The 60,948-nt window shown below is 49.3% G+C and overlaps 1 long non-coding RNA gene across 1 annotated transcript; it reads left to right on the plus strand.

Annotated features, from left to right (window-relative positions):
* The first annotated feature begins 13,997 nt into the window (after positions 1-13,997).
* On the plus strand, positions 13,998-37,117 carry LOC128898596 (uncharacterized). Its single transcript, XR_008462910.1, has 3 exons — positions 13,998-14,067; positions 35,207-35,281; positions 36,573-37,117. It is a non-coding gene; the product is annotated as an uncharacterized LOC128898596 (long non-coding RNA).
* Positions 37,118-60,948: the final 23,831 nt, after the last annotated feature.

A 60,948-nucleotide genomic window follows, 5' to 3' on the forward strand; every position in this document is an offset into this window, starting at 1 on the left:
GCGTTACCCCTGCTGCAGGCACTCTGACCTGTTCCTGCAGAGTTACCCCTGCTGCAGGCACTCTGACCTGTTCCTGCAGAGTTAGCCCTGCTGCAGGCACTCTGACCTGTTCCTGCAGAGTTACCCCTGCTGCAGGCACTCTGACCTGTTCCTGCAGCGTTACCTCTCCTGCAGGCACTCTGTGTAGTCTTGTTGGAAAGCTGTTTGCTCAGATGTGCAGGATCTTCCTTGGCACTTCATCAGACTTTCATCAGCACCTCATCAGGTTCTGACCTGCCTCGGTCTCAGTAGCTGTAGAGCTCTTAGCATTTCAGGCTGTGTCCTTGCAGTACTTGCATTGTGCTGTGCTTACTTTATTGCAGTCCACTTAAGAGACGTGGGTTTGCTGTGGGGACACAGATGGGGAAGCTGTGGACTTAAGGGGTACAGGTAATAAAGTTTTAAATCAGAAGAATCACAGAATCCTGGAATGGCTGAGGTTGGAAGGGACCTCAGTGCTTACCTGCTCCAACCTCCCTGCCATGGGCAGGGACACCTCTCAGCCAGACTCAGCTGCTCAAGGCCTCATCCAGCCTGGCCTTCAACACCCCCAGGCAGGAGGCAGCCACAACCTCCCGGGGCAGCCTGTGCCAGAGTAGTTTTCTTTCCACACAGTCAGGCCTACCAGCTTGCTTTGATTTATTGCAACGAGGTAAAGTTTCAAAAGAAGCTTCTGCAGGTGTCTGGTTCACTCTGTCACATGCACTCTGAGAAGGGCTACCTAACTTGGGCTCTTGAGAGCCAGGTATTTCTTCTCATCCAGCTGCCTGTTTGATGACTTGGTTCATTGAATATCAAGTAGCAGCACCACACTGAGGTTTGAGTCTTTGTAAGAAAAGAGGGAACAGAGCTGTGTTGCTTTAGCCTAATCTCTTCCAGCATTACTGTAGCTATATAATGCCAATATTTTCAGCACACCTATGCAATTATCCCTGGTTTGTTAGTTTAAGTTCTGTATGACAAGTCCCTCAAAATCAGAGCTGCATTAACATTGGAGAAGGACTTTTCATAAGGGTGACAAGGGGCAATGGTTTGAAGCTGAGGGAGAGCAGGGTTAGACTGGAGCTGAGGAAGAAGTTCTTGAGTGTGAGTGTGGTGAGGCTGTGGAACAGGCTGCCCAGGGAGGCTGTGGCTGCCTCTTGCCTGGGAGTGTTGAAGGCCAGGCTGGATAAGGCCTTGAGCATCTGAGTCTACCTGCGAGGTGTCCCTGCCCGTGGCAGGGAGGTTGGAGAAGATGAGCTCTGAGGTCCCTTTCAACCTGAGCCATTCCAGGATTCTAATAATGAGGAGGGGTTTTATGATGTAATTGCAGAGTGTTTTTAACCCCTGCATCCCATTCCAAGCACAGCAGTAGCCTAACTGCTTTGCTCATCTTCTATCATTATGTAAACAAAATGTCCTCAGGCTTTGTTTTTTTCCCTGGAGAAGGGTCTCAAAACTGTTGTTTTTCAGTGTTAGCAATTACTGTAAGTTTGAGGACTTAGGTGGCATCATCATCATTATTGTTGTTGTTGTTGTTATTGTTCCCCATGGGGAGCAATGTAAAAGTGGGTTTGAATGTCTAAACCTGGAATTTGGCAGGTGCCTAAATCTTTAATGAGCAGCACGTGCAAATTTGCATCTTTGCTTCTTAGGACCCATCAGTTGCTAATACTTGCAGGAGCAATCTGGTGGGCAAACACTGCAAAGGAGCAACCTGCTCCGCAGAGAGCGGTGAGGTCTCCCCTCAGCCTCCTCTTCTCCTGTCTGAACACTCCCAGCTCCCTCAGTCCCTCCTTGCAGCCCAGGTGCTCCAGGCCCTTCTCCAGCTTCATTGCCCTTTTCTGGACATGTTCCAGCACCTCAATGTCCTTCTTGTAGTGAGGGGCCCAGAACTGAACACGGTGCTTGAGGCATGCCCTCAGCAGTGCTGAGCACAGGGGGATGGAGTGGGCGAGCTACCGTTCTGTGGTTCTGTGATCTTGGAAAACAGAATTAAGGGATGTGCTTATTGGTTCTAGAGGCTTTTTGCAGTTCCCAGCTGTGGGTATTTACTTTGTTCTGCTTTTTTTTGTGTCCCTAGCTTATGACACAGGAGACAGTTAAATTTGGATGCAGGGTTAGCAGCAGAGATGACGGCGGGCTCCATTCTTTACATGTTGGTTTGCAAGTGCATTAAAAGGCATGCTGAGGACTGCTCAGTTCCTGGAGCTGTAATGGAAAACATTAATGTCTGGACTTGCAAGGGAAGAATGTGGTTAAGATTATAGCCACTGAGTCACTGTCAATGGGTGGTCTCGAGTCCATATGGCACACAGTAGACAGGAGCACAGAAGAGGCTTTGCTCGCATAGGTGACACGCTGCACTCCGCGGTCAGAGCGCCTGAAAAGGACCGCTCCAGACTCTGTTCTACCTGCACGGGGGCGAATTACCCTCGGCTTTGCCTCCCAGTGAGGCTTTGTTTTAACTTTGCTGCAACACCAGGTACAGGATTTGCTTGGGAGCCGGGGCGTGGTGGTGCTGCGTGCGGCTCCTCGGCTGCCGCCTTTTCATTCGCCACATTTGCATTGTGCTCCCAGGCTGTTAATGAGACAGTTACAAAATGTCTGCCTCTCCCTGACCGCCATTTTGTGGCCCGATTGTTGGCTAATGAAGGCTGTGAGAAACAGCAAATAAACAGCGTGGCACGGGGAGCTTTCCAAAGGAGCACGGAGTCGGCGTGTTTTATTTAGACACTTAATTGTTGCCGACTGGCTGCATTTAAACAAGCGGCTTCACAGTGCCTGGAAGAAGCCCAGCTCCCGAATTTGAAGAGCTGACCTTGGGTAGGTGCCATCAACTGTTCCTTTCTGTTGGCACAAACAACGCTGCTGGCAGGGGCTCCCCGTGGCTGCAGCCGCTCGCCCGGCTCTGAAGCCCAACCTGCTCACGCCGTGCTAGGCCCACCGGATTTACTTTGTCCAAAGGCTGTTGGCAGCCCCTGTGGTAGCTGAGGTTTTTATCTAAGAATGTAAAGATACTCGCAAGTAAGAACCTTCAAAACAGCTTCTCCCATAGAGCAAAGCAGAATGTTGTTCAGGAAGTAAAGGAGGGGAGCTGCAAGTTTGCTGAAAGTAAATGAAAAAGGCACAGTGGGAACTGAAGTGACACTGAGGAGCTGTTACTGTGCTCCTGTCGTAAGAAGGACACAGAGCTGTTGGTGACTCCGGCACTGCCCTGGGCAGAGCATTCCAGTATTTGAGAACCCTTTCAGTGAAGAAGTATTTCCTGGCATCCAGCCTGAGCCTCCCCTGGTGCAGCTTGGAACCATCTCCTCTGGTCCTGTCACTTGACGCCAAGAAGAGGCTGCCCCCTCCTCACTCTCCCTTCAGGGAGCTATAGAGAGCAATGAGGTCTCCCCTCAGCCTGCTCTTCTCCAGACTGAACACCCCCAGCTCCCTCAGCCTCTCCTCACAGCCCAGGTGCTCCAGGCCCTTCTCCAGCCTCATTACTCTTTTCTGGGCATGTTCCAGCCCCTCAGTGTCCTTTTTGTAGTGAGGGGCCCAGCACTGAAGACAACACTCAAGGTGTGGCCTCACCAGTGCTGAGCACAGGGAGATGGTCAGCTCTCTATCCCTGCTGGGCACAGTGTTTCTAATATAAGCCAGGATGCCATTGGCCTTCTTGGCCACCTGGGCACACCCTGACTTGTATTTAGTTGACTCTCAAGCAATACCCTCAGGTCCCTCTCCAAGTTGCAGCTTTCCAACCACACATCCCCACGTCTGCAGCTTACCATGGGGTTGTGGTCCAGGTGCAGGACCTGGCACTTGGCCTTGCTGAACTTCATACAGTTAACCTTGGCCCTTCAGTCTCACCTGTCCAGACCCCACTGTAAACCTTCCTTACCCTCTAGCAGATCAACACAGCCACTCAGCTTGGTGTAATCTGCAAACTTACTGAGGTTCCTTGTGGGATTAGTAAGTGTTTTTCCATTAATTCAAACCAAGCCCCTTGGGGACTACAAGGCAGCTTTATGCTGGCATTTCCTGGCCTGATGCATTCCTAAGTGCAGTAGCCTGTTTGGGTGAGTTTATGTCTAAACACATCCTTCCTGGGGACAGCTGCCTCAGCAAGCAGAACGCAAACACTCATGCCAAGACCTCTTTCAAATGTTTGCTGCTTTGATAACCCATATCTTGGGCAATATCCCCAAGGAATCGCCCCCCCACCCCCCAAGCAGAAATAAGGAGGGCTTACATTTCATGTTTCTCTACTCTGCTAGGTCACTTCCCATTGCATGTTTCATTTTAACAGCAGCAAGCGTGTTCCCCTGCTTCCTTGAGATGCATTTGCATTGCTGACATCTGGAAAGCAGCCATATAGGGTTCCACAGCTAGTTTTTGGAAACACCATTTGCTGGTAGAATGATTCAGAGCAGACACCTCTTTTGGCAGAGCTTCATTGCCATCTATTTTTAGCTGAACTCTTGTACATCAGGTTACTGTGTGTGAGCCACAAGAGCGTGTCTTGCAGGCAGATGCTCCAAGAAGAAAGGAAGATTTCTCTGTGTGGTGGTTAAAAGTGCCTGGGGGTGAGGGGGGAGTTATCTGCACGTACCCTCTGTGACCTGTCTCTGTCTCATGAGTGTAATGTCACAAATCTTAATCACAAAACCTGAAAGTGGCACTTGGCAGTGTCCTTTCTGTACCCCCATGGCACGGTGGAATGAGCTTTGGAGGGCAGTGCTGGCCGGAAGACTGCAGCTCTAAAGTAGCAGCTGTGATATACTCCAGCAGCAGAGCATGCATGTGAACAATTCAGCACAGCAGTGAAAGGGTTCAGAACTCCCCTTTGGCATCTCTCAGCTGAGCTCTGCAGCTTTCCAGTAATTCTAGGGAGAGATGTTGGCTGTCGTCTTGCCCAGAACCCAGGAAAGGGCTGAAGTGAGGGCAGCAGAGCGGAGGAAAAGCTGAAGGTTCCCTGCAGATGTTTGCAGTCAGTGCTTCTGGACAGAGCTGCCTTGCTCAGAAGTTTGCAACTCATTTTAGTGATGTTGGTACTCTTGCTTCTGGTCTTTCCTGCACATTGTATGTCAGACAAATGTGTAACTATGTATGATTTGAATTCATCAGACTCCTGAACGTGTCCAGAGAAGGGCAGCAAGGCTGGGGAGAGGCCTTGAGCACAGCCCTGTGAGGAGAGGCTGAGGGAGCTGGGGTTGCTTAGCCTGGAGAAGAGAAGGCTCAGGGGAGACCACATTGCTCTCTACAACTCCCTGAAGGGAGGTTGTAGCCAGGTGGGGGTTGGTCTCTTCTCTCAAGCAACCAGCACCAGAACAAGAGGACACAGTCTCAAGCTGTGCCAGGGGAAGTTTAGGCTGGAGGTGAGGAGAAAGTTCTTCACTGAGAGAGTCATTCACCATTGGAATGTGCTGCCCAGGGAGGTGGTGGAGTCACCATCCCTGGAGGGGTTCAAGAGGGGATTGGATGTGGCACTTGGTGCCATGGTCTAGTCATGAGGTCTGTGGAGACAGGTTGGACTTGATTATTTTTGAGGTCTCTTCCAGCCTTGGTGATTCTGTGACTTGAGTACCTGTGGCAGAAGTGGAAGACTGAACAGGCTTTCAGTAGGGTGTGAGCCAGCAGCGTGAGCTTGCAGCCCAGAAGGCCAATGGCAGCCAGGTCTGCATCAAAAGCAGTGTGGCCAGAGCTGGAGAGAGGAGATCCTGCCCCCCTGCTCTGCTCTGCTCAGAGGAGACCTCATCTGCACTGCTGTGTCCAGCTCTGGAGCCCTCAACACAGGAAGGACATGGACCTGATGGAGCAGGTCCAGAGGAGGGCCATGAGAATGATCAGGGGGTTGGAGCAGCTCTGCTGTGAGGCCAGGCTGAGGGAGCTGGGGGTGTTCAGCCTGGAGAAGAGAAGGAGATGTTGCATGTAGGAAGGACATGGAACTCAACTGAATTTGTATTTGATAGGTATTTGCCACACAATTGTTTTAAGCTCCAAAGCACATCAAGAACCTCTGTGACAAATCTCAGTTTCCTTCATGAAGATTCTTGAGCTTGTTTTGTAATTGCTATTATTTTTCTTTAATTCCTTTCCCCTCTGAATGTAGCTTGCAAGTTTTTACAAGTAGTTTGCCAGCAGGTAGTTTGCACAGTGTTTGGACCACTCAAAAGGACTTAACAGGTCAAGAGTGGCTAGGAATGTGAGCTGGTGCCAGGTGAGTAGCCAGCTTTCATTCCTTGCCCATAGCTCATCTCAAAGGGTCAGAGATGATCAGATGGGGGTTTAAAACCAAATTGTGGCCATGGCAGTGTGCATGGTTTCAGAAGTGAAAAAGGCTTGCTCACCTTCAGCATCAGCTGTGGTTGGCTTCTTGGGAGGATGACTTTTGACTTGGGTGTTTAGATACACACACACACTGTTTATTTTGTACTGGGGTCTTCTTTCAGCTCATTACTGCTTCTTGACAGTGCTTTCCCAGTCATTCATTTAAAAGATCTCCCTTCACACAAACTCCACTTTATACAGGTCATTACCTCTCTTTCCCTTTGATATTAGACACCTGTTTGCATGTAGCAAATGGCTTTTTTGGCTTCTGCATCATCAGTTACAATAATGTGCAAGTTGAATAGATACACCTAAGGATGGTATCCAGATAGAGCTATAAAACCTGCAATTGATTTAACACATCTAATGCCAGGTTCTACACACTGGCCACACCAACCCCATGCAGTGCCACAGCCTGGGGTCAGAGAGGCTGGAGAGCAGCCAGGCAGAAAGGGATCTGGGGGTACTGGTTGATAATAGGCTGAGCAGGAGTCAGCAGTGTGCCCAGGTGGCCAAGAAGGCCAATGGCATCCTGGCCTGCATCAGGAATAGTGTGGCCAGCAGGGGCAGGGAAGTCACTGCCCTGTGCTCAGCACTGGTTAGGCCACACCTTGAGTCCTGTGTCCAGTTCTGGGCCCCTCAGTTTAAGAAAGATGCTGAGTTGCTGGAAGGTGTCCAGAGAAGGGCAACAAAGCTGGGGAGGGGTTTGGAGCACAGCCCTGTGAGGAGAGGCTGAGGGAGCTGGGGTTGCTTAGCCTGGAGAAGAGGAGGCTCAGGGGAGACCTCATTGCTGTCTACAACTACCTGAAGGGAGGTTGTAGCCAGGTGGGGGTTGGTCTCTTCTCTCAGGCAACCAGCACCAGAACAAGAGGACACAGTCTCAAGCTATGACAGCTGTTTAGACTGGATGTTAGGAAGAAGTTCTTCCCAGACAGAGAGATTGGCCATTGGAATGTGCTGCCCAGGGAGGTGGTGGAGTCACCATCCCTGGAGGTGTTTAAGAAGAGCCTGGATGAGGCACTTGGTGCCATGGTTTAGTTGATCAGATGGTGCTGGGTGATAGGTTGGACTTGATGATCTCAAAGGTCTTTTCTAACCTGGTTAATTCTGTATTCTGTATTGCATGCTACACCAGCCTTGCAATCTGTGGTGAGCAGTGTTGGGGGGCTGACCATGCTGAAGGCTCTGGTGTTGTTAGAACAGGGGTGTATGCACCAGGGGTCTGTTCTCACCAGCCTCATTACACCAGTCCTATGTCTTACGTTCCCACCTCCCTCTACATACTGTGAAATATGTTGTCTGCTGACTTAATCATCTAACATGCAGTGTGGGTGGCTGAAGTCATGACAATCCTCTTCATCCTCTTGGAGCAAGTCCAGAGGAGGGCCACAAAGATGATCCAAGGGCTGGAGCAGCTCTGCTATGACGATAGGCTAAGGGAGCTAGGGGTGTTCATCCTGGAGAAGAGGCTCCAGGAGGAACTTAAAGCTGCCTGCTGGTACCCAACGGGATCCTGGGGGAAAGCTGCAGAGGGGCAAGGGGGAATGGTTTGAAGCTGAGGCACAGCAGGGTTACACTGCAGCTTAGGAGATGCTTGAGTATGAGGGTGGTGAGACTCTGGAACAGGCTGCCCAGGGAGGCTGTGGCTGCCTCCTGCCTGGGGGTGTTGAAGGCCAGGTTGGATGAGGCCTTGAGCAGCTGAGTCTAGCTGAGAGGTGTCCCTGCCCATGGTGGGGAGCTTGGAGTAGATGATCTCTAAGGTCCCTTCCAGCCTGAGTCATTCTGTGATCCTCCCTACTTCAATAGCTGGTAGTAGGTTATGTTTACATACAGATGTTCATACATGAATTACCAAGTAGGTGAGTGTTAGAGCTGCTGCTCAGAGCTCAGGTGAGTCACTGTTGATACAAAGTGGTGTCCCTGCTGTTCCTTTCTGAAAGCAATGAGCTGTTTGTTTGGAGCGTTCAGCCTCACCATTGTCTTTCCAATGACAATGATTTGGGGGTCGGTGTCTTCTTCTAGTAACTAAGGATCATTGTAGCAAAAAAAGCTGGTAATCCACCCCCAAACTTTGCAGGTTCTTGGGTTTCTCCTGACCAAACCTTTTGTACAGGCAGGATCAACGTGAGCCAGCAATGGTCACTGGCAGCCCAGCAGGCAGCTGTGTGCTGGGCTGCATGCAAAGCAGGGAGAGCAGCAGCACAGGGAGGGGATTCTGCCCCTCTGCTCTGCTCAGACCCCACCTGCAGCACAAGGAGGGACATGGAGCTAGGAGAGTGGGTCCAGAAAAGGCCACAAAGATGATCAGAGGACTGGAGAACCTCCCCTGCAGGCACAGGCTGAGGGAGCTGGATTTGTTCAGCCTGAAGAAGGCTCCAGAGAGACCTTAGAGCTGCCTTTCACCACCTGAAGGGAGCTTCAACAAAGCTGGGAAGGGACTTTTAACCAAGGGCTTGTAGTTAGAGGATGAGAGGGAATGGATTGAAGCTTGAGGAGGGCAGATTTAGACTGGAGATGAGGAAGAAATTCTTGACATCAAGGCTGTTGCCCAGGGAGGTCATGAATACCCCATCCCTGGAGGTGTTCAAGGATAGATTGGATGAGGCCTTGAGCAACCTGCTATAGGGGAAGGTGTCCCTGTGCATGGCAGCTCAGACCCCACCTGCAGCACTGCCTCCAGCTCTGGTGTCCCCAGCACTAAGAGGACCATGGAACTGCTGGAGTGGGTCTAGGGGAGGCCACACAGATGATCAAAGGCTGGAGAGCCTCCCCTGTGGGGACAGGCTGGGAGTTGGGGTTGTTCAGCCTGGAGAAGAGAAGACTCTGGGGAGACATTGGCATCCTTCCAGTACCTCAGGGGGCTAGAAGAAAGTTGGGAAGGGACTTTTAACAAGGGCTTGTAGTGATAGGATGAGAGGGAATGGGTTGAAGCTTGAGGAGGGCAGATTTAGACTGGAGATGAGGAAGTAATTCTTTATAGTGAAGAAGTTCTTTGCAGTGAGGGTGGGGAGACACTGGAACAGGTTGCTCAGGGAGGTCATGGATGCCTCCTCCCTGGAGGCATTCAGGTCCAGGTCGAATGAGGCCTTGAGTGACCCGGCCTAGTGGGAGGTGGGCAGTGGGGTTGGAGCCCTTTGCCCTTCCAGCCTAACCCATTCTGTGCCTCTGTGAATCACCTGTCTGCGGAGGAGGCAGATTAGCATCCTGTAAAAGGCAAAAACCTGAGCTGTCCTGAGGGACTTTTGTGCTGCATCACGGCATTTGCAAATTCTCATGTACAGGAAGAATGTTTTGTGGAAGGTTTCAATCAAAATCTTGTACCTTGGAGAGGGAAATGTGGACAAGGACAGTGTTTGAAAATGCTGGTAGGGAAACTGAGGCTTTGAGATCCCCTGGGTGTTGTGTGTTTCAATAGTCAGCTTTGACTTGGTATGCATTCTGGATTTTCTGGTGTCTTTTTTCCCCTCCTTGCTTATGTGTTTCACAGGTTGTGATTTTGTGGCCACAATGGAGCAGGCTGAATTACTTGATGTTGAGAACCTTGTTAATTTTTTGGCTCATTTTCACGTGGAGATCAGCTTTTATTTCCCCTCTCTCTCTTTATCCTTGATTCAATTGTTAGTAAGGTTTACTGAGCAAAAACACTGCCTGTATTATGGGAAGAAATCTAATCAAGGCAGCAGCAAGGGACAGTCCTTCAGAGTCTTCCCTGGTGGCTGGGAGCCAGACTGGAGGTTACTCTGAGGTTACTCTGTCTGCCTTGAACCAAAATACCCATCTACTTTTGAAAAGGCTGCTGGCAGCCCTGTGTATGTGTAACAGAAGCCCAATTAATGTAAGCTCCCAACATACATACACCTGTTGTACGAGCCCCCAGTACAGAGCCTGTGTTTCCTATTTTAAACACTTTGCATGTCTGGCTGCATTCCCTCCTGTCTGCAGTTGCTGTAGTGTGCTTCTGCAGAGCAGCTCCTATGCAATCCCTCCAGGGAATGCAGAAGGCTAAATAAAGTGGTGGCAGATGTCAGGGGGCTTTGCCAAAGGCTCCTTTTCAAGTGAGATGGTTTGAAAGAGTCATTGGCTGATCCAGACTAGGTGATACAGCAGGAGCCTCGTTTTAGTCACAGCTTTTAAGTGTTCACTTCTGTAGTGCCTGCTCCTTTCTCAGGAGAATGTCACTGATTTGTGTGGGAAATCTTCTGTTGGCAAAACTCTCCTCCCAACCCCCAACCCTCCTGTTGATGGGTAGAGTTAACTCCTCTAAGAGTTGAAGCAGTTGAAAGATACAGCACTTCCTGAGGGCTTTTACCTGGCTTGGCTCTGAGTGCCAGTAAATCATTTGACAGCAAAATGACTCAAAGGTAAACTTCTCCCTTTTTATGAAGCACTTGTTCAGTGCATTCCAGAGTATGGCCTCACCTCAAATGTTCTAATCACAGAATCACAGAACCACAGAAAGTTAGGGGTTGGAAGGGACCTGAAAAGGTCATCCAGACTAAACCCCTTGCCAGAGCAGGATCACCTAGCTCAGGTCACGCAGGAACACATCCAGATGAGTTTGGAATGTCTGCAGAGGAGACTCCACAACCTCTCTGGGCAGCCTGCTCCAGGGCTCTGTCACTCTCACAGTGAAAATGCTTTTCCTTGTCTTCTTTGTTAAAGACAAGGAAGGATCTAGAGCAGTATCACTTGCAGCTGCTGAGTCAGTAAAACCTTAGCACAGGCACTGAACTCTGCGCTTTCTCCTTGAGTGACCAGTCACAGAATCCTAGAGTGGCTGAGGCTGGAAGCAACCTCAGAGCTCTTTCACTCCAACCTCCCCACCACAGGCAGGGACGCCTCTCAACTAGACCTAGCTGCTCAAGGCCTCAGTGCACTGGGAATAGTGTCTTGTCACTTCTGTGCCCTGGCCATATTTGGCATACAAGGGCACTGGGTTTGCTCAAGGACAGTGAATTGTCCCCCCTGGAAGGTCCAGAGATGCAGCCCAGCAGCCAGCAAAGCATTCTTAACTGCCACAGCTGCTACAGGGACATCCTTGTCCAGCCTGACCTTGAATATCTCCAGGGTTGGGGCCTCAGCTACCTCCCTGGGCAACCTCTTGCAGTGTTCCATCACCTTCATGCTAAAGAACTTGTTCCTCACATCCAATCTCAATCTGCTCTGCTCTCATTTCAAACCATTGTCCCTTGTCCTGTCCCTGCAGGCCTTTGCAAACAGTCCCTCTGCAGCCTTCTTGGAGCCCCTTCAGGTACTGGCAGGCTGCTCTTAGGTCTGCCTGGAGCCTTCCCTTGTTCTTGCTCTTCTATGATAAATCAAAGGGTGAGGGTTTTCTTCTTAATCCTCTGGAGAAGGAATTTTGGAGCCAGTCCTTACAGCAGTGACATGACTGAGTAAAGACCTTCATGTCTAAACATCTGCAGGGCTGTAGCCTGCTGTAAAAAGTGGACTAGTCTGAACCCTATGCCTGTAAAGTCTCAGTATGGCACTGTGTCAACACAGACTCTTCATGCAGATTTAAGGCTGTCAAGCTGGAGGAGTTTCTTTGTCTGTATCGTTTCTACCCCATCTTGAGTCTGGACTTTTCTTCTGCCCGTGGGTTCCCATGGGCCACACCTGGCTGAGGCTAGCCTAGAGATTATTTTCACGTAGAGTTTTGTACAGAACCTGTGTTTTTAAGGAAAGATACACACAGGAGTTTTTCTTCTTTCTTAATAAACTGAGTGACAGGTTATAATAAGTTCCTTCAGCTGTTCAGAGTGGTGCACAGATGTACTGGCACATTTCAGAGCAAGTTTAAGAGAAGGGGAAGTGTTACGTCACCAAAGCAGCAGCAGCAGAGGAGCTGTTCTCTGCCCACAGCAGTGCTAAGATGGTGGCTATGAGAAAGAGAAGCCAGGCTGCTTCAGTGCTCAGATGAGCTGTGGGAGCAGCAGCGACACAGAGAAAAACCTTAGCAAAGGAAGAACTTGGGAGAAGTAGTCTGAGGAGCGAAAGGGCAGTGCCTGAAACAGGTAGGGGGAAATCAGAGCAGCAGTTTGGGACATAAAGCAGGAAAGGGCTTAGAAAGAAAGCTTCTAAAAGCATGAAGACTGAATGTCTTCAGAGAAAGAGAGGATTGGAATGAAGAGAAAACAGGCACTGGTTTGAAGGCCTGTCTGATACCCAGGCATGGAAATACCAGTCCCGAGTCCTTAACTCTCCTTGCCTGCTGCCTCACTGTGTTTCACTCCAAGGCCAATTATCTCACAGTGGGTAACCCAAACATAATCTTCAGGAGTCTAAAGTCAAAGAATCACAGAATGTGAGGGGTTGGAAAGGGCCTCCAGAGATTATAGAATTATGGAATCATAGAATCACTAAGGTTGGAAAAGACCTCAGAGACCATCAAGTCCAACCTGTCACCAACACCTCATGACTAACTAAACCATGGCTTCAAGTGCCACGTCCAAGAGATGATGGAGTCCAAACCCCTGCCAGAGCAGGATCACCAAGAGCAGGTCAAACAGGAACACATCCAGGTGGGTTTTGAACACCTACAGCGAAGGAGACTCCACAACCTCTCTGGGCAGCCTGCTCCAGAGCTCTGTCACCCTCACCATACAGAAGTGTCTCCTCCTGTTGAGGTGGAACCTCCTGTGGTCCAGCTTGGACCTGCTGTTCCTTGTCCTGTTGTTGGGCACCACCAAAGCACCTTCATCTTTCCACCCACCCCTCAGATATTTATAGGACTTTGCTTTTAGACTTGGCAGTGACAGGAATATTCACTGGCATTTAGATTGAGGTTAGGTGCATATATAGGTAATGGTTATTCCTGAGATGTGCTATGGAGAGAGAGAGGCTCCTAAGGGGCTGGTTCAGGGCCTGCAGCTCTGTTAGAGATGTCCTACAGATTGCTCTCTGAAGGACCTTTTATCTGCTGACAGTGTATTTGGTTCTATTGTATTTAGACAGGTAAAGTGAGCTGCATCCTCTGTTTCTTTTCTTGTCCCATAAAGGAAGGCAATTATTTCTCTGCTTGGAGGTTGTGAGGGTAGCATTCAATAGGAGTTAGGAGGCATTTGCAGGTCCTGTCTATTACAGAGTAACTTCAAAGGCCTGAGAACAAGGCTGAAATTCAGGAGGAAAGGTTGAAATATTTTTATCTAGAAACTTTAAGTTGCTTGGCTGTGAGAGTAGAGGAAACTTTTGTACATGAAGCTTTCAAGGTTCTGTGGCAGCTAAATCGAGCAGTCTCAGAATTGTTAAGTCATTCTGCTTTCCCCAGGGTAAAGTCATCCCTTACAGAGTGCCAGTCATGCCCCACTTACTCTGGAACAAGGCTTTCAAAAGAAGTTTGGAATAGGACACTGTTCTTCTGCTGAAGCACATTCCTCACCTGCAGAACACTCTGGAAGGTCTGCATTTAACATCTGTGTGAGCCTTTCTCACTTTCCTCCTTCATAAAGGTAACATACACATTGATTATTCCTTTTCTTGGTTTTTTTTTCTTAAACAGAAAGAGCAACTTCCTGGGGAGTCAAGTTAGAAGGAAGTGAAGATTGGTCATCTGTGCAGAGGGAGGGCCAAGGTATGCACAGCCATCACACTGAAGATGCTCTTCTCGCGGGTGCTTAGGTCTTCCTGGGAGATGACTGCTGGCACTGAAGTTCAAAAGTAGCTCCTGGAGACCTTGAAAAAGATGTTTGGAAAATGACTTCTTTCTTCTGTTTGATTGCTAGAGTAAGCAAAGTAAGTATTCCAATCCCTGAAGGAATCCTTCCAATCCCTGAAGGGATCCTCCCAATCCCTGAAGGGTTCCTCCAGTACCTGAAGGGATCCTCCAGTATGGCTGGAGAGACACTCTTCATAAGGCTGTCTAGCAGTAGGACAAGGGGGAGTGGTTTGAAGCTGAGGGAGAGCAGGCTTAGATGGGATCATGGGAAGAAGTTCTTCAGTACAAGGATGGTGAGACTCTGGCAGAGACTGCCCAGGGAGGTTGTGGCTGTTTCCTGCCTGGGGGTGTTGAAGGCCAGGCTGGATGAGGCTTTGAGCAGCTGAGACTGGTTGAGAGGTGTCCCTGCCCATGGTGGGGAGCTTGGAGCAGATGATCTCTGAGATCCCTTCCAACCTAAACCATTCTAGGATTCCATAATGTTTTTACCTTTAAGATACACCTTTAAACTCTTCTGTGCTGCATTGTAGCTGTATTTCTTCAGTTAAATGGCAGTGCCATTCATAACTGGGCAGAGCCTTCTCCCAGCATCAAAGCTGGGATCCATCCAGACACTATCAGTGTGTTGAGGCTTTAAAATAATGGTTTTGTGGATGTATTTGAATCACTGCATGTTGAGTGCAGGGCTTGTGTCATCTTCTCTCTGCCATTTGTAAGCATTACTACAAGGAGATGTAGCAGTACCTGCTTGGCACTGCTTTTGGAGGGTCTGCTCTCTGACCTTTGTCATCCTGCAGATTTGACTGGAGGAGTGCAGAGTCAGCACCACTAACAAGTCATTTCTCTCAGAAGTTTTCACTGGAGTGAATGGTGCATTATTTGCACAGTGACTGCTAAGAGACTGGCACAAGGCTGGATGCTGCTTGAGCTCTGAGGTTGTCTTACTTCAGTGGTGCATGAAATTTGTATTGACCATCTCCCATTGAACCCACTGATGAATAAGCCTCACAGTATCACAGAATCACAGAGTGGTAGGGGTTGGAAGGGACCTCCAGAGATCATCCAGTGCAACCCCCCCTGCCAGGGTAGGGTAACCCAGGGCAGGTCACCCAGGAACACATCCAGGCAGCTTCTGAAAGTCTCCAGAGGAGACTCCACAGCCTCTGTGGGCAGCCTGTTCCAGTGCTCTGGCACCCTCACCATACAGCAGTGTCTCCTCCTGTTGAGGTGGAACCTCCTGTATTGGTTTTAATCGTGAAATTACCTTGCAAAGTAACTCAAACCCCTCAGGCAGTGTGAGCAGTGAACCATCCTTGTCCATAAAGAACAACATGAGACACGATGGAAAAGGGTCAGCAGAAACAGCACCAGCTGGCCTTCATAAGCTGAGCAAGTTAGCACAAAGTGCTGAAAGAGAAGTCTCTGCTGGTGACCTCTCTGGTTCTTTTGCTTGAGAGGAAGACTGTGCAAGTCTTTCTGTGTTGCAGAGAGGAACTGCTGGTAGAGGACGGTAAAGGCTTTTCCGTTTGTCGTCCCACCGAACGTCTCTTTGTAAATGTCAGGTCACATGTTGGCTGCTTGCATTCTAACCCTGAAGTCTAAATCATCTTCTCAAGTAACAGCAGCTGTCATTTTTCTTTGCAAACCATTTTTTTCTAACTCTTATCTTACATAACTGGCAGAGTTGTTGACATCTTCCTTGAAAGCCCTGCTCATTTCACACTCGAGACTCCTTATAAAGGTAGGGAGTGGAACAGAGAATTCTTTTGCCTCTGCTTGGATCTGTTTCCTTCCCCATGAGTTGCAGAAAGGAATGTTAGGCATTTCTGAGTCACCCTGTAGCAGGGTATTTTATTTTTAATATCATTAGAATTTGAAAAGAAGGAGGATGAACCTTAGCAGAGGTGAAACCAAGAGTTAATAGACCTCAGTTACAGCAAGTGGCTATTGCACTTGGTTGGGAGGCTGTCACTGATACTTCAGATACAGTGGTGATGTGGGGAGTGTGGGTAATGGGCTAGGGAAAGGCTGTTGATTTGTATGGGAAGTGTGTATTAAAAATACATCATCCTCAGCCAAAGAAGTTCCTGGGAATACACCCAAAGGGAAAATGTCAGAGTATAGACCTCTTTTGTCTGTCGTGGGTTGTGTCTGCAAGAGTGCAGCCTCACAGAGCTGAGTCTTGGCACAGGTAGAGCCCACACCTTGTGTTCTGTTGTGCCTGATTCCTGCCCATCTTAAGGGTGTCAGGGAGTGATAGGACTGGGGGAATGGAGAAAAAAAAATATTAGTGGGTAGATTCAGATTGGATGTTAGGAAGAAGTTGTTCCCCATGAGGGTGGTGAGAGACTGGCACAGGTTGCCCAGGGAGGTGGTGGAAGCCTCATCAGAGTACCACAGTATGACCAAGGTTGGAAGAGACCACAAAGATCATGGAGTCCAACCTGTCACCACAGACCTCATGACTAGACCATGGCACCAAGTGCCACGTCCAGTCCCCTCTTGAACACCTCCAGGGATGGTGACTCCACCACCTCCCTGGGCAGCACATTCCAATGGCTAACAACTCTCTCTGGGAAGAACTTTCTCCTCACCTCCAGCCTAAACCTCCTCTGGCACAGCTTGAGACTCATGCCTGGAGGTTTTGGAGGCCAGACTGGATGTGGCTGTGAGCAACCTGCTGTGGTGTGAGGTGTCCCTGCCCATGGCAAGGGGGGGTTGGAACTGGATGATTTTTGAGGTCCCTTCCAACCCTGACAATTCTATGATTCTGTGATAGTCTAGCATTCATAGTCTGCTTCCCCTCTGCTCTTACATGTCTGCAGGAAATCACTGATACACCTTCCTGATCAGAGAATCATTCCAGTTGGAAAAGCAGCCTCTTGAGATCACTAGATCCAACCATTAACCCTGCTCTACCAAGGTCACGACTGAACCACGTGGCTAAGTGCCACATCTAAATGACCTTTAAACGCACCCAGGGGTGGTGACTCCACCACCTCCCTGGACAGCCTCTTCCAGTGGGTCTTTTCAGTCAAACTTACCCAATGTACCCATTTCTTAGCAAAAAATGGCTGCAGAGTGTGGAGTCAGTGCTGGCAAGGCCTTTGAGTTGCAGCTTCTGCCAAACACACCTGAGAAAGGGAAAAAAGGAGAACTTTTGTAGCTATTTCAGGTCATTACCTGTGCCAGTTCCCAAATTGTTCTGGAAAAAACAAGTTCAAGGAACACTGTGTGGCTTCTGAGGGAGTTCTCTAAGAGTGAGCTGGAATGCAAGAGTTTTGGTCATCAGAGTGTGTCCACTAGAATCATAGAATGCCTTGGGTTGGAAAAGACCTTTAAAGATCATCTAGTTCCACCCCCCTGCCATGGGCAGGAATCCCTCCCTGGTGAGACCAGGTTGCTCAGGGCCCCATCAAACCTGCCTTTGACTGCTCCTAGGTTTGGAGCCTCCACATCTCTGGAGAACCTGTTCCAGTACCTCACCACCATCATGGGGAAGAGTTTCTTCCTAACATCTAGTCCAAAGTCATCTTCTTCCAGTTGGAGCCAGCAGCCTTCATCCTGTCACTTCTTGCCTTAGTCAAAAATTCCCTAACTCCAGCTCTCTTGTAGCCCAATTTAGGTACTGGAAGTCTGCTGTAAGGTTTCCCTGGAGCCTTCCCTTCTCCAGGCTGAACAAGCCCAACTCCCTCAGCCTGTCTTCATAGGAGCTTTCATCCTGAGTTAGAACTTGTCCTCTAAGTGATCACACCAAGTGATTAATCCTAACACATGCAAGTCCAAATGTTTTAGTTACCTTTTAACAAAACTAGAGAGCTTTATGGGGGATGCAGGGTATTTTAGGACACTTTAATGAGTTTGAAGATAACATGAAGATGTCCATACTGACATAGCCTTAACTGCTCAAAACCAGGTTCTCAATTAAGGATCCTGTTGCTGACAAAACCCACTGTTGAGCTTAGGGGAGGATATGAGATCTCTGCTTTGTCATGAGATCCTCTGTAATAATAACTTGCACAGTGAACAGTTGAGCTCAACACAGGCCCATGTTAGAGGAGGCACTTGTGTCAGGTAGAGGAAGGAGTGGAAAGTGCCCTCCTTGTTCCCTGAAGGTTGAGCTGAAGGCCACACCCCCTGGGGAGTCTGCATTCCCACATGGGCTTACGGCTGAAGATTCTCTAGGCTGGTTCATGGGCGTAACAAATCTGTGCTCCTCAGCTTGTAGAGGTTGGACCATAATATTTCAGAGGTGTTGAAGAGAAGCACAGATGTGAGTGCTTTAAGCTGTGCAGCCTCAAGAGCTGAGGCCGGATATTTGAAAGGGTTCAGCAGGAGTCAGCTCATCTTGTAACGTTTACAGGGAGCCCGGCAGCCACGTTGCAGCTGGCCTCTGGAAGCCTGACTGTTTACTTTAGCATCCAAAGAAGCCAGGAGCATTGCAGTTACTTGTCTGAAAGCCTGACCCAAGTGTTTGTCTGAGATGATGAAGGAAATGTGTGGCACAGTTGTGAAATGGATCCAGCTTTCTCAGATTTCTGCCTGCCCCAGGGACCACCTTCCTGCCCACCTGATTCTCTGCTCTTTTCCAAAGGCTTCTTTTGCGGAGTGTTTGAAGGCAGTGCAGCTCTTCTGTGAACTCTTCTCATTAAATCTTTCTCTTTTCTTTCTCCTGCTGCAAGCTGTACTGGAGGGGGAGCTCCTGACAGCAGTTTCAGAAAGTGTGGTGCACATCAGAAAACAATGGGTCCTGAACCCTACTCTGGGTGAGCCTGCTTTTAAGGCCTCTGTTGGAACCAGTTATGTCAAACTACAAACTATTGGCAGGTCTCTGAAATGTGCAGGAGCAGGTCTCCTCAGTTGTGATACATCCCAGCAGATCCTTGGGTGCACTGGTGGCTGAGAAGCTCACCATGAGCTGGCAGTGCCCTCATGCAGACCAGAAGGCAGAAGAAGAGTGTGGGCAGCAGGGCAAGAGAGGGGATTCTGCCCCTTGACTCTGCTCTGCTGAGACCTCACCTTCAATCCTGGCTCCAGTTCTGGTGTCCCCAGCATAAGAAGAACACAGAGCTGCTGGAGTGAGTCCAGAGGAGGCCACAAAGATGATCCAAGGGCTGGAGCAGCTCTTTTATGACTATAGGCTGAGGGAGCTGGGGGTGTTCAGCCTGGAGAAGAGAAGACTCCAGGAGGACCTTAGAGCTGCCTCCCAGTACCTGAAGAGGGACTTCTCCTGAGGGTGTCTAGAGACAGGACAAGGGGAAATGGTTTGAAGCTGAGGCAGAGCAGGGTTAGACTGAATCTGAGGAAGAAGCTCTTCAGTCTGAGGGTGATGAGACTGGCACGGGCTGCCTAGGGAGGCTATGGCTGCCTCCTGCCAGGGAGTGTTGAAGGCCAGGCTGGTTGAGGCCTTGAGCAGCTGAGTCTGGTTGAGAGGTGTCCCTGCCCATGGTGGGGAGGTTGTAGTAGGTGATCTCTGAGGTCCCTTCCACCCTAAGCCAGTCTGTGATTCTGTGTTAATTAAAGTTTATGGCTTGAGCAAGAAGAAGTGAGAAGGAATATTTCCCAGTGTTCTTTTTTGTGATCTTCTTCTAAGTAAGAATATTTGTCACTGAGAAGCCTTTCTGATGATTGAATTCACTGTGGGTTCTGTGTGTGCCAGAAGGCCTAGAGGAACACACTTGAGCTTCCTGGTGGAAGAGTGCAGTCTTTAGCACTCTCGGTATTAAGCTCCTTGCAGCCAGGGTTCCCTGCTGATGTTGCTAAAATGAACTTTAATCAATCTTGAACAAAGCCTTTCATAACCTGAGTGATGGGCCCCAGTGCTAGGTCCTTGATAGGTGGAGAGTGAGCCTAGCAGGATTGATTCCCTCATGCTCAGCAGCTCTGCTGCTTTGCCCACTTGTTAGCAGTGTATGATTTAATAAAACTTCAGTGTGTGAAGTTCCCAGCCATCCTTCTCTGCCTGAGTGGAACCTTTTTAGATCATTCACATGGAGTTTTCCTCAGTTGGAACAAAATGCTGCTGCTGCTGCTTGGTTTTTTTTTATCCCTTAATAAGATTCTGGACTCCAAAACTAATTTAAAAATGGAAACTTCCTTCCTTTTCTAATTATGGCACAGCTCTTGTCAGTCCCACCAGATGGGGGAGGTGAGCCAGAAAGCAGCAAGGATACTCAACCCATGTTACTCTTTCCATGTTTTCTGTAAGGAGGTAGATCCTTGTACTCAGCACTGCTTAGGCCACACCTTGAGTCCTGTGTCCAGTTCTGGGCCCCTCAGTTTAGGAAAGATGTTGAGTTGCTGGAAGGTGTCCAGAGAAGGGGAACAAAGTTGGGGAGGGGTTTGGAATACAAGCCCTATGAGGAGAGGCTGAGGGAGCTGGGGTTGCTTAGCCTGGAGAAGAGAAGGCTCAGGGGGAACCTCATTGCTCTCTACAACTACCTGAAGGGAGGTTGTAGCCAGGAGGGAGTTGGTCTCTTCGCCCAGGCAACCAGCACCAGAACAAGAGGACACAGTCTCAAGCTGTGCCAAGGGGAAGTTTAGGCTGGAGGTGAGGAGAAAGTTCTTCCCAGACAGAGAGATTGGCCATTGGAATGTGCTGCCCAGGGAGGTGGTGGAGTCACCATCACTGGAGGTGTTTAAGAGGAGACTGGATGGGGTGCTCAGTGCCATGGTTTAGTTGATTAGATGGTGTTGGGTTATAGGTTGGACTTCATGATCTCTGAGGTCTTTTCCCAACCTGGTTAATTCTGTTCTATCCTATCCTATCCTATCCTATCCTATCCTATCCTATCCTATCCTATCCTATCCTATCCTATCCTAACCTATCCTCTCCTATCCTATCCTATCCTATTCTATTTGACCTCAGTATGGCATTGTAAGACCTGGCCTGTGTGCTTAGAATAATTCAGAGTTGGTTTTAAGAGGAGAGCCTGGAGAGGTGTAGAGAACTCAGAGCCTTCCTGCAAAGAGATGGAAGGAGGAGTGCCCAGGGGCAGTCAGTGTTCACACGTTAACAGAGATGGTGTGGGGAAGGCAGAAACTCATATTGTTGCTGATATTTCTCCAGGTTTGTGTTCCAATCATACAAATTACAGCAGAGTCCACAAGTGGCCTCTTGTATGTGGCCTGCAGCCTTCTGACCTCCTTATAGGAGGTGACCTTGTGGTTTGCTAGGTTAGCTTTCCATGAGTCAGTTGTTACTGGCAGCCCTCTAATGCCTCTGCAGGGCACTGCTGCTGGACCTTTACAGGGACTCCTGAATGATGTGGTGTGTACCACAGAGACCACTGGCCAGAGGAAGGTGCTGTCAAAGAGTGAGAGAGGGTTAACCACAGAATATTTACCATTCTAGTGTGCACTTAAAAAAACCAACCAACCAAACCAACAGACATAGCTAGAAACAGGCTTTGCCTTCAGTGCTCTTTGCATTGGGATTTCACCCTGCCTGCAGACAAGGTTCTGTGCAGTGTTGGTTCCCCAGAGCAGGTGTGAGACAAAGATTAACCAGTTCCTTCTGACTGCTCACTAATGGTTAGTGGAAGATGTCCCTGCTCACTTCAGGGGGCTTGGAACTAGATGATCTTTGAGGTCCCTCCCAACCCAAACCATCCTATGATTCTGTTAACTGCATGTGCCATGATCACAACCTTTTTAACTGTGTGGATTAGGTGTGAATATAGACAATGATAAATTCACACTGCAGTCTGCTCAGCCCCTAAAAGGTTTCCACAACTCTGGGTAAGTTTCTGTTATTAAAGAATCACTTTTGGAAACAGAAGGGCCTGCTTCAGCAGCCCTGCAGTCAGTGCTTTGGATGTCATTCTGAATTTAGAGTGGATCAGGAACCTTTGAGACCTAAAAGAGCTCCAGTGCAGAGGATAACTTCCCATGAATTCTGGCTGAAGAATGATTTGGTACATTTCTGCCCTAACCTTCATAATCTAAGGGGGACATTCCAACCCCCCCTGGATGTGTTCCTGTGTGACCTGCCCTGGCTGATCCTGCTCTGGATGATCTTTTGAGGTCCCTTCCAGCCCCTGCCATACTCTTCCATAGGAACAGTCTGAATCTTAAGAGTGTCTGTCAGCATGCTGGTTCCAGTTCCAGTGTTTGGAGTTTGTTGTGATTTTATAGTAGTGTTAATCATGGGGTTTTTGTTTCTTTTCCATATATTTTAGCCTTCAGAACATTTCCCTGTGGTAGTGAGGGATTTTCACATGTTGGTAGAGAAACTGAGTTCAAGTGCATCGTTGGTGAAGGTGTAGATGACTCTGAGCTAGCTGGGAGTGTTGATCAGCTTCGGGGTAGGGGGGCTCTGCAGGGGGGCTTAGATTGGGTTGTTGGGCTGAGGTCAGTGGGATGAGCTTCAACAAGGCCAAGTGTGGGTACTGCACTTGGGTTACAGCAACCCCATGCAACACTACAGGCTTGGGCCAGTGTGGCTGGAGAGCTGCTTGGCAGAGAGGGACCTGGGGGTGCTGTGGTGCTGAATATGAGTCAGCAGTGTGCCCAGGTGGCACAGAAAGCCAGTGGCATCCTGGCTGGGATCAGCAGTGGTGTGACCAGCACCAGCAGGGCAGGGATTGCCCCCCTGTACTTGGCACAGGGAAGGCCACCCCTGAGTGCTGGGTTCAGTTTTGGCCTCCTTCATACAGGAAAGACATCGAGGGGCTGCAGCAGGTGCAAAGAGCAGCAACTAAGCTGGGGAGGGGCCTGGAGAATGAGTCTGAGGAGGAGTGGCTGAGGGAGCTGGGACTGTTTAGCCTGAGGAAGGGGAGGCTGCAGGGAGCCCTCTACAGCTACCTGAAAGGACACCAGAGAGAGGTAGGGGCTGGTCTCTTCTCACAGGGAACTGGGGACAGAACAAGAGGGAAAGGCCTCAAGCTGCACCAGGGGAGGTTTAGGCTGGGCATTAGGACAATTATTTTCCCTGCAAGAGTGGTCAGGCATTGGAAGAGGCTGCCCAGGGAGGAGGAGGAGTCCCCATCCCTGGAGGTGTTTAAAGGTGGTGTAGATGTGGTGCTTGGGGACGTGGTTGAGTGGTGACCTTGGCAGAGCAGGGTTCATGGTTGGAGCTGATGATCTCAAGGGTCTGTTCCAAGCTGGATGGCTCTGGGATTCTATGATAATACATCAGCCCAGTCACTGGAGCATTAAAAAGCAGGGAACAGCAGCTCTGTGGTTCTGAGAGCTGCCGAGGCCTCTTGGAGGGCTCAGGAAGATTGTTTTTTAATGGCACATTGCTCTGTTTATCTGTGCACCCATTCCACAGCAGGCAGCTCTGTTAGCACCAGCTTCTGTGTGCCATGGCTCAGGCTCCCATGCTCTCCTGGCAGGATGGATATTCATGAGACTCACGACATCTCCCTGCATCTGCTCTGCTAACAGCTCTCATTTGGAAGCGGCACAGGGACTGGTGGATGTGTGTTGGGTTTGTGACACCTAGTGGATAAATTGATAGTAGTGGATTGCCTCAGGCCTTCTAGATGCTCTTGATAGATACTCTGGCCTGGAAGCTCATTTAACATTACAAACACATGGAGCTTCTTGCTTGCTCAGTTGCTTTCTCTCCATTCTTAATACAGTATCACAGTATCAATAAGGTTGGAAGAGACCTCGAGGATCAAGTCCAACCTGTCACCACAGGCCTCATGACTAGACCATGGCACCAAGTGCCACATCCAATCCCCTCTTGAATACCTTCTTTCTCTTGAACTTTGGTCATGGAATAAGTTGCTGGCAGCCAGGTGAACAAATAGCCAGCTCCAGTCCTGAAGGAATTTCAAGGATCTCAAAATAATAGGAGGCAGTAAATGTTTGAAACAGCAGCCAGGTCTGGTGTCCCCAGCATGAGGAGGAGACAGAGCTGCTGCAGTGAGTCCAGAGGAGGCCACAAAGGTGATCCAAGGCCTGGAGCAGCTCTGCTGTCAGGACAGGCTGAGGGAGCTGGGGGTGCTCAGCCTGGAGAAGAGAAGACTCCAGGGGAACTTTAGAGCTGCGTTCCAGTAGCTGAAGGGATCCTGCAGGAAGGCTGCAGAGAGACTTTTCCTGAGGGTGTCTAGAGACAGTACAAGGGGGAATGGTTTGAAGCTGAGGCAGAGCAGGGTTAGACTGGAGCTGAGGAAGAAGTTATTGAGTGTGAGGGTGGTGAGACTGTGGAACAGGCTGCCCAGGGAGGCTGTGGCTGCCTCCTCCTTGGAGGTGTTGAAGGCCAGGCTGGATGAGGTCTTGAGCAGCTGAGTCTAGCTGAGAGGTGTCCCTGGGCATGGTGGGGAGTTTGGAGGAGATGAGCTCTGAGGTCCCTTCCACCTTAGGCCATTCCAGGATTCTATGAAAATTGGTGGCAGTGTTCAGGCAGGATCCCTGCATGTGCAGCACGTGGTCTTCACACATCAGCTTTTTCTGCTGTATCTACTTTTCTGTGGCTGCTTCAAACAGGTAATTCCCTTAGGGATTGAGGGTACACTGCTTAAAAGGTTACAAAGATACAATTACAGGTGTTACCCTTGGAGGACTCTCAGAAACAGCCATGCTTTTACTGTTGTTAGCAAATGGAATCTGAGCAGCAATAGCCACACAAGAATGTTTTCAGAGCACTTGCATCAAGAGTCTAGAAATGCCTTACATGCACAACCTGCTTTCACAACTGAGATGTGTCTTGTGAGGTGTATCTTCATTTACAGGGCATGGACTCTGAGCCTGGAGCATGTTTCATAGAATCAATAAGGTTGGAAAAGACCTCAAGGATCATCAAGTCCAACCTGTCACCCAAGACCTCATGACTAACTAAACCATGGCTCCAAGTGCCACATCCAATCCTTTTCTGAACACCTCCAGGGATGGTGACTCCACCACCTCCCTGGGCAGCACATTCCAATGGCCAGTCTCTCTGTTTGGGAAGAACTTTCTCCTCACCTCCAGCCTAAAATTCCCCTGGCACAGCTTGAGACTGTGTCCTCTTGTTCTGGTGCTGGTTGCCTGGGAGAAGAGACAACCCCCATCTGGCTACAACCTCCCTTCAGGTAGTTGTAGATGGCAATGAGGTCTCCCCTGAGCCTCCTTTTCTCCAGGCTAAGCAACCCCAGCTCCCTCAGCCTCTCCTCACAGGGCTGTGCTCCAGACCTCTCCCCAGCTTTGTTGCCCTTCTCTGGACACGTTCAAGTGTCTCAATGTCCTTCTTAAACTGAGGGGCCCAGAACTGGACACAGGATTCAAGGTGTGGCCTAACCAGTGCTGAGTCCAGGGCACAATGACCTCCCTGCTCCTGCTGGCCACACTATTCCCGATGCAGGCCAGGATGCCATTGGCCTTCTTGGCTGCCTGGGCACACTGCTGGCTCGTGTTCAGCCAGCATTTCAGTCATTTCTCTCACAGGAAAAGGTTGAAATACTGTCCAGTATTTTTGCTGTAAATCCTGGGTGGTAGAACTGTTGGTGTTTTCATACTACCCTATTTTTTATGTCCCTAAGGGAAGGGAAGTTAATTGTTGCACCAAGTTTGTTTGTTCTGTTGCTGGCTTGAAACCATCAGTGTGTATGTCCCTAGCTACAGAGAAGGTGTAATATGCTTTTTGCCCACCAGATCCTAAATTCTGCAGTTTTCCAGCATCCCAGAGCAGGCACAGAACCACAGCTTCCACGATAGTACGAGAACATTTTACTGGGGTTTAAGTAGGCGTTCAAAGGAACTGTAAGGCACATGAGTTTGGAGAGAGGAGTTGATGTCTTTTTCATACTTGGGGAATTGGAATGGAGTTGTGCAGAGGAATTGGAATGGAGTTGTGCAGAGGAATTGGAATGGAGTTGTGCAGAGGGTGTGAGGAAATGGATTTTCAAGACTGTCTCCAAGATTTTAGGTTTCAGCTTGTCACTCTTCAGAGACAAATGTGTGTTGCCTGTTTGCACTCCCAGCAGGCTTCAGAATCGGAAGGTGTAATACTAAACTGTGTCTTCAACAGCAACTGACGAGGCATTCTGTGCCTCTGCTCTTCTGGCTGCTCCTCCTAACAGTTCTCCTGTGACTTCCATTTATGTAAAATCAGGGCCTGTAGCAACAGCATCATGAATAATGGACGCAGAGAGTAACACACCATCAAGCTCTGGCACGGATCTGCTCCCTCTCTACCACCTGAAGCCCTGCTTTAAGCCTGTTAATGAATGTTTAAGCAGGGAAAGCTTTAGTCTCAGGTAAAAAGGTGACACTGGAGTAAATCTATCAGGAGCTCTGGTCACCTGAGAAGACAAAAGGTTGTACAGAGGCTGCTCTGTGCCTGGCCACCTGAGCTCCTCATCTGTAATTCATGAGGAGCACTCTGTGCCACACGTGCCAGAGGATTGTCACCAGCCCGGCCACCCCGCTGTGCTCCCAAAGCCTTTGGCCTCCTTGGTGCATGACTGCAAGTGGCCAAATGGGCTCTAGCAGAGAAAACAACAGGCTTTGGTGGTTCCTCCCTCGCTTTTTCAGAGTGCTGCTGCTTAAACCTGGTCCAGGTACAGGCCTGGGCTTTGCATTGGGTGGCTGCTGAGGCTGGTGCAGCTGGGGTGTGTAGGAGTCTTCTTTTCAGGGCGCCTGCAGCGTGGAGCACTCCAAATGGAATAGAAGTGATCAGAGAGGTGCACCACTCACTGAATCAGCCACACAGTCATAGAATCCTGGAATGCCTCAGGTTGGAAGGGAGTCTTGAAGGTCATCTTAGAATCATAGAATCAACCTCAGAGATCATCAAGTCCAACCTATCACCTAACACCATCTAATCAACTAAACCATGGCACCAAGCACCCCATCCAGACTCTTCCTAAACACCTCCAGGGATGGGGACTCCACCACCTTCCTGGGCAGCACATTCCAATGGCCAGTCTCTCTGGGAAGAATTTGTTCCTCACCTCCAGCCTAAACCTCCCCTGACACAGCTTGAGACTGTGTCCTCTTGTTCTGGTGCTGGTTGCCTGGGAGAAGAGACCAATCCCCACCTGGCTACAACCTCTCTTCAGGTAGCTGTAGACAGCAAGAAGGTCTCCCCTGAGCTTCCTCTTCTTCAGGCTAAGCAACCCCAGCTCCCTCAGCCTCTCCTCACAGGGCTGTGCTCAAGGCCTCTCCCCAGCCTTGTTGCCCTTCTCTGGACACGTTCAAGTGTCTCAATGTCCTTCTTAAAGTGAGGAGCCCAGAGCTGGACACAGGACTCAAAGTGTGGCCTAACCAGTGCTGAGTTCATCTTGTCCAACCCCACTGTAGTAAGCAGGGAGCATCTTTAACTAGATCTAAAATTTCAAATGACCAAAATTTTAAATGAAAACAGCTAATTGAACATGAAAGGCTGATGGGACAAAGGGCAACAGATATTTTTCTGCCAGCTCCCCCATTACTGACACTGGATTTCTGCAAAATTCATTTTAGTTTCCTGTTGAGGCCTTAGAACATCCCCAACAAACATTTCCTCTTGGGGCTTAATTAAGTTAGGCCTTGCCCATACTGGTTGATTGCATGCCTATTAAAAAAGGAAGACATTCCCAAGGATTTAAGTTGATTTCAGAGTGAAAACCCAGTTTGCCAAAAGTGGAGTTTGGGGGTTGGGATTGGAGATGGCAGTTTGGAAGAAGGTGTCAGCTGAATATTGTTTTCCCAGTCTTGTGACTGTGATTAATACTGTTTCCCTGGTTTGTGCAGGGAACTGGAATAAAGAACACTTCATAGAATGGTCCAGGCTGGAAGGGACCTCCAAAGCTCATCCAGTCTGACCTCCCTGCAGTCAGCAGGGACATCCCCAACTGCATCAGGCTGCCCAGGGCCTCCTCCAGCCTCACCTGGAAGATCTCCAGGGAAGGAGCCTCAACCACCTCCCTGGGCAACCTGTGCCAGTGTTCCACCACCCTCATAGGAAAAAACTTCATGATACCCAATCTAAATCTGCTCTGCTCTAGTTTGAAGTTGTTGTCCCTCATGCTGTCCCTGCAGGCCTTTGCAAACAGTCTCTCTCCATCCTTCCTGTAGCCCCCTTCAGGTACTCAAAGGCTGCTATTAGGTCTCCTGGAGTCTTCTCCAGGCTGAATATCCCCAGCTCCCTCAGCCTGTCCTTGTAGCAGAGCTGCTCCAACCCCCTGATCATTTTCATGGCCTCCTCTGGACCCTCTCCATCAGCTCCATGTCCTTCCTGTGCTGAGGGCTCCAGACCTGCACTCAGCCCTCCAGGTGAGGTCTCAGCAGAGCAGAGCAAAGTGGCAGAATCACCTCTCTGGCTCTGCTGGCAATGCTGCTTTGGATGCAGCCCAGGCTGTGATTTGCCTTCTGTGCTGCAAGCTCACACTGCCTGCTCCTGGCCAGCTTCTCATCCACCAGCAGCCCCAAGTCCTTTTCCTCAGGGCTGCTTTCTGTCACCTCCTCCCCCAGTCTGTATTGACAGTGAGGATTGTTCCAGCCCAGGTGCAGAACCCTGCACTTGCTCTTGTTGAAGTTGGTGAGGTTCCCCTGGGCCACCTCTCCAGCCTGTTCAGCTTCCTGTCAGTGGTATCACCTAGGTTAGGTGTGGCACTCTGTGGCACATAGGAAAAAGCCAAATCTAGCTGACTTCAAAGTCAAATGGCTTATTTAAGATGCTCTGTGCAGTAAAGAGGATTTCCATCCCAAACTGCTTAGAACCATTACTCAGATGATCGCTTGTGGGGTGGCTGAGTGTTTAGTTAGACTGGAAGGGCTGTGATTCTTAACTGTTCTCTGCATCAGTGAGTGTGCTGAGTTGCATTTTGTGTTTCCATGGGGCTTGAGGGGAAATGGGAGAGATACAGCAGAGAAAAGTTGGACATTGCATAGCCAATTAAAGGTAAGAATGTTCAATTTAAGAGTCCAGTTTTGTGTTCAAGGCTGTTAAACAAATCCAGTTAATGTCAGCTGAGTTACACAAGTTCAGGGCTTTCAGAAATAAGGTCCAGTGTTCAACATCCTAAACTAAGTCAATATCTGAGGGAGATCATCTACTCCAACCTCCCTATCTTATATCCCTTTTATTCTTAAGTCTCTCTAGCAAGAGAAAACAAACCTGACACATTTTCTTCACTCTTAACAAGAACCAAGCCCTAAGTTGTCACAGCTTGGAATCATAGAATTATTAGGGTTGGAAAGGACCTCAAGGATCATCCAGTTCCAACCCCCTGCCATGGCCAGGGACACCTTACACTGGAGCAGGTTGTTCACAGCCACATCCAGCCTGGCCTGAAAAACCTTCAGGCATGAGGCTTCCACCACCTCCCTGGCCAGTCTCTCACCACCCTCATGGGGAAGAACTTCCTAACATCCAACCTCAATCTCCCCATTTCTAGTTCTGTTCCACCCCCCCCCAGTCCTATCACTCCCTGACACCCTCAGAAGTCCCTCCCCAGCTTTCTTCTAGCCCCCTTCAGATCTTGGAAGGCCACAAGAAGGTCTCCTCAGAGCCTTCTCCTTTCCAAACTGAACAGCCCCAACTCTCTCAGTCTGTCTTCATAGCAGAGCAGCTCCAGCTCTCTGCTCATCCTTGTGGCCCTTCTCTGGACACCCTCCAACACCTCCAGATCCTTCTTGTAACAGTGGCTCCAGAACTGGACGCAGTGCTCCAGGTGGGGTCTCAGCAGAGTGGAGCAGAGGGGGAGAATCACCTCCCTTGACCTGCTGTCTATGCTTCTCTTGATGCAGCAGGTCGAGGGAGGTGCTTCTCCCCCTCTTCTCTTCATCTCCTCTTCCCTGCAGATACTCATCTCCCAGATAATCTGGCCCTGGATATTTTGCTTTCAGGCATGGTGAGGTACCAAGTGTAACTGCAGCATATGTTCTACACAAGCTGTACCTCACAAGTCCTTGGTGGATTTGCCACTCCCACACAGGTGTCATCTCCCCTGGATGCTGGCCTCGCCGTGGTTTCTGGGCACTGGGGTCTGATCATCATAATTTCTGCCATGGAGACCTCAGAAATGCAGCCCAGCATGAGGCCCTGGCACCCAGGCAGGGCAGGCCTGGCAGCTATCTTGGGCCTGGGCAGAAAGCCCAGCGGGGGCCGCAGGCAGCAGCCTGGCTGGGGAGTGAGTGAGGGGACGGAAAGATTGTGCTAGGGAAACACCAAAAGGTGATGCTTAAGCCCTGCAAAACAAATAGCTTGTGATACACAGCCACAGTTCTGTGTTCCTGTTTGAGGTTGCTTTGTAAAGATACATATCTCCTTCAATATTTACTTGAGGGCACAAGTGCAGCATGCAGGGCAGCCAGAGATTAGGCCTGGGTTCATTTCTCTGAGTGTTTTCATCGTTCTCTTGAACACCAGCTGCTTAGGGCTTGTTAGCATTCAAGAGTGCCACCTCAGCAAGCCCCACAAATAAAAGCAAGAGCACAATCAAAATGCTGTCAGTGGGGGGTACTGCAATTTGCAGGAGCACAAGACGTGGTCCCATAGCCAAGAAAAATGCCTTCTGGTGGAAAACTCTCCATTTCCTGATGTGTTCAGGTTTAGAACAGCAGAAGAATGGAATGGAATGGAATGGAATGGAATGGAATAGAATAGAATAGAATAGAATAGAACTAACCAGGTTGGAAAAGACCTTCGAGATCATCAAGTCCAACCTCTCACCCAACACCATCTAATCAACTAAACCATGGCACCAGGTGCCTCATCCAGGCTCTTCCTAAACACCTCCAGGGATGCTGACTCCACCACCTCCCTGGGCAGCACATTCCAATGGCCAATCTCTCTGTCTGGGAAGAACTTCTTCCTAACCTCCAGCCTAAACCTCCCCTGGCACAGCCTGAGACTGTGTCCTCTTGTTCTGGTGCTGGTTGCCTGGGAGAAGAGACCAACCCCCACCTGGCTACAACCTCCCTTCAGGGAGTTGTAGACAGCAAGAAGGTCTCCCCTGAGTCTCCTCTTCTCCAGGCTAAGCAACCCCAGCTCCCTCAGCCTCTCCTCACAGGGCTGTGCTCCAGACCCCTCCCCAGCTTTGTTGCCCTTCTCTGGACACCTTCCAGCATCTCAACATCTTTCCTAACCTGAGGGGCCCAGAACTGGACACAGGACTCAAGGTGTGGCCTAACCAGTGCTGAGCACAGGGCAGAATGACTTCCCTGCTCCTGCTGGCCACACTGTTCCTGATGCAGGCCAGGATGCCATTGGCCTTCTTGGCTGCCTGGGCACACTGCAGGCTCATGTTCAGCCTACCATCGACCAGTACCCCCAGGTCCCTCCCTGCCTGGCCGCTCTCCAGCCACTCTGTCCCCAGCCTGTAGCACTGCATGGGGTTGCTGTGGCCAGTGTGTGGAACCTGGCACTTGGATGTTGTTCAATATTCAAGGCATTTTACAGCAGTAAGCCTCTAAAATTCCTAATATCCATGTATGGAACATGTCTGTGAGGGTACATTACACAGAGGGATGTTGGGAACAGCTGATCTGTCCTGCATCCAGGCCCTCAGCCTTGCTGGGGAATAGCCCTGCTTTGTCTCTGAGCCCTCTCTTTCCCTGGTGTAATCATGGTGTGTTACCTAGAGCAATGCCCCTGGCACTTACTGCCATCCTGACGTTTTGTATTTGTAAATCATCCTGAGGCTTTGGGTGGAAGGTGCTCTGAAATAGCAAAGTGTTTGTTCTGTGCTGTTCCAGAGCAGCCTGTTGATGAGCAGGACATGTCCCTTCTGAGGACAGGCTGAGGGAGCTGGGGCTCTTTGGCTTGGAGCAGAGGAGCCTGAGGGCTGCCCTCATTCCTCTAGATGAAGATGTGCAGGGCAGTGTAGGGAGGATGGAGCCAGGCTCTCTCCAAGGACAGGACAAGGGGCACTGGGGGCAAGGTGGAACAGAGGAGGTTCCACAGGAACAGAAGGGAAAACTTTTCCCCTGTGAGGGTGCTGAAGGCCTGGAGCAGGCTGCCCAGAGAGGTTGTGGAGTCTCCTTCTTTGGAGACATTCCAAACCCACCTGGGTGTGCTCCTGCTCTGGCAGGGCTCTTGAACTAGATGATCTCTAGAGGTCCCTTCCAACCCATTCCAACCCTTCTGTGAGTCTGTTAATTACTAAGGCTTTTAATTATGTAACAGCCCTGCTTTCAAACTGTCCCCTTTCCTATCACACCACAGAAACTGCAGGCTTGGCCCCATGCCTTTTTAAAAGTAGCTGCTGAGGTAATTATCAACATCAGTTCCCAGAGATGCTACTTTTTTTTACAGAGCAGTGAGAACTGGAATATGGAAGTGTCATCCTTCTCCTAGTGCTGAGCAGTTGCTAAACCAAACCCATGACTTTTGCCAGCTCCTTCCTCTAGAGGAATATCTTCTTCATAGCAAGAAAATGGAACATGCATTTTCCTTTCCTTAAGTATTTTGAAGTTCATCCCTGTTTGGTGATCTAGTCAGTTAAACTAAGTCTGTGAGCAGCTTTTGTGGGAGCAGAAGCCTAACTAATTGGAGGTGTTGGATAAAATTTTGCCCATTCTTTCCCCTTTTTCTTTGCCCAGGGAGTACTGCTAATACCCATGACAGCAGACCTCATAGGAGACAGCACTGCACATAATGTAGGGTGCTTTGCATTTGCATTACATTTGCAGGGTGACAGTCTCAAGGTGTTTGTGAGTGAACAAGCAGCTCTTGCTGTGGGGGAATACTCACTGAGGCAGCATCCTGTTAGAGCTGCACACAGGGAAAAGAATCTCTGACGGGGTTCTCACTGTGCAAAAAAAGAGAATCCTTTTGGAATGGGTAAGGAAAGCAAGGGTGTGAACAGCTTTCAGTCTCCCACCCAGCACTGCACTTCAAAGTGGAAGTGAAGATATGTTAAAGATAGGCTGTCAGTGTGAGTCCCTACAACACGTTCAAGCTTTCCAAAGTGTCTCTGTTTTCAGTTGTATCTCTTAGAGTCACTGGAATCAGCTTTAAGTGCAGGCTCATCATCAAAAATTGCCAGGTGTTGGATGTCTTTGGGTCTGGGGAGTCTGAAGAAGGACTTGAGGGTTTCAGTTGATGGTAAAATCATTATGAGCCAGCAATGGTCACTGGCAGCCCAGCAGGCAGCTGTGTGCTGGGCTGCATGCAAAACACGGAGAGCAGCAGCACAGGGAGGGGATTCTGCCCCTCTGCTCTGCTCAGACCCCACCTGCAGCACAAGGAGGGACATGGAGCTAGGAGAGTGGGTCCAGAAAAGGCCACAAAGATGATCAGAGGACTGGAGAACCTCCCCTGCAGGCACAGGCTGAGGGAGCTGGATTTGTTCAGCCTGAAGAAGGCTCCAGAGAGACCTTAGAGCTGCCTTTCACCACCTGAAGGGAGCTTCAACAAAGCTGGGAAGGGACTTTTAACCAAGGGCTTGTAGTTAGAGGATGAGAGGGAATGGATTGAAGCTTGAGGAGGGCAGATTTAGACTGGAGATGAGGAAGAAATTCTTGACATCAAGGGTGGTGCCCAGGGAGGTCATGAATACCCCATCCCTGGAGGTGTGCAAGGATAGATTGGATGAGGCCTTGAGCAACCTGCTGTAGGGCAAGGTGTCCCTGTGCATGGCAGGGGGGTTGGAACTGGGTGATCTTTAAGGTCTCTTCCAGCCTAAACCATTCTATGAATCCATGACTCTATGAACTGTTTTCACTGGGCCATGAATGCAAATGATTTCTGTTCTTCCACTCTAAAGCAAATGCTTATGCAAAAGTCTCACTTTGAAGTGAAGCACACAGAGAGCTTTCCTCCAGTGTTGTGCAGTGCTGCTGTAGAAGCACAGGATTGATTTTACACTGAAAGCACTGTCTGTGAGCTGACTGCACAACACACAGGTACCCTGAAATTCACTACAATTCCATGATGTCTGCCCAGAATTTTAACCACAGCTTCAATACAAACTCTTGGCCCTTAGGAAATATGGTGAAGTCTGTGACTGGAAGCATAAAGAAGATATTTTGCCACAATTTCTCTAAAATCTAGAGGCACAGGGTAGGAACATTTTCAGAGGTTAATTCAGAGAGTAATTCAGACCTTGCCAGGAAGCTGGCACTCAGAAAAGTGCAGGTATTGAAACCCTTAAGCACACAGAGAAAACTGCTTTCTGCAGTAGAGCTTTCCTTTTGACAGTGCTCAGAGAGTGCCTTCTACTACCAGGTTTTGCAAGTATAATGAGATGTTGAAGTTTCTCTTGCTATTCCTTCTGTGCAGTATGCAAAGAGTATTTTAATGGCTGGACTTCTTGGCCCACAAGGGCATTGGTATTACAAGCTGTAAAGCTGGAGTTGTACAGGATTTCCTCCCACACAATGGTTTCAGAATGGAGAGAGTTGAACCATTCCTGGTTTGTGCAACAAAGAGTCAGGACATCCAGCTTACAGCACCCCAGCAGCCTCTTGCTAGACTTGATCATAGCATCCTAGAATGGCTCAGGTTGGAAGGGACCTCAGAGCTCATCTCCTCCAAGCTCCCCACCATGGGCAGGGACACCTCTCAACTAGACTCAGCTGCTCAAGGCCTCATCCAGCCTGGCCTTCAACACCCCCAGGCAGGAGGCAGCCACAGCTTCCCTGGGCAGCCTGTTCAGAGTCTTACCACCCTCACACTCAAGAACTTCTTCCTCAGCTCCAGTCTAACCCTGCTGTGCCTCAGCTTCAAACCATTCCCCCTTCTCCTGTCTCTAGACACCCTCAGGAAAAGTCTCTCTGCAGCCTTCCTGGAGGATCCCTTCAGCTCTTGGAAGGCAGCTCTGAAGTCCTCCTGGAGCCTTCTCTTCTCCAGGCTGAACACCCCCAGCTCCCTCAGCCTATCCTCACAGCAGAGCTGCTCCAGCCCTTGGATCATCTTTGTGGGCTCCTCTGGACTCGCTCCCACTCAGCTGCAGTGAAATAACCTCTGAAGCTGACACTCCTAACATTGCCTTTCCTAGATTAACACAGTGACAGCTAATTTGGTTCTGTTTCTTCTCTGTTTCATTTAAAAGTGTGTTTGTTCTTTGAAGGTGAAGTAACTGATTCCTCTCTCTACCTGTCTGCAATGCTCTTAACACCTGAGTCCATCCAGAAAAATAACCTTTTGGGTTTTTTTCAATGTATTTTGTGTCTTTCAAACTAGGAGTCCTCGCATGCCATTGTGAAGCTGTGGTAGTAAGAAGTGAATGAGAAAGGTGGTGCTGTGCTTGGGTCTGCTTGGGAAAATGCACATTTTCACTCACCTTAGGATTTCTTTTGGCATGCAGTGAAGTGAAATTGATACATTTGTGTTTTCTCTTGCTCCTCTCTTTTTAGATCTTCCTGTCAGTTTTGCTGAAAGTGGCAGCACATCACTTCAGTTACCCTGAAATACGACCTACAGCCTTTGGGGTGAGATCTGCTTTCCAGTGCAGCAGCACTTTGAGTTCATCTCTCTGTGGCTGCTGTAGCTGTCATTTGTTGTTTCTTGAGTTTATCTGTGTGTGGCTGCTGTGGCTGTTATTCCTTCTTTAGTTTTCTGTTAATATAGATGTATATGTGTTAGCTGATGAAGGCAAGAGTATTTTCTCTAAAAGCTTGCTCATTCAAGGAGAGGCTGAGGGTGCTGGGGTTGTTCAGTGTGGAGAAGAGAAGGCTGAGAGGAGATCTTACTGCGCTCTACAGCTGCCTGAGAGGAGGTTGGAGTGAGGCTGGTGTTGGTCTCTTCTCCCAAGTAAGCAGCAATAGGATGAGAGCAAATGGGTTTTGAGTTGTGCCAGGGGAGGATTAGGTTGGACATGAGGAAGAACTTCTTGAGTGAGAGAGTGGTGAGGGGTTGGAAGAGGCTGCCCAGGGAGGTGGTGGAGTCACCATCCCTGGGGGTGTTGAAGAAGCTGTAGATGTGGTGCTTCAGGAGATGGTTTAGTGGTCATGGGAGTACTGGTTGGACTTGGTGATCTTAAAGGTCTCTTCCAGCCTTGGTGATTGTATGATTCTGTAAAGCAGTATTTATATGACACTGTGGACTGGTACCTCAGTTATTGCCTCCACTTCTTTGAATGAGAAGATTGTGGTCTGTCATACCAGGTGATGGGGAGTAAGAGCCACCTCCAAGTCTAGCCTCAGTGTGAGGCTGGAGTAGGTTACTCTCTGGTGGTCATTTTGTTCCTTATCCTGGCCAGAGTTGGTGTGGCAGCGTAGGGTATGTCCAGTTTGGGCACTGATGCAGAGCTGGGCTATCGTTCGCTGAGGAGCAGCGTTTTATTTAAGGAGGCTGTGACACTTCCTCTCAGTCTGGAGGAATTCTTTGTTCAGTCTTCTGGATCTACCCAGGGGAAATTCAATCTGAGAAACTCAGTTCTTCCCATTAGGGTAACAGAGTTCTGGTGGAAGCACCTTGAACGCTGCCTCTCAGTCGGCATCCACTCTCCAAGCCGTAGCGATGCCTTTCGTCACCTGACAAGAGTGGTCGGCTCAGATGCAGTCCTGTCAGAGCTGGGAGTGCAGGAGAGCAGCTGTTAAAAATGAATGCTGTGCCCTCTCTCCCCTCCTGTACCTTGTCACTGACATGAATTCAGAAGTTGCACTTCTGCTAAACGTGAAACCAGAGCTCATTAAGCAAAACATCGACTGGTACATAGCAAACTGTTTCAGACTCAAGGCTGCTAATATTTGTCTCCAGAGTTGTTTTTTTGTCTTCTAGGTTGTCACCAAGCAATCCAGCTCTCTGGGAATGCAGCTGCTCAGATTCTGACTGTCCTTTGGGGTGAGGTAGTAGGTTGTATAGTTTTAGGGTTATGCCCTGCCTGTCAGATAACTATACAACCTACTGTCTTTCCTGAAGTGGCTGTGATACCATCGCTGGAAAGGTCTTCAAAAGACAAAGCAAATATTTATCAACTCTTAACATTCCCTGGTGGCTCTCTCTCTACATGTTGGATTTGGTTCTGGGAGCAAGCTTATGAAAGCACACAAATGTCCTTAGTGTGTTTAGATTCCTGTGTTTCCCCATTCAGGTTCAAAAGCGGAGTGGGGATGGAAGTGACAGGGCACAGAGGTACTGCCCAGCCTGCAGCAGGATTGCCCACACTCAGCTTTCTCAAGCTGCCATGGAACAGCTGACCCCTTGCTCCTTTAGTTGGTGACATTTGTGTTCACACTCAGTGGCAAATCCCACTTTTGATTCAGCAGCAATTTAAATCCACTTTGCTTAGGCTGTTTGAGAAGCTATGAAGAGAAAAAAACTAGGGATGTCTTCCAGTTGCTCATGTTCTGCCCTGGAACTGGTAAATGTTTCAGCCCTAAGTGAAGAGGTTTCTTGAATCAGCTTTTGGTATGCTGACTTAACTTGCTCTTTATTAGATAGTGCTAATTTGGGAGGCATAGTGCTGCCCACTGGGATTCTTAATCTCTGGAATCACCCTGCCAATCCTAACTGACTTCCAGAAGAGGAGCCAGGCTGTCATTTATAAAGCTAAGAAGTAGGGGGGGGCTAAAAGGCATTGAGGGCATCTTACCTGAAACATGGTGAGATGTTCATTTCCTTCAGAAGAGAACTCTTGATGCTCTAACAGGATGAGGTAGTAGGTTGTGTGGTTTCAGGGTAGTGATTTTGCCCCAATCAGGAGATAACTATACAACCTACTGCCTTCCCTGATAAGCAGCATAACAACAATGTCTTAACTCACAGAAAAAAAAACCCCAAACAAACCAAGAGCTGACATACTTCTGAGACCAGCAAAGTAAGTCCTAGATACAGTTTTTGTTACCTTGTCCCTAACAGCTCTGAACTTGGTGGCTCACATTATTTTTAGTAACTGCCTGCAAAATAATTACCCTTTATTTTTTTTTGAAGTCTGAATTAAAGGAGTTTTGCTTATTTCCAAGTTTGTCTGCTCTTGGGTCTGTTTAATTTCCAGTTCATTTGAGTGGAATGCGTGGGAACTTGTTCCACAGATGCTGTCAGCTCGCGTTCTTGATGGTCATATTTCCATGACGTCTCAGTTTGGGTGCCACAGCTTTTACCAACAGATAGAATAGAATAGAATAGACCAGGTTGGAAGAGACCTTCAAGATCATCGAGTCCAACCTATCATCCAACACCACCTAATCAACTAAACCATGGCACCAAGCACCCTATCAAGTCTCCTCCTGAACACCTCCAGTGATGGTGACTCCACCACCTCCCTGGGCCGCACATTCCAATGGCCAATTCTCTGTGAAGAACTTCTTCCTAACCTTCAGCCTAAACCTCCCCTGGCACAGCCTGAGACTGTGTCCTCTTGTTCTGGTGCTGGCTGCCTGGGAGAAGAGACCAACATCCGCCTGTCTACAACCTCCCTTCAAGGAGTTGTAGAGAGCAATAAGGTCACCCCTGAGTCTCCTCTTCTCCAGGCTAAGCAACCCCAGCTCCCTCAGCCTCTCCTCACAGGCCTTGTGTTCCAAACCCCTCACCAACTTTGTTGCTCTTCTCTGGACACCAGCAAGTCAACCTCCTTCCTAAACTGAGGGGCCCAGAACTGGACACAGGACTCGAGGTGCAGCCTAACCAGTGCAGTGTACAGGGGCAGAATGACCTCCCTGCTCCTGCTGGCCACACTGTTCTTGATGCAGGCCAGGATACCTTTGGCCCTCTTGGCTGCCTGGGCACACTGCAGGCTCATGTTCAGCCTACCATTGACCAGTGCCCCCAGGTCCCTCTCTGCCTGGCCGCTCTCCAGCCACTCTGACTCCAGCCTGTAGCACTGCATGGGGTTGCTGTGGCCAATGTGCAGAACCTGGCACTTGGATGTGTTAACCTTACCTCCTTGTCAGGAGCCTTCCAGTCTTTTACAAACAGGACCAGATGAAGTCACACAGCACTCTTCAGCAGGTCAGCTTGATGGTGCAAACAGAAAGCTGTAACAATGGAAACCAAGGCCTGGGTTTAGAAAAGAAAAAGCAAACCCACATGGATTTGGTCCCTCAGTTTCCCTTGAGCAGGCTCATTTCCTTACATTTAAATCCTCCCAAAAGAGAATTCCCCACTCAAAGGTACAGATTGCACCTGCAACACCATGGAAGATGGTAAGTTGTAGAATCATAGAATGTTTTAGGTTGGGAGAGACTTTCCAGGTCATCAAGTCCAACTCTTAACCCAGCACTGGCAGGTCACCCCCAAACCATGGCCCTCAGGCCCACGTCTACCCAGCTTTTCCATCTCTCCAGGGATGCCCTGGGCAGCCTGGGCCAGGCCTGGACAATGCTTTAAGAGAAGAAATAGTTCCTAGTGTCCAGCCTAAACCTCCCCTGGTGCAACTTAGGGACATTCTGAAAAGAAAAACTGCAGAGTATTAAAACCCAGAACATGTGGAAGAGAGAGCTTGTAACAGCAAGGTGCTGGGGTTGGTTGTAGCCATAGAAATTGTTCTTCCTTGTGCAAAATATACCAGGAAACAGGAATCCTGTAAACCTTAGGGGCTTATCTTAAGGCCAGAGGTCCCAGACTGTTTATGTATAACAATTTGGATCTGTTTTGATTATGCAGCACCTCACTACTGTAAACTGGAGTGAAAATTTAAGTTAGTCATAAACCTCTCTGCCTGTCCCCCATGTTGCATGAAGCAAAGCCTTGCTGACACCAAAAGCATTACCCTCACAGCCAGGCAAGCTGCGATGCCCACAGTGAGAGCAGGTGAACAACCTGGCACTGCATTTGACAGCAAAAGTGGGCATTTTATTGCTTCTCTGATCTAAACCCACCACACTTCTGTGGATTCAGGTGGTATTTGAGGTCATTCCACACCTCAAAAAAAGGCCTTTTGTTAATACCCTTAAGGAAATGTTAGGAGCATTCTGTGGCTCCTGTTCAGAGAGAGGGATGAAGGCCACTGGGACTAGAGGAAAAATCGCTGCCTCTGTGGAGAACACAGGAGAATAGGCAATGCTGGGGCTGCTTTTAATCTTCTCTTTTCTTCTTGCTGTATAAAAGAGGATCTCCTAATTTCAAACTGCTGTAGGGAAATTGCCATGCTGGCCATGTTCGAGGGCTGCAGGACTTGCATTGCCGTTTGGGAGCTCCCTTTCTCCTGCTGGAAATGCAGGCTCACAGCTGCAGGGTACACAGCTGAGTGTGAGTAGAGATTGCACTGTGTGGGGCTTAAAACATCCTCCTCCAGGGTGCAAAATGGCCTGGAAACCTCTACCCTAGGCTTCCATTCAGTACATACCTAGCAAATGTACTGCATGGGAGAATGAAACATTCTACAACAGCCTGAGAGATCTCATCCCTGAAGTCTTGTCTTGAATCTTTTGGCTGTGCCTGGGTCAGCATTTTGTTCTTGGTAACAGGCTGTGAGTTTCCAGATTCTAGGCATTCTGGCAAACTCATTAAAACCAAGGGCCAAAAAAACTCCACAGCTCTGCCTTTGCCAAGGTCTGCAGTAAATGCAGGACCCTAGGGCCTGCATTCAGCAGCGTGCAAGCCTGCAATGAATCAGCTCTGTCCTTAGCAGCAGGCGTCGTTATAGCTGGAATTGGAAAGCACGGCTCTCTGGTACCAAGTATTTTCCAGACCCATCGACTGAAAATGTTTGCATTGTAGCTTGGGGTGCTGGAATCGGCATGGAAAACAAGCTGGGGGGTTTTCAACTTCTATCAGCATTACTTGCTGAGGTCACTTGCTGTTGTGTTGCACATGTTAAGTATGAGGAAAGGAGCCCTCGGGAAGAACATGGACCACGAAAATAATCAGGGGCTGGAGCACCTCTGCTATGTGAGGGCAGGCTGAGGGAGCTGGGGTTGTTCAGCCTGAAGGTGAGAAGGCTCCAGGGAGACCTTAGAGCTGCCTTCCAGTACCTGAAGGGGGCCTTCACCTTTCCTCTCCTCTTCCCACTCCTCTCTACTATTCACCTCTCAAGCCTCTGGGGAGACGCAAGAGCAGCCTTCCAGTACCCACAAGAGGCTCCAAGAAGGCTGCAGGGGGACAGACTGTTTGCAAAGGCCTGCAGGGACAGGACCAGGGGCAATGGCTTGAAATGAGAGAAGAGAGATTTAGATGATCTCGAAGGTCTTTTCCAACCTGGTCTATTCCATTCCATTCCATTCCATTCCATTCCATTCCATTCCATTCCATTCTATTCTATATTGGATGTGAAGAACAAAGTTCTTTAGCGTGAGGGTGGTGGAGCACTGGAACAGGTTGCCCAAGGAGGTAGTTGAGCCCCCATCCCTGGAGACACTGAAGGTGGGACTGGACAAGGCTCTGAGCAACCTGCTCTAGTGAAGGATGTCCCTGCTGACCATAGTGGGGTTGGACTGGATGACCTTTGCAGGTCCCTTCCAGCCCAACCCATTCTGTGACTCTATGTTAGGATAAGGGTATAACATCACATACACTTTTAGAACCTGTCTACTTAAAGACCTTTTGGGTTGTTAGTGTAACAGTGTGAATTAATGAGCAGGAGCTTAACACCTTGCTGGTGTAAAGCCTGCACACTTGCTTGTAACAATCCAGGTGCAAACTGGTGCTTGTGGGTTTTTCTCTGAGGCCAGGATTTTAGTTGTTTGTTTCCCTCTAGTGCCCTGGTGAAAATCTGTGGTGTTTTGAGACAAAGCACAAGACAGCCATGAAGCAGATCCCTGACATTAAAGCCACTGTTGCTGAACTGCAGTTCTGCACTTCCTGGAGGTGAGAAGCATTCTACCTCTTCCTCTGTGGGCCTGTGCAAGGTTGTTGTTGATTTTTTTCATGGTGGCAAACCATATTCTCTAAACCCAGGTGCCCAGCATGACAATTTGTACTTCATCTGGCAAAACACTAAACTAATGTAAATGTGCTTAGACAATCCTAAAACCAGGCAGTGCTACCAAACCCTCTGGTGAAAATCCAGCGTTGCAGCTGTGTGTGGGTACCAGGAAGGCCCAGCTGCTGGGGTTGTTGCTCCATGGCTGCTCTTGAGAGGGCAAAGACCTTGAAGACAGAAGTAGTTCCTGGGCACTCCACTGAAAGGGCAGGTTACAAAAGGGACTTTATACTGGTAGTAAATCCCAAACTGCAGTAAGAACATGGCTTGTATGCCAGCCTGTGCTGGTATAGAGTCCACAGGGTAAGCCACATACTGCCAAGCAGGAGTGACACTTGTGGTTGAAGAGAGAGGGCTACTCCTCAGGGAAGAAAAAAGTGCTGCCTGGCTTTGTGCTGGGAGTGATTCCCCCCACAGTGCCTGGTCCCAGGACTCTGCTCATGCCTGGCAGACAAAGAGTAAATGAGAAAAACCCCAAAGTGTTAGCAGAAGTCATCTGGGGTGACATGCCCTGCGCCGAGGGCTGAGCATATTGCTCATTACCAGCAATGGGACTGTGCACAGCAGTGTGCCCAGAGATGGCAGAGCTGAAACCTGTCAGGGCTTGGAGAGGGTTTTGTAACTAACACTGTGTGGTTCTGACAATAGGAATGCACACCAGTTACAGGAGTAATGGTTGGCAGATTACTCAGGAGTAAAGTAATTTCTGTCATGAAATACAGCAAATCAAAGGTGGGAAGGGAGGAAGGGTACAGAATTGGATTAATACTGTAAAGGGGCCTGGTATAGCAGAGTGTTGTTTCAAGAAACTGGAATGTGACCAGGACTCCATATGCATGGGGAAAAAAACCCCACCAGGAATGCCAACAAAAGGTCATCCAAGCAGGAAGATGCCCCCCCTTGCACTGAATTGACTGCTCCACAGGGTGGGCAGATGGGAAGAAGCAGTGCAGCACATGGGCCAAGTGTGGAAAGCAGCTCCACGGATGTGCTGTGCAGGTGGAACAGAGCAATGTCAGAGAGCTACAAGGCTTACAGACACCAAGCAGTGTGTGAAAGGTGTTTTCTGCTGTGCTTTTGCCCTCTGCCCTGGATTGAATGGCTCCATTAATGTACTTAATGCATTAATTGCTCCATTAATACACTTAAGTGTGATAGCTGAAGCCCACCTAGGCACATCCAGGACCAGCCAATAACAGGATGCACCAAGTTGTCTTTGGAAGGTTCTTGAAGCAAAAAGAACAGCACTAACTTTACAAACATTTACTATGAAAAAATCCAAACTGTTTACTCTTGAGATTCAGAGAGTTCACCAGGATGTTAGCTAACCAAAACAGCAGCAGTCTCTGGCTGCACCCAGGAAATCCTGCTGCTGCCATTGCTTTTACACGGGTGCATTTAAGGAGTGGATGCAACCCACACTGAAGAAAGCAGTTTAACCAGAGAGGAGTCAGCTGAGGGAGTGTGTCTGTTCCTACAGCCCTTCCCTTACAGTCCCCAGCCCAGCCACACCGTGGCTACAATTGCAGTGGCATCGAGATGGGAATGCCTCTCCTTGGCACTAAAGGCTTTCCCTTAGGACCACCCAGGATATGCTCCACAGCCTTCAAGCGCAGCCTTTAGCCCTGGTTAAGTACAACCTCAGCTATCTTTAAGCCTAAGTTTTGCTCAGGTCTGGGGTGTAGCACAGCCCAGCTCCTTCTTTGCAGGCTCATGGCTACAGCTGCCTGCAGTGGCACTGAAGCACGGTGGTGTCTGCCTGGCTCCCTCTCACTACGCCTTGCTGGAGTTTCACCGAGGCAACGCCAAGGAAGCCAATCTGCACTCCCAATACAAATCCCCAGCACTGAAGTCTTTGCAGAACTGGGAGCAGCTGAGCTGCAGACATCTTTGTTGCTGCAATGCAGATGCAAGAAGTGGGATCTTTAGAAGTAAACGACACCCCAGTCCTTAGAGCAGCACATAATACTTGAGTGGCAGGAGCATGTAAAGATACATCAGCATGGCTGTGATCCTTGTGGCTTGAAAGCATCCATGAAGCTCTCCAGGTATTCCTTTCCATTATAAAAACTATGGGAGACAGGAGCCTTTGAGGATGTCTTCCAGGATCTGGGATTCAGTGAAGTGGATGCTCAGAGCCAGCACTGCTTAACAGAGTAGAACAAAGACATGAAAAACCCTAGGCCAAAGCACTCCGTGATTTTGCAGCAGATCTGTGTTCCCGAGTCACTTTGGCACATTTCATTGTTCTGCAGTTAACAGTAATGCTTACCAGTCCTGCTGAGCATTTGATGGTATAAAAGCTTTTGTCTGGCTGTGGAATACAGCTCATGCTTAGAATCCCAACAGAAATCAAAACCATATGAGTAGCCAGGTTAAGAGACAATCAAGTTGCAGCTGAGTTCCCTGATGTTTCCCTGTCCAGCTTGCACATGCAAACGTAAGGAATGATATTTCCATCCACGAGGAGCACCAGTGAGAGTTTATTCTGCAAACAAAGGTGTTAATGTGTCAAAAAAAGCCTCTCAATCAGCTGCAAGTGTGCAGCAGTTTACATATCAGTAGATGTTTTTAACTGACCCTTGGAAGAGAGCAAGAAACGCTTGCGGCAGGTGGGGCTGACACAGTGCTCCTCAAAGGTAAACGTCTGCAGTGAAAACAAAGTAACTCCTGAGAAGGTAAATTGGCATTGACCTTTTGTCCAAAGTGGCAGCTTAATCCTTCCCTCACACTCAGTGAAAACATCTCACTGCTTGTGGAACCATTAAGAGTAAAACACAGTTGGCAGCACTCAAGGATCTTGGAGGTTTCAACCTCATCTGGGTGCTTAGAGTCCTGCCTGAGCCGATTATGGCCATGTGGGTGTCCTTCTCTCTGGATTGAACCTGGATTCGGTGCTCTTTAACCTGCATCTGTTCAAAAGCTTCCCTGGACAAGTGATGCTGCAGTAGGGAGTATTTGAAAATCAGATGGGGAATCCCATAGGTCCTGGTTTTATTTATGCTTGGCTTTCTGACTCCTGCCAGTGAGCTCCACTAAGGGCATGGTTACAATAGCATCAATTGTATCATAGTATCAGTCAGGGTTGGAAGGGACCACAAGGATCAGCTAGTTCCAACCCCCCTGCCATGGGCAGGGACACCTCACACTAGAGCAGGCTGCCACAGCCTCATCCAGCCTGGTTAAACACCTCCAGGGACTGGGCCTCAACCACCTCCCTGGACAACCCATGCCAGGGCTTCACCATTCTCATGCTGAAAAACTTCCTCCTCACCTCCAGCCTGAATCTCCCCACCTCCAGCTTCATTCCATTCCCCCTAGGCCTATCACTCCCTGTCTCCTGAGAAGTCCCTCCCCAGCCTTCTTGTAGGCCCCCTTCAGATACTGGAAGGCCACAATGAGGTCACCTGGGAGCCTTCTCTTCTCCAGACTGAACAGCCCCAACTCCTTCAGTCTGTCCTCACAGGAGAGGTGCTGCAGCCCTCTGCTCATCCTCGTGGCCCTTCTCTGGACGCCTTCCAGCACCTCCAGATCCCTCTTGTAATAGGGGCTCCCGAACTGGATGCAGTACTCCAGGTGGGGTCTCACCAGAGCTGAGCAGAGGGGGAGAATCCCCTCCCTTGACCTGCTGGCCACACTTCTCTTGCTGCAGCCCAGGCTCTGGTTGGCTTTCCGGGCTGCAAGTGCACACTGAGAGCTCCTGTTGAGCTTCTCCTCCACCAGCACCCCCAAGTCTCTCTCCTCAGGGCTGCTTTCCAGCCAGTCACTGCCCAGCCTGGATTTGTGCCTGGGGTTGCCTTGACCCAGCTGCAGGACCCTGCACTTGGTCTTGTTGAACCTCCTGAGGTTGGCTTGTGCCCACCTCTCCAGCCTGTCCAGGTCCCTCTGGATGGCATCCCTTCCCTCCAGCATGTCTGCTGCACCACACAGCTTGGTGTCATCAGCAACCTTGCTGAGGGTGCACTCAGTGCCATTGTCCATGGCACCCACAAAGATGTTGAACAAGCCTGGTCCCAGGACTGATCCCTGAGGGACTCTGCTCCTCAATAGAACAACCTCTACAGTTGTGACATGTTCAAAACCTGGGTTGTGTTTTCTTCTCCCCATTTTGCTTTTTGTCCATGGGGAAGATAAAATGATTGATGGCCCAAAATGTAATGATTTGCTTCTTAGTCCCCAAACCAGGAGTCTTGAGGTTGGAAGTCTGAATGGGTAAATCAGTTTCCATTTTGTTCCCTTTGCAGTTCAGCAGCTTTTCTAAATCTTTTAACTGTGGTAGAAAAGGAACCTTGTAACTGGATCCCATTTCAGACATCCATCTTACATTGTATTAGCTGCCAGGAAAAAAACCAACCAACAAGTGAATGTGCCCCAAATTTTACTCAAATCAGCACAAAATGAGAATTAGGGAAAAAAAAATCTCCCTCAGAAAGTTTCTGTGCCTGAGAGAAGATTTCTAACCGAGGAGCTCCGTCCGCCTTAGCCTGGGTAAGTACTGCCACACACCAGTAGGCAGTGGGCATTGCTCACACACAGCCAAAGCAGCTACAAGAGGAAGTCCTGCTCAGCTGCTGATTCCTGCCTGCAGCTACTTACTTTGCGTGCTGGGGGGGTGACAAGATGTGGTTTGACTCCCTGAGCCAAAGCTCACGTTGACTTAGTTCCTAGAGATGATGCCAAGAGGAAACAAACACCTCAGCACACACAATGTGAGCGGTGGCTGAGCTCTGCTCCGGCCTGCCAGCGCACAAACCTGCAGCTCTACAGCACGTGCGGTTGGTTACCTCCCCCGAAGCCAATAAGGGTAAGAGGCATCCCAGTGCTTGGCTACTGCCTTGAGGGCATCTCTGAATGGACTTGATGCCTCTTGGTGGCCTTTCCCTGGTTAGAAAGCGGTGGGGAAAGCAAAACCAGAGCAATCTGAAAGAAACAGAGAGCTGTGTGTTCTGGTGATGCTGCGTGGGGCGGTGCCAGTCCAGGGGTGCGTGCAGCAGGAAAGAGAGGGGCTGCCTGATGTGGAAGGGGATGGGTTCTGTCTCCTGCTGGGTAGGGGAGGCTGACAGACTATCAAATCTAGGGTACAGACAGATCTTAGCTGTGTGGGTCAGTGCAGCTGTTTGAGTATACAGAATGGTAAATGTGTGGGTGTTTCTGTGCAGATTGGTCTATCCTCTTGAATGCTGTTGAGCTCAAGGAGGATTCACAATGTTCATCTGCTCTTGGTTTTGTATAGGAGGGAAGAGAATTGCTGCCCACACCCAGTATCTGTAAGGGAGCACTTTTTCCTTCAAAGTATTTAAAGCAAGCTAGATCACAGGAGGCTGCACCTCAGCACGAGGAGACACTTCTTTACAGTGAGGGTGCCAGAACCCTGCAGCAGGCTGCCCAGAGAGGCTGTGGAGTCTCTTTCTCTGGAGACTTGCAAAACCCACCTGGATGTGTTGCTCTGTGACCTGCCCCAGCAGGGGGGGGTTGGACTGGATGATCTCTGGGGGTCCCTTCCAACCCCTAACCATCCTGTGATTCTGTGATCACTATCCAAGCTGGAGAACCCTAGGATTTACTCTGTTTGGGGGTTCTAGGTTAATTACAGACTATGCTTTTAATTACCAGGAGCACAGAGAATGTGCTGCTCATTGAAGTTTCTACCTCAATGTAGATAGCCTCATGGCTGGGGGAGGGAAGATGGTATCATAGTATCAGTCAGGGTTGGAAGGGACCACAAGGATCATCTAGTTCCAACCCCCCTGCCATGGGCAGGGACACCCCACACTACATCAGGCTGGCCAGAGCCTCATCCAGCCTGGGCTTAAACACCTCCAGGGATGGGGCTTCAACCACCTCCCTGGACAACCCATGCCAGGGCTTCACCATGCTCATGCTGAAGAACTTCCTCCTCATGTCCAGCCTGAATCTCCCCACCTCCAGCTTCATTCCATTCCCCTTAGTCCTATCACTACCTGAGATCCTGAGCAGTCCCTTCCCAGCCTTCCTGTAGCCCCCTTCAGATACTGGAAGGCCACAATGAGGTCACCTGGGAGCCTTCTCTTCTCCAGACTGAACAGCCCCAACTCCTTCAGTCTGTCCTCATAGGAGAGGTGCTGCAGCCCTCTGCTCATCCTCATGGCCCTTCTCTGGACACCTTCCAGCACCTCCAGATCCCTCTTGTAATAGGGGCTGATGATGATGAGGAAGGACTGGGGCATCCTGCAGGGATACCTGCTGGCAGGGGGCATCTCTCTTTGGGCACAGCTGTCTGCTAATAGGGAAGAGGGCAGGGGTATGCCTGCTGCAGGAAAAGGCTGTTCCTCCCCACCCTAGTAAGGAGCAGCGAGGCAGATGGGTTCATCTCACCCCAAGGGAGCCCAAGGGGCAGTGGCCACCACGCAGCAGGCAGGGGCCAGGCTGCTGTTGCCTTCCCAGCCTCGGCCCCCACTTCTCCCAGCTAAAGCTTCCCCAGACTGATTTACAGCTCCCTGTGAGTACCTGTGCTAGAGCTCTAGCCCCTTGTATTCCTCAGTGCCTTCTCTGTTACTGCACACCACAGATTTATGGTGGCTTTTAGTGCAGGCAGCAAGCAAAGAAATACGATCTGGAGAAAACAGAAGGGACCAAGGGAGGTCAGAGTGTGGGAGCTGAACAGCTCCACGGTGATCCTGGATTTCCTTTTATTTACTGCTCACACCTTTTCAATCTCAAGTGGATTTTGGCTGTGTCAGGCAGCCCTACCCAGAGGCTGGGGAGGAGTCTGTGATCCACTGAGCCAAGCTGCTTTGACATCAGCTGCTGTCTTTGATTACAATTCAGCACATGTGGGGAAAGCCAAAATACTGTTGGTGAGTTAAATGAATGTTAGGGAGTGTCAGAAAGACACATGGCATCAGTGTTGGTAGAAGTCACACATGCACCCAAACAGGCTTTCTGTCCTCCTCCTGTGGCACCAACCTGTGTTTTTCTAGGTTAATGGTGTCCTCCTGCAGAGCTTCTCTGCTGTTGGTGCTGAAGGAGAATGATTTGTGAGCCTTTCATCCATCAAGAAGTAGGGCAAAAGCCATGCCTGGTTTGATCAATATGATTAGGGGGGTGTGAAGAGGAAAGTAATGCTCTAAGTAACTCTACTTTAATAGAATTATTTCCATATATTAGTCTATTCTTCCAGAACTGCAGTGCAGAGGGAAAATCCAGGCACTGCCTCTTTGCAGATGGATAATGTGAGACCTTGCAGCCCAGGCAGGGTGGCAGAAGCACAGTGGCAGAGCTGAACAGTCACCTGTGGGACCACAGCCTGCATTAAACACTCTGTGTCAAAAGGCAATGTGAGGCAGCTGGCAAGAGGGAGGAAAGCTGTAATTACAGCCAGCTAATGACACCTGGACCAACACCTACTGCTGAGGTGCTGCTCTTGAAACAGAAGGCAGGGAGAGGAGCTTTTTCCCCCTCCTGGGTGGGTGCTGTAATCCCCTTCAGCTGCAGGGGTGTTGCCCTTTGTTAATCAGACAAGCTCTGGTGTGCTGCCTTACACTCAGATTGACCACAGCATGATAGAATGGGCTGGAAGGGACCTCCAAAGGTCATCCACTCCAACTCCCATGCAGTTAGCAGGGACACCGTCCACTAGATCACCTTTGCCCTAGAAGGTCACTACTGAGAAGCTTCTCCTGAGGTAGGTGGTGTCCTCCAAGCTGGCATCTGAAGAAGGGGGAATGATACAACTTCACCAGCAGGGAAATTGTGTGTCCTGCCACTATCCTTGGGACCTCTGTGTTCTCCAGCTCTCTATTTTCCAACTGGTTGCTGAATTTCTCCTATTTATTTCCTCCCAGTGTGTGCTTCTGTATGATGACATCCAAATCAAGCCCTTTAACACACTTTCAAGTGCAAGATCTCAATTAGTCCTTGTGTGTTTTGAAGATGCTCTGTCACTAATGAGAGGTGGCAGGAGCTCCTGCAGTATGAACATGCTGCCTGCTTTTGTTTTCTGATGTTGTTTTGGTAACTTACCTCATCAGAAGATCCTGTGTCTTTGCTGAGAGGTTGTCCTCAGCTTAGTCTTCAGTTGCTGATGATGTGGAGAAGGTGAGCAACTGCATCTTGCCTCATTCAGTTAGAGACCTAGGGAATGGCAGATTGAAAATTAGCAAAAAGAGAAGCTTTTTTCCCCAGCTGCTATGGTTAACCAGTGGAGGTCTCTTCTGGAGTGCCCATGGCAGCTCAAACAGCAATAAGAAATTGTTGATAGTGAGGATGGTGAGACACTGGAACAGGTTGCCTACAAGCAAGCTAGGAAAGGACTTTTTCCCAAGGGCTTGTAGTGATAGGATGGGAGGGAATGGATTGAAGCTTGAGGAGGGCAGATGGAGACTGGAGAGTAGGAAGAAGTTCTTTACAGTGAGGGTGGGGAGACACTGGAACAGGTTGCCCAGGGAGGTTGTGGATGCCTCCTCCCTAGAGGTGTTTAAGGCCAGGTTGCATGAGGCCTTGAGCTTCCTGGTCTAGTAGAAAGTCTTCCTGCCCATGGCAGTGGGATTGGAACTAGAAGATGTTCAGGGCCCCTTCCAACCCAACCCAATCTATGAGAGGTGGATGTGGATGAGAACAGCAGATGCAGCACTCCTGTCTCAGCCAGAGGTGTCTCCTTGGAAGGACAGAGTCTAATTTTGCTTCGCTTGAGAACTTATGAAAGGCTTTTCCTATGGTAGGGGCACTGGCTTGAAAGAGTTTTGGCAAGAGGCTGCCACAGCACTCACCCTGCTTTCATTTTGGTGGTTCTCTTTGTGGTATGCTTCATTTGCAGTAGTGACTTGGCTTGAAAAGAACATGGTGGAGATAAACAGGGGTAGGATAAATCATAATGCTGCTGTATTTGTGTGGGTCCCTTGCTTTGAGCAGGGGTGGACTTCCAGCTGACAGCAGTCTCATGTTGATAGCAGACTTCACTAGGGTTAACTAGTTAGCTAGTTACTAATTTTTGCATTATGTTTCACTGCCTTTGTATTACAATGTCCTTGGATATGCAAGAGTCATGAAGAGGTTCCTCAGGTTCTGTTCTTCCTGTTAGGAGCCTCTTGCCCTTGCACTTGATTAGTGCTCTCAGTTGTAACTGTTCCAGTGGGACTCATAACTGGGGTTTTACAACAGAGTGTAAAAGTGTAAAAGCCACAGCTTAAACTGTACTGCACTTCTTGCTGGGCTGTGTTATGAATACTTAAATAAAGAAAGGTCAAAGTAGTGCAGCACCACAGATGAAGGACCTGAGAGCTGCCCTCCAGTACCTGAGGGGATCCTCCAGGAAGGCTGCAGAGGAACTTTTCCTAAGGATGTCTAGAGACAGGCCAAGGGGGAATGGTTTGAAGCTGAGGGAGAGCAGGGTTAGACTGGAGCTGAGGAAGAAGTTCTTGAGTGTGAGGGTGGTGAGAGTCTGGCACAGGCTGCCCAGGGAGGTTGTGGCTGCCTCCTGCCTGGGGGTGTTGAAGGCCAGGCTGGATGAGGCCTTGAGCAGCTGAGTCTAGTTGAGAGGTGTCCCTGGACATAGCAGGGGAGTTGAAGCAGATGATCTCTGAGGTCCCTTCCAACCTAAGCCATTCTATGATGATAGCTCTATGAATTCAAACCCCATCATAAGAAATCCCAATAGTCAAAGCAGAGTAATATGCTGTAAAATACAAAATGTAAGGGGAGTTTGGGGAGTAAATTTTACCTGTCTTGTCTCAGATTCCTTTTCTGATCAACAACAGAATCAGAAGCTGCTTAGTTTGAAGTGTGCATTGCCTGACATGGACAACTAGATCACAGGAGTTCCTGAAAAGCAGAACAAGGTCTGGCTATGCACTAGTGGATTGGTGTTTGCAGTTAATGCCCTGTAATATGTTCAGCCTGGTGGTAAATCAGACAGTGAGTGGGCTAACAGCCAGGATAAGGTTGAAAGCCAACCTACTTGTCCCCTTTCTCCTAAAGGAGGAGGAAATCCAGAAAATGGAAAACTAGAAGCAGGAGTAAGGGAGGACACAGGGGGAGTTGCTCAGCAGGTGATGAAAATGCAGCTGAGGCTGCGTATGTGCAACATGATCAGGTTGGAAAAATAGTTGGTTGAACTGGGATGATGATAAAATTAACCTGTAGTGGAAGAAGTTGGCCTAGTCAGGAGATAGAAACATGATGCTGGAGAGGGGCTGAAGCTGAGCCTGATGGATCTGACTGGAGTTTCTCAAAATGCAGATTCCTCCCCTCTCCACAGGCAGCAGCCTCTGAAGGGAGGATACATCAGCTTAAAATAACTCCATCTGAATCGGTCTGGAAACTGAGGGTTTGTCTCAAACAATATCTGAACTCCTGAGTGGGGGAGATTTTGCAAGCCAAGTGAAAGCCAGAAGGATCCTCTGCAATTCAATATTCAGCAGCTGTTGGAGCTTTTAACTTCCTAACGTGCAAGAGGGAGTCACGGAAAAAAAGAGTCAGGGGAAAAGAGATTTTTAGAAGCACTGTTACTAACTTGCAGGTGTGAAGGTCCTCTGGTGATTGAAGATCACCAAGATGAGGGGAATCCCAAATTCAAAGTACAAATAACCCCATTGATCAGTACAGGTTAGGGGTTGACCTGCTGGAAAGCAGCTCTGTGGAGAAGGGCCTGGGGATAACAAGTTAACTGTGAGTGTGCTCTTGTGGCCAGGAAGGCCAGTGGGATTCTGGGGTTCATGAAGAAGAATGTGGCCAGGAGGTCAAGGGATGTTCTTCTCTCCCTCTGCTCTGTGGTGAGGCCACATCTGCAGTACTCTGTCCAGTTCTGGGCTCTCCAGCCCAAAAGAGACAGGGAACTACTGAAGAGCAGTTCTGGAGGATTCTGGAGATGATTAAGGGACTGGAGCAGCTCTCTTATGGGGAAAGGCTGAGACCTGGCATCTTTAGCCTGGAGAAGAGAGGACTGAAAGGGAGTCTTATCAATGGTTATATAAAGGGCAAGAGGATGAGGCCAGACTCTTTGCAGGAGCAATGGGCAAAAACTGGAACCCAGGAGGTTCCATCTGAACATATGGGAAAAAATTTACTTTGAGGGTGACAGAGCCCTGGAAGAGGCTGGCCAGGGAGCTTGTGGAGTCTCCTTCTCTGGAGACTCAAAACTCTGGCAGGGGGGGTTTGGCTGCAACACCTTTTGAAGTCCCTCCCAACCCATAGCATTCTGTGATGAAGCCAACACCCAGCTGGCTGCCAGTGATCCGAAAATGTCCTTAAGTATGTGAGAACAACAACAGAAATCAACTCCTTTGCAGAACACAATGACAAAAAACCCTCAACAGCAGCAAGGAACTTGAAAAAGGACCTTCAAAGCTTGTTGAGAAATTAAAAGCTGTGAAGATTCCTTAGCTTGGAGCCTGGGTCCTTCCAGTATTTCCTTTTTTATTACTTTGGTTACAGATACTGGAGTTTATAGACCCAAACCTGACTGCCATAAGAGAGTAGAAGATGGTTACTGTTAAAGTGTCCCTTTTCTAGCAATGCTGCATCAGATGTAGAATGATTCTGATGCTGTTGGTCTGAGAATAATGAACCAGAACATAAAGGTTTAGGGGGGGAGATTGGGAAGGATGGAAGTGATTGCTTTACATCTAATTGCAACCCCCCCAGCACTGGCAGGGGCACCTCCCACTAGACCAGATTGCTCAAAGCCTCAAGCTCCAAGCTTCCTCTCTCCTATCTCCAGAGGTCCCTTCCAATCCTAACCGTGCTGGGATTCTGGGATACCTTCCAAACCAAGTGCTCCGATCTACAGCTCTCCTCTGAAGTGCCAAGGTTCCTCAAAGGTTTATAGAGGAACTCTTTGCTAGCAGCTTTTTCCACCAGCAGCATCTCCATGAAGGGATGCAGAGCAGGTTTTTCTCTATACAGGTAAAATCCTTCCCTGAAGTTCCTGCCATGCTATTACCCAGATCTTCTCCATAAGGAAAAACTCACCAGCAGTTCAAGTACCACAGGTGTGAGAAACATCGTCAGTTGGGGGTGATCATTTCAAAGTCCTTCCATAAATCACTGTGATGAAGCTCATCAATGCTCTAAATACCTGGGATGAGTAGGAGTACTGATCCAAGGAGGCTGGAGAGGTTGCATTTCTGTGCTTGCAAAACCCAGCCCCGAGGTGGTGGCAGGAGGAGCTGCTGTGGCTGATCACCACCTGCAACTTTTCACCCCCTATTACAGAGTGTACAGCAAGACGTGATGATGAATCAGGTTTCACTGAAGGCACTGATGAAGAGAAATCACATTGGGCTTGAGTCTAATGATGAAAAATTGGATCTTGTCTCCATGGGTGGAAGAAAACACAGTTTATGGGAGCAGCAATAATGCACTGGAGATTTCTGGGAAGGCTGCAAGGACACATAAAATACAGCAATGCAAACAAGAACAGGATAATTAATTTGCTTAATAGACAGAAGATAAACAGGAACAAGAGAGCTTGATGTGGTGCAAATAAGGAGATGAGCCAGCCTGTGAAGTAAGAGTGAATAAATCATCTTGTGGGGCTGCTTTTTGTGGAAAGCTGCTCTTGAAGGAGGTTCTCAGAAGTGACTAAAAGCATTAGGAAATAAGTCTGCTTATGAAGACCTTGATTTGTGATTATGGAAGAGGATTAGCAATCTAATGCAAATGAGGTACAGAGAAAAAGCAATGGATGTGCCCAGGAATCAGCCTTGAGGCTGTGAAGAGGGCTGGATTTCTGCCAGAGTCCCCATGGCCAGTGGTCTGACCAAGGCATGAAGTGGTGGCTGTTCTGCCAGGCTGAACAAGGGCACATCTGTGGTGTGGGCACTTGGCAGAAGGGCTTCTTACCTCTTGGTTCCAGTCAAGATTTAGAGAACTTCAGTGAGACATAGGTAATGTACCAGTGATGGGCTGGCCAAGCACATCTGTGCTTTACCCAGCATCACAGAATCACAGAAGGTTAGGGGTTGGAAGGGACCTCCACAGGTCCAACTCCCCTGCCAGAGCAGGGTCACCCAGGGCAGTTCACACAGGAACACATCCAGGTGGGTTTGGAAAGTCTCCAGAGGAGACCACAACCTCTCTGGGCAGCCTGCTCCAGGGCTCCATCACCCTCACCATACAGAAGTGTCTCCTCATGTTGAGGTGGAAATTCCTGTGTTCCAGCTTGGACCTGCTGTTCCTTGTCCTGTCACTGGGCATGACCACAAAGAGCCTGGCACCTTCATCTTGGCACTCACCCCTCAGATACTTATTGATCAGATCCCTTCTCAGCCTTTTGCTCTCCAGACTGTATTGCCCCAGAGCTCTCAGCAGAGATGTTCAAGACCCTCACTCAACCTCATAGCCTCTGTTGGACTCTCTCCATCAGGTCTCTGTCTCTGTTGAGCTGGGGCAGCCCAAAACTGGACACAGTATCACAGGTGTGGTCTGAGCAGGACACATCAACATGCAGACACTTGGGTCTGCCCAAACAGAGATGGAAACCAGAGATGGAAACCCTCTGAACTCCTGGCCGGTGCTATCACCTCTGCATGTGGCATCACCTCTCTTTCTACATTCCCCACCACCCCAAAAAAGAACCAACTCTGCCTGCTGGGTTTTTCAGTGTTCCCCTGCCAGTAACACAGGAGGATCATCCTCACCCACCATAAATCCTGGTTGAACTGATCTAAATATTTGTTAATCTGGGATCCTTTTCAAGCTGTGTCACAACCTCAGCTGTGGTTGTCATTAGGCAACACTGCAGCTTGCATCTGCAGGAACATCCACAGCAATCATTTCCCTAGAACATGTGTTCAGCTGGAGTGGGGAGGGGGGTGAGGTGGTGGTGAGGAGCTGCACAGTCTCACTGATGGAATCATGCAGCTAAAACATGTTTCTGCTTCTGGAAGTTAAGAGTAATGACTGTCCTCTGCCAGCCCATGGCCTCTGCATTGGCAGCTGTGGACTTCAGCAGGTGGAACAATCAGCTACAGATTAACAGACAAAACAACATCTTCTGTCCTCTGTCCCTTGTTACCCACTTCTCTGGGTCAGTTCCAGCTCAACTCTGCCTTGGTATCATTCCAGACAGGCTGAATATGAATTTCAGCTGAACCAAACTCTGTGCTGGTGCAATGCCTCTTTCTTTTGGTGATACATTTATGATCTGGGAAGCAGAGTGCAATTAACATTGATGGGTAGGAAGATTGTTTTCTGACTTCCTGTGGCTAGCACACTTGTATTTGCTTCAGCCTCTAAAGTCATCATGGCTACTGTACGAGGTTTAGGCAGGAGGTTAGGAAGAAATTCTACACAGAGAGAGTGATTGCCCTTTGGAATGGGCTGCCCAGAGAGGTGGTGGAGTCACCATCACTGGAGGTGTTCAGGAGGAGACTTGATAGGGTGCTTGGTGCCATGGTTTAGTTGATTAGGTGGTGTTGCATGATAGGTTGGATGCGATGATCTTGAAGGTCTCTTCCAACCTGGTCTATTCTGTTCTATTCTATTGGAGCAAGAATGAGGGAATGAGCTCTGGAGCCCTCAACAGATGAAGGACATGGACCTGATGCAGCAGATCCAGAGGAGGGCTATGAAGATGATAGGGGGTGGAAGCATCTCTGCTACAAGGACAGGCTGAGGGAGCTGGGGGTGTTCAGCCTGGAGAAGAGAAGGCTCCAGGCAGACCTAAGAGCAGCCTCCAGTACCTGAAGGGGCTCCAGAAGGCTGCAGAGGGACTGTTTGCAAAGGCCTGCAGTGACAGGACCAGGGACAATGGTTTGAAATGAGAGCAGAGCAGATTGAGATTGGATGTGAGGAACAGGTTCTTTACCATGAAGGTGCTGGAACCCTGCAACAGCTTGCCCAGGGAGGTAGTTGAGGCCCCATCCCTGGAGATATTCCAGACTAGGCTGGACAAGGCTCTGAGCAACCTGCTCTTGTGGAGGATGTCCCTGCTGACTACAGAGGGGTTGGACTGGATGAACTTCGGAGGTCCCTTCCAACCCAAATCATTCTGTGACTTAACACTGCTTGCAAAGCTAGTGGATGAATTCTCAGCAAACACTGTGGTGCCAAGGTAGGTGCTGGTACTCCTGTCACTGATGTGCTCTTTCTTACACAGTGAAATGGCCTTCCAGTATCTGAAGGGGACCTACAGGAAGGCTGGGGAGGGACTTCTCAGGATCTCAGGTAGTGATAGGACTAGGGGGAATGGAATGAAGCTGGAGGTGGGGAGATTCAGGCTGGATGTGAGGAGGAAGTTCTTCCCCATGAGAGTGGTGAAGCCCTGGCATGGGTTGTCCAGGGAGGTGGTTGAGGCCCCATCCCTGGAGGTGTTTAAGCCCAGGCTGGCTGAGGCTGTGGCCAGCCTGCTCTAGTGTGGAGTGTCCCTGCCCATGGCAGGGGGTTGGAACTAGCTGATCCTTGTGGTCCCTTCCAACCCTGACTGATACTATGATACTATGAAATAAGGCAGAAAGAGTTTAGCTCAACTCATCTGTGTTACAGCATGGAGAGATCCAGCCCCAAATTCTCCCCCTCTGCACCATTCTTTAGACCTTGAAACTTTTTGGCATAGAGCAAAGTTCTCTATGCCAAAACATTTTGACATCCAGCTTGACGCTTCGCTGAGGCCACAGTGCAGTGCTGTGATCTGGCTTGCCTCTTACTGGCACAGGAACCAGCTGGGTGGGTTGAGAAACCAGCTGCCAGTGGTGCCACCTTGGGGGTTTGTTTGGGGTTTGGTGGGGGGTTATTTTTGGTGTAAATCGTTACCTGGAGCGTTGCTGTGACTTTGGGAGAGTTGCAGAGCGCTTTGGCTGTGGGGAAATTGCAGCCATGAGCTTGCTGTGCGCCAACTAAAACAGCACAGAAAATGTGCTCCCTCCACGCCGAGCAGCCGGGAGGATTTCACAAGGGAAAATGCAGCAATCTGGCTATAAATAGCAGCTTCACTAAAATTAGATGGAACTGGCAGGCTCTGGCCTGTGAATGGGAGCTCTGTTAATGTGCTCATCAGGTACTGGAAGGGCTCCAAATCTGACAAGGCATCCCAGGGAACAAACTTTTATGTGCCTGGAAGAATGAACAGAAATGGCTGAGGGAGCTGGGGGTGTTCAGCCTGGAGAAGAGAAGGCTCCAGGGGGACCTTAGAGCTGCCTTCCAAGAGCTGAAGGGATCCTACAGGAAGGCTGCAGAGGGACTTTTCCTGAGGGTGTCTAGAGACAGGCCAAGGGGGAATGGTTTGAAGCTGAGGCAGAGCAGGGTTAGACTGGAGCTGAGGAAGAAGTTCTTCAGTAGGAGGGTGATGAGACTCTGGCACGGGCTGCCCAGGGAGGCTGTGGCTGCCTCCTGCCTGGGGGTGTTGAAGGCCAGGTTGGATGAGGCCTTGAGCATCTGAGTCTAGTTGAGAGGTGTCCCTGCCCCTCTAGTTAAGAGCTTGGAGCAGCTGATGTCTGAGGTCCCTTCCAACCTGAGCCATTGTAGGATTTTATGAATGAATAGGGCCAGGGATGTTTTCCTAAGTGGATAATTATGTCAGAGGCTGCCTGGTGATGCTGATTAATACAGTCCATACTGCATTACTTTGTTTACACTAACAGAAATTACTGTTAAATCTAATGAATAATGACATGTGGGAAATCATTTAAGGGAAAAATTGGTACCAAGATACGCAGTAAAGTTAAAACCCAGCTGGGTAGCAGCATAAGCTTGAAGTTTGTAACTGCTTCTGGATGTTGTTATTCAGAAAAGGGGTTTGCACACCCCTACATGGTGAATCATAGGATCATAGAATGATCTGGATAGGAAGGGACCTCCAAAGGTCATCCAGTCCAACCTCCCTGCAGTCAGCAGGGACATTCTCCCCTACATGAGGCTGCTCAGAGGCTTGTCCAGCCTCACCTTGAATATCTCCAGGGATGGAGCCTCAACTATCTCCCTGGGCAACCTCTTGCAGTGTTCTTCCACCCTCATGGTAAAGAACTCATTCCTCACATCCAATTTAAACCTGCTCTTCTCTCATTTCAAACCATTGTCCCTGCAGGCCTTTGCAAACAGTCCCTCTGCAGCCTTCTTGGAGCCCCCTTCAGGTACTGGAGGCTGCTCTTAGGTCTCCCTGGAGCTTTCTCTTCTCCAGGCTGAACACCCCCAGCTCCCTCAGCCTGGCCTCATAGCAAAGCTGCTCCAACCCCCTGATCATTTCTGTGGCACTCCTCTGGACCTGCTCCATCAGGTCCATGTCCTTCCTGTGTTGAGAGCTCCAGAGCTGGATGTAGCACTCCAGGTAAGGTCTCACCAGAGTAAATTGAATCTGCTGAACAGTGAATAGAAGCATAACTTCTGCTGCCTGTTTGCCTGCTATGGAGAGACCTATAGAGTTCTTAAAGCTATCAGATGGAATCATAGAATCAACCAGGTTGGAAAAGACCTCAGAGATCATCAAGTCCAGCCTATTACCTAACACCTCACACCTCATGACAACTAAACCATGGCATCTAAAATACTCTTGGCCTGTCTCTGGTTCACAATAGACTGGATAGCACAGAAAGCACCATGCTGGTCACAAAGCAGTTGAGAAGTTTCATCTGCATAGATGATACTCTCTGACCTTCCTTCTACACATAGCACCACTGAACTACAGCCCCTCCTGCACCTGCTATCAATCAGCCAACACTTCCTTAGAGAGCTTCTGGTTTTTGCCCTAAAAAATGGAGATAACCTCCTACAAAGGCACCTTGAGGCCACACTCTGCCTCCAGAAGGAAAGGGAAGGTTGGAGTAGATGATGTCTGAGGTTCTTCCAACCTGAGCTGTTCTATCATTCTATGATCTGTGTCAGGTGAGATGGCATAAACTCTAATGAGGGTTGCAGGGTGCTTGTTGAACGACCATGTGTGCACAGAGGGGAAGCAACCAAAGTGGCAAGCTACCAGAAACTTCCTTTGTGAGGTTATAAAACCTGTTAGATATTGCTAGTTCTTTTGGCCAGCCTTTATCGAGAGGAGCATGCACACCCTGCCTAAACACAGCAGTGAACTGAAGGTTCCAGAATAAACATTTCAGAAGTAAAAATATCCTGGATTCCCAGCTGGGATCTCAACAGAAAAGCTAATTAAACAAAAAAAAACCTAACAAAGCAACTAGTGAAAGTTCAAACTCCACGAGTGCAGCTTACTCTGTACCCACTTTGATTTGGCCACTTGCAGTTCCCTCACTTCTTCTGCGCTGTGTGCTTTGCAGTTATCTGTGAGGTAGCTGCCACTAGATGTCAGGTGTTTGTCATTCTCCTCCTAGTGTGATGAATAACCAGCAGTGCTATAGAATAGGATAGAATAGAGTAGGATAGGATAGGATACATAGAATACATAGAATAAACCAGTTGGAAGAGACCTTCAAGATCATTGCGTCCAACCCATCAACCAATCCAACACCGCCCAAACAACTAACCCATGGCACCAAGCACCCTGTCAAGTCTCCTCCTGAACACCTCCAATGATGGCAACTCCACCAACTCTCCAGGCAGCCCATTCCAATGGGCAATCACTCTCTCTGTGTAGAACTTCCTCCTAACATCCAGTCTGAACCTCCCCTGGTGCAGCCCAAGACTGTGTCCTCTTGTTCTGGTGCTGGTTGCCTGGGAGAAGAGACCAACATCCGTCTGTCTACAACCTCCCTTCAGGTAGTTGTAGAGAGCAATAAGGTCACCCCTGAGTCTCCTCCAGGCTAAGCAACCCCAGCTCCCTCAGCCTCTCCTCATAGGGTTTGTGCTCCAAGCCCCTCACCAACCTCGTTGCCCTTCTCTGGACACCTTCCAGCAACTCAACCTCCTTCGTAAACTGAGGGGCCCAGAACTGGACACAGGACTCAAGGTGCAGCCTAACCAGTGCAGTGTACAGGGGCAGAATGACCTCCCTGCTCCTGCTGGCCACACTGTTCCTGATGCAGGCCAGGATGCCACTGGCCCTCTTGGCTGCCTGGGCACACTGCAGGCTCATGTTCAGTCTACCATTGACCAGCACCCCCAGGTCCCTCTCTGCCTGGCCGCTCTCCAGCCACTCTGACCCCAGCCTGTAGCACTGCATGGGGTTGCTGTGGCCAGTGTGCAGAACCTGGCACTTGGATGTGTTCAATCTCATGCCCTTGGACTCTGCCCATCTGTCCAGCCTATTGATAGGATAGGATAGGATAGGATAGGATAGGATAGGATAGGATAGGATAGGATAGGATAGGATAGGATAGACCAGGTTGGAAGAGACCTTCAAGATCATTGTGTCCAACCTATCATCCACCACCACCTTATCAACTAAACCATGCAACCAAGCACCCTATCAAGTCTCCTCCT

The sequence above is a fragment of the Dryobates pubescens genome, chromosome 27 (assembly GCF_014839835.1).
Source record: "Dryobates pubescens isolate bDryPub1 chromosome 27, bDryPub1.pri, whole genome shotgun sequence".
Taxonomy (NCBI): Eukaryota; Metazoa; Chordata; class Aves; order Piciformes; family Picidae; genus Dryobates; species Dryobates pubescens.